The 72,089-nt window shown below is 39.0% G+C and overlaps 1 protein-coding gene and 1 non-coding gene across 2 annotated transcripts; both read left to right on the top strand.

The window, feature by feature from the left end:
- The first annotated feature begins 1,733 nt into the window (after window positions 1-1,733).
- On the top strand, window positions 1,734-1,806 carry Trnaa-ugc (transfer RNA alanine (anticodon UGC)). Its single transcript has one exon. It is a non-coding gene; the product is annotated as a tRNA-Ala (tRNA).
- A 42,040-nt stretch (window positions 1,807-43,846) lies between these two features.
- Window positions 43,847-69,462, top strand: LOC140227558 (large neutral amino acids transporter small subunit 4-like). Its single transcript, XM_072307971.1, has 12 exons — window positions 43,847-44,033; window positions 48,256-48,508; window position 49,488; window positions 56,286-56,574; window positions 57,096-57,219; window positions 57,834-57,926; window positions 60,312-60,445; window positions 60,934-61,092; window positions 61,523-61,713; window positions 62,025-62,575; window positions 62,942-63,139; window positions 65,176-69,462. The coding sequence occupies exons 2-12, from the start codon at window positions 48,350-48,352 to the stop codon at window positions 65,350-65,352; spliced, it is 2,076 nt and encodes a 691-aa protein (XP_072164072.1). The 5' UTR covers window positions 43,847-44,033; window positions 48,256-48,349; the 3' UTR covers window positions 65,353-69,462.
- Window positions 69,463-72,089: the final 2,627 nt, after the last annotated feature.

Raw genomic sequence — 72,089 nt, 5'->3', positions numbered from 1 at the left:
ACAGTGGAGTTACTATCTGATAGTTTATGTGCGTATATGAAATGATTTTACCAATTTTCAAGTGGCCATGTAAAACGAAGGAAGACATTCAACATCGACCATGCTATTTTCATAAAGTTAAAGAGCAGCTTTTTTTTTTTTTCACTGCCACCGGGGTTTGTACTTGTGTATGCATTATATCTAATGTCATTCCTATATACCTTCTGTATAGCTCATGTCATGTGAAGCATTCATGAATTGTTGCCATGAAAGAATTTCCTTCCGTTGAAAAAAAAAAGAAACCAAGAGAAAAGAAATAACATCAAACAACAAGCATAGAGATGGACAAAGCTTGTTACAAAGGGAATCCTGCCGACGGAATTTAGCTTTCGTTCCAGACCGGACTCGTATAGTACAAGGTGGTGTTTTTGTTTGTTTGTTTTTTTTTTTCTAATTTCACTTTGTGGAGTATCATAACATGGGTAAACAAATTCTTTCAGTTGCCCAGTTTCCATGTCCATTTATTATTCTTTTTTTTTCCAAACATTTGCAATAATGAGACGTCATATATCATCGAACAAAGAGACAACATAAAATATTTCCTCAAACTTCTCTAAATCATGTTGAATTACGTCACTTTCACCAATGATTATTCGAATTTCATACATCGTACTTGTAAAACGCAACTTAAGTGTGACAATCTTTGAGCTTTCAGAAGGCTTCATAACGCCGTGATTTCACGTACTATGTATTGTAAAAGACAGAAATTTGCAACGTGCAAGTGCTTGTCAAAATGCCTCAGATTAGAACGTTGTGGATGGTATAATCACCATGTGTGGAGACAATGACACACAACTCTAAAATTCGAAAAAAAAGTAAACCTTGTCCTAAAATCCAGACTAACGGTATTATACAGCGATCATTTGCGATCATTACCGCAAACTGTATTGTATGCTAATTGAACAAGAGGGCGTATACTGGGTTGGATCGTCTGCCCGTATCCCGTTGTCATCGCTCCAGTTTCCCGTGACCACGTTTGTTTCTTCTTTTTTTCGGCAAAAAAAAAAAATGCAATAATTGTTGAAGAAAGCAAGACAACAATAACAATGGCGACCAGCCTTTTGGGGAGCTAAAATACTAGCTCCATTCTCAGATGGCAGAGCGCTCGTTTTGCATGAGAGATGTACCAGGATTGATGCTCGGGTTTTCCTAGGTCAACGTCTTTTCATACCTATAGCTTGCTCTTGTTTAAACTAAAATTTTACTGCAATTTTCAGATAATACATCTGATTGGATACCTAAGAGGAAAATTATTTCAAAATGTCATTTAAATTCTTTCAAGTGATTAGACAGGATGAACAGAAGCTGCTCATACTGTCTCCAGCATGTTGTATTGGAAGTTCCCCTATAATCTTCGGAAATGGCAAAGGAGACTATCTTCCTTCCTCTCTGCATTTATCTTCAAGACATCAAATTTACATACTGAACAATCCTTTGTTTTGATGCCATCAAATACAGCGACCTTTTTTCCCCTACAACACACTGTTCAGAAACCGTTACGGGCTAACATAGCCCGTAGAGCTATACTGCTCCATGAGAAGCCAATAGTGAAATGGGGTAAGACAGCAGCAGATTTCGTCCTTTCAACTAACTCGGGTGGAACAGAGGTTGTCAAGAAACCGTGATTACTGAAGGAAATCACTCAACAAAGCAAGTTAGCTATAAGTATTTACCTTTAGATGTAAAAATGTTGAGGGGGGCTAGCTCAAATGGTAGAGCGCTCGTTTTGCATACGAGAGGTACCGGGATCGATACCCGGGCTCTCCAAGGAGAAAGTTTTTATTCTTTTAATTCCTTGTTGTCACTTTATATTGCTCTTAATTCATCATATAACTTTAAAACTATATTATCTCTTGGGACACATGAGAAAAAATAATTCAAAATGCCTTTAATATTGTTTAAAGGTGATTGGAGGCGTTTTACAGCTGCTGTTTCTGCTGCCAGCATGCCTTCTTGGACTTCTCCTGTCGTCTTCAGAAGTGGCATAGGATCGAGTATACGTAGCTTCGGCCCACCTTTAATCCTCAAGGCATCGAGTATGCACCGAGTATGCATGTCTAATACACATTAAACGTTTGCTTTGTTGCTGTCAGATACAGCGACTTTTGTATTACACCAAGAGATGGAACGGATTTGGTTCGAAGGTCAGTATGATAGCCAGCTTGGGGTCTCTTTAGATCACCATTTAAACATTTTCTTTTTGTATTTATGTGATGTCAGTATAGGTCACATGAATTGTATTCACAGATTCTAGGTCGATAATTCCATATAACCAAGCATCAACCGGCATCTACTCCAGTAATATGTCAAGATGACCAAGCAGGCGCTAGTGATCTTCTGCAGCTCGGCCTTGAACTCAACATTTTTTGCTGAAATCTTGGTTGATCATCTCAAGAGAATAATCTTTAAAGGCGTCTCCCAAAATGTCCCATGTAGTTCTGAGAAAGCTATAAGTAAGATCGGAGGGGCTCATTTCTTTAGATTTTCCCTATCATGTTGCTTTAGACGTTTTCGTACAGTCTGCGGCAGGGATGAGCCATACTGTTGCATCTTCCTGAACTGCAAGTCACCAAGTTTACCAGGATTGGAAAAGAAAAAAAAAGAAATAAGGTCACTTTGGCTGCAGTCCGATGTTTTTATTCCTCCACAAAACAGTGCCGAAGCCAAGGCAACGCTCTTCAAAAGCATGGTCTTCAACCGAGGATTCACCTTCCAGGGAACCAACTCAGGTGGTAGAGCGCTTGTGAGAAGTATATATTGGTACTTATGTCCAGGTTCGCCACCTGGGTCAATAATGTAATGATGTCAGGCTCATATTATTGCTCCCGTTTGTGCGCGCATCTGTAATCTGGTCCACTCAGATGATATAAGATACCAAACATAAAGCACACATGAAGTATTTTTAGTGTCATCTGACTGTCTGAGACTTGTCATCGGTAGGCCCCAACTCTCTTTAAACTGACCTGCTTACCTTTGACATCTCTGATGGACAGCAATCCAACCTTGCGTATGTACGGGTCGGTCTTATCAGCAATGACAGCATATGATCAGCGAAAACAAGATGTCATATCAACCACATGAAGTAATACCATACGGTAAATATTATGGCGGTCATCTGAATGTCTGAGACGTAATTGACTTTCACCAGTAAATCTCACCTGTGACATTAGCTGCGATGGATAGCAATCGGTCTTGTTGAAAAGGGTCGTACCATATTACAGCGTCTCCATTTTCTTCTCCACTTGCGCATGCACTTTCAATATAATGTGAATAATACATAGTGTACGAACCTTATTAATATGCTTGACGTTTGTGAGGGGGAGGGGTTCAAGATTTGTGAGAGAGCTAAGAAACAAGGGAAATGACCGTGTTTTATATTTCTAACATTTTTTTTTTTTTTGTCGTGTCTGTGTGACTTATTATTACGGAGTATTTGCTCGTGATTTGCTGCGGTGATGAGAACATCTCCTTCATTATCGCTTCAATACAACAAATATTACTGAAGAAAATAGAGGAAGCAGTACTAGCAGACTTGTCGGAGGAAACGATAAAAGTACAGTCAAAATTGCCTTAGCGGTCACCTGTCTATAGCAGCCGCTTACCGTATACGGGCACTATAAAGACAAATCCCCCGAGAGAAAAATGTGTTTGTTCGTTTGTTTGCTTGTTTGTTTGCTTGTTTTATTTCAGTATCATAAGAAACCAATTAACACATCCATGCAGTCAGAAGAATGTTTTACATAAAGGTCAAGAAAAAAAAAACATACGGAGGTTAGCCCATTTTCAGTAGTGACAATGATTGTCACTTTTTCCGTCACATTATTGGGTGACCGCTTTAGACGGGTTTGACTGTAGTTGCAGCAGCAACAGGCCTTCTTTTCTTTATACTCTCGATCACTTGCAGTGCCATGTTAAAGGAAACCAAAACCCAAAGAGCAATGTGGATTGAGTGAAAGCAGCAACATTAGGAGAACACGTCAGTGAAAGTTTGAGGAAAATGGGACAGTCGATGCAAAAGTTATGAATTTGTAAAGTTTTGGTGTCGTAATGACTGGATAAGGAGACTACAAGAGTTCATGACGTCGTGCGTGGACAACAATATAAAGAAAATATGAAGATAATTCCACAAAAATTTATTTTTCATGAAAATTACACATTCCATCAGCTTGATACTGACATATGTTAAGGGTAGTAATTATTCCCCCTGCTTTCTAAAAGCGGTCAGTCAAGTGCTCTTTCATTACATAAGAAAAGTAAAAGCATGTTGAATTTTCATAATATTTCCTTTATATTGTTGTCCACACCTGATGTCATAAGCTCAAGTAGTCTCCTTATCCAGTAATTCCAATACCAAAACTTTTAAAATTCATAACTTTTGCATCGAGTGTCCGATTTTCCTCAAACTTTCACTGATGTGTTCTACTAATGTTGCTTCTTTCACTCAATCCACATTTCTCTTTGGGTTTTGGTTTCCTTTCAAAATCTTCGCTGCCTGCATGCATCATTTGCAAGGTGCAACGAGATACTTGTATATTATCTGCACAACATGCTCTCTCATTTTCATGATGAATATGTGTGGTCAAAACAAAAGGCTTGTTTTGGTTGCAGTGTTGATGACGAAGTGATGGCATCACCGCCGTTATTGGACACTACATTCTTGTAAGCCGATTGCACAAAACTATATATATATATATATATATATATATATATATATATATATATATATATATATATATATATATTACCTTGTCTCGATGTTGCGTTTTGAGCTCAGCTTTTTGTTTGACCATGACACATCATCAGGATACCTCTCTACTGGAAGTTTTCAACTGCAGCCTGAACAGCTCCACCTTTATTAATTGCTGACAACATCTTGCCGTTGTTTACCTGTTGCCAGTAACGCCTACCCCTCTCGTATGCTGCAATGGTCGTGGACGTTTATGAAGGTAGAGTCGAAAGAAAATCAGACATTCATCCACTACGACATCAACATAATAGAGGTGCAGTTAGCTTTACTCAAGGACCCTCGACATCCATGAGGTAAAACAGTCAAGGCACACAGCATCAATAATACTGCATCTAGGAGTGTGTACACCTTAACTTAAGGTACACCTTCACGCAAGTTACAATTCATGTAGCAGTCCTTGTACAGCACTCGATAACATATCTGTTCCTTTTTTGTACCCTTTTTATCTGCGTTTCTCAGCTGACTCTTGACAAAGCAGTTAGGCTAAGTGATAAAAGGGGATTGTTATCCCAACTTTCACTGCACGAATGTTGACGCACCCTCGGTAAGAAGTACAGGGGGATAAAGCTTATGATCATAGTGCTGTATACTCTATTGCAATGACACTTCAGTTCTTTGCGCTATCACTGTCACCTTTTGGGGACTGTTTTTGTTCCTCCCTTGTAGCGGTGGCATAATCTTTGAGGAGAGAGGCATTGTTTCAGAGCAAGTATCCTTCCTCGTTTCCTCATTGGCGGAGTTTGGGGGCTAGGTGATCTTCAAGCTCTCAATGCAGAGTGCAAGTGAATATGTCACGTCTGCTCTCCACCAAAGACTTCATGTTGACAATATGGTTAACATCAACAACAAAAAGATGGGAAAGTTCTTGAAATCTTACTATCTTGATTAGCCTTTTTGACATATATGAGAGAAATATTTTGAGATGTATTTCAAGTAAAGTTCTCAATAAGTATTCAATGTTTGCTTAAGATAGATTGTGACAATAAATGTATTTTGTTTTTTACTATAGGTTTTTGGACTATTTATAAGTTAATCGTAGGTCGTAATATTCAATGAAAGATAAACGAATTCACTGCGGCTAAACACATATTTCAAAAGAGAAATCGTGAAAAGAAGGGGAAATCCTCCAAATATCACTCACACGAGACAGAGTATATGCTTTTATACCAAGACAGTTGGTGTATGTTATTTTTTTGGGGAAAAAAAAAAACCTCGGTTATTTGCATGATCTTTATGTTAAAGATAATGTCAATGTTTTGTTGATGTTGTTTTTTTCTTCAAATTATTGATTTGTCTATTGTGATGATTTTGTCATGATGTAATATGACTTGTGTTGTAAAGTTGTTTTGTGTTTTTGAATGCATATATATATATATATATATATATATATATATATATATATATATATATATTATATAATGAATCATCCGATGAGGTAAAGAGAAAAAAACAAGACATTCACAAGATGTGAGAGACCTAAATTGTATATTTCATGGTGTATCCACAGTCAGACAGAACTCTAATGTTCGCAAGCAGATTCTACACCTCCTCGATCACTATCTCCCATAATTTTATACCCTCCTCTCTGGTTCCACCGCCTCGTCTTTGCATTCCGTTTCCCTCTGATCTCAAAGTAGATATCTTTGATGCTCTCATGGTTGTACAGGTGTGTTTCCCTGCTGACTCAAATGAGGAAAAGTAGAGGAAGGAGGTCAACAGCGATTGGTTTTTGTTTGTTTCCTAGGAGCTAAAATCACTTCAGAGAGGTCAGTTGTGTAAAAAAAAAAAAAAAGACAACATGCTGTAACTACCACTTATGGCATAAATTCAACTGCTCTTTTCTTGGTGTGTTAAATCCGCACGGCTACTCCATTGAAGTTTAGCAGGTCACGGGTTCGAATCCCAGCAGATGCGTTCATTTGTTGATAAAGTGTTTTGCCCACGATGTCCTCCTCCTGAACAAGGCGTATATGTACAATGGATACCTGGCAACGATACCTTTTAATGATCTACATTCCCTGTGAAAGCATTCTGAAAACCTCCTCGCTCCCCTGCCTTTCCCGAACTGTACCCTTGCTCTGCCCTCCCTACCCCCCTTTTTTCTTCATCCGCATTCTTCCTCCTCTTCTCCCTTCCTTCTCTCCTCCATCTCGACCCCCCCCCCCCTTTCTGGTCATTGTTTTAATTGCTTGCCATGACATCAAAAGCTACCCAATTCTCAGAACCTATATCATTTCCTATTGTGTGAGTGTACTTCAACAGCAACGTTTTCGATAAGCTGCTAGATAAGTCTTTGCGGCAGGTGAGAAAATTCTGGATGTCTTGCGGTGTCGTCGCACTTTTGCCCACCTTGGTCCTTTGGACGCACAACCCGTGGGCGGCCACCTGATTTCGCTCGGGCAGAGAACCCCGCAGTATGACAGTTTCGCAGTGCATTCGGCGTAGGTCCTATATGTATGGGATATGGGTAATATCTAGTTATTCGTGATGTCGATCATGACGTAATGCATAGACATCAATAAACTGTTGTTGTGTTTGACATGCCCCTGGAAAAGCTGAGATAACGGTATTTACAAATCTGTAAAACTCTGTCCTTGATTTAGGCGGCCTGATAGCATGCAGTATCAACGGCATTTTCAGATGTTTGTTCCAGGAAACTTTCTCGTCTGTTAAACGCGCTTTTTAATACATCCAACAACGGCATGTTGGCTGATTCTGATGATAGATTCAAACTTTTTTTTAATGCAGAGGAGAACCAAAATAATTACGATTTTGGCCAAAGCGTTGATGATAACTGACACCAATAAATTGTTTGTGTGATGTCGTAGAAAATTTATAATTGCCACTATAGAGAACGGCATTGATTTTGTGTGGCCTAAGAGGAGAAAAGTGAATTGATTTGTTACTTTTCAATCCTCTCCGTTGCCTTCGAAAGACGGAGACAACCAATAATCTCCCACTTTCCCTGGTGGGATATCCTTAGACATTTCGAGAAGATAAAAAAACGACACCCCTCGTTCAAGTCGACGTGTTATAATATCGCGTGTGCAAATCAGATGAAATAATGCTGTCATCGTTGAATGGTGTACAAACCTTTGCTACTTTTTCTTTTCATATCAGGTACGAGGATGAATCATAGCCTATAATTCGCATCAAATCATTGCGTTCATTTATGTATCACTAGACTAATCGATTGTTGTCGATGGAGCTGAGCTGCGCGCAAATCTTTTCGGGCGTGTATAGTGCTGCTGCTATTCCCTGCCTTGAAAGTATCAGCCTAGTGGAGGAAGGGACATTTTTGCCAGAAATCATCTGTTTCTCTTTCGTTTCTTTAGTTGGTTGTTGCTGTGTTTTTGTTTTTGTTTTGTTTTTGTTTTTTTTTGGGGGGGGGCTGTTTTTTGATTTGTTTTGTGTATTTGTTACATGTTGTACTTGATCGTTACCTGTTTGTTGTAGGAATAGGAAAAGGTTTTAAGAACAACTCTTTTCCGCAGGGAAGAGCAATCCAAACAAGCTGTCCTTGAGGAGAGTTCAGCCCAGTGGCAGCCCGATTACCATTAGCTGGGAAACCATTACAGATAATGAAGGAGTAATGACAAGTAAACGGTCCAATTATGTTTGCAAGGGAGCAAGAGGACTGGACGGACATTTCTACCGATTCGTTAAGAGACGTGATCTTAATTCCTTTAGAGACGTTGTGTTGTTGAGCGAGGAGGCCTCGCTCTTAATTCTAACAAACGTTTCCTAGAAAACCAAGACTTATTAGGGCAGGATCCCCGATCACAACATTTTCCCCATTGTTACCCGTATAATTTGATTACAGAATCATGCAGAGCATGACGTTTTAGTCGGTCGAGAATGTGGACGTCCGGCCGGCGAAGTTTTGAACTATAAAATACATGGATGCATTGAATAAAAACAACAACAGCAAACAACAGAAACAAACAAACACCGAAAAATCAACTATAGCGATCTGCAGAAACGAGGCATATACAGTATATAAGCGCTAATCATACCTGTTACTAAGCGACTTTTTATTCAATTCCCATAAATCAGCTTTCAATAACATCGGGACCTTCGTTCTCTATAACCGTAACCTGATATTCATGCACGCAGATAGAATGCAAACTGCATAATTTTATTATCATACACTGTACTTGCGTCAGGGACGAGTCAGTGGGCATATCATAGCACCCGAAAGAGCAATGTGGATTGAGTGAAAGTAGCAACATTAGTAGAACACATCAGTAAAAGTTATGAATTTTAAAGTTTTGGTGTTGGAACCGCTCGATGCGGAGACTACTAGAGATTGTGACGTATGTGTGGACAACAATATCAAGAAAATATATAGGGAATTCCACCCAAAAAAAAAAAAAAAAAAATCATGAAAATTACACTTTTCGTCAACTTCACCTGATCCCCCTGCTTTCTGAAAGCGGTTATTCAAGTGCTCTTTCATTATGCTAGAAAGTGAATTTTTTTGGAATTCCCTTTATATTTGCTTTATACATGTATTGTTGTCCACACATGACGTCATAACCTCTAGTAGTCTCTTCATCCAGCGGGTCCAACACCAAGACTTGAAAAATTCATAACTTTTGCATCGATTGTCCGATTTTCTTCAAACTTTCACTGATGTGTTCTGCTAATGTTGCTGCTTTCACTCAATCTACATTTCTCTTTGGGATTTGGTTTCCTTTAATAAAGATACCCTACTCGACAGAACAAACTAGTCGTTTTCAGTTGAAAGGGCATTCTGAACTATAGGCAAACTGAATCACAGATGTATAATGTTATATGCCATCTATCAAAGTTTGTCTAATGTCAAAGTAGCCAAATGTCTTTTAAAAGAGTCGGTGAATCTTGTTCTTCGCCTCAATGAATGAATGAAAAGACATTTGGTAAAGTCAAACTGCATGATTTTCATCTATACAAGTTGATTTTTATGAGTGGAATCAATTCAAACACGTGGAGAAGAGGAAATGTTTTAGCCATATTCTACTCCGATCGGACGAGGGGATGGAAAACAGAGCAAAAGAATCATATATATTTTTGTTTAATCTATGACTGTAAAGATTATTTCATTTCATTTCATTTCATTTCATTTTACTTCATTCTCCTTTTTCCAACAAAACACAACACAGTATGAATTAGGTTATCATCACAATCGTATACCCATCACAATCGTATACACAATCGTAAACACCCATTATAAGAATAATGGGTGTTTAATTCTACTGTAAAGGGCGCAGGAAGCTTTGTTACCTCAAACAGTATCTTACCACTGGGTCTATGAAGTGACATCGTGCACGTGTAACACTCCTGTCAGAAAGAATAGGAAAAAGAATAGAACTCTCAATGGTTGTATCGCAATACTCCATAGTTATACGAGCATGGGAAAGAAAAATAAGAAGCATCAGCTTCTGGTGTAAATACTAATGGTGATTTTTAACGTCCAGATGATACAAAAGCACACTTACTCGATGACTTACACGTTAGGAATCCACGCACATTAGAATATAACTGCAGATCACAAACGAGTTTTGTATCGTGTTATATTGTTTCTGTGCATTCTTTCGGAGTCCGATGTTGAAAGGTGTAAATACCAGGAAGGCACACCTCCCTGAACATACCTACTCTTCATTCTTCCGATTCGTCCTCAAACCTTGAAATGCCGATGGTGTACTGGTAAAGCACATCATACACATATTTTATGGTGCATCTATTGACATTTTCTTTATAAAGCAGGGTACGTAGTCCCATTAAATATAGGTATTTGATCTACTCTTTCAAGGTGACCACGCTTTAAGGACAGAGTGTGATAGTCCATTGGGAAAGTACGTATTTTGATTCGATGACACAAATATTTAATGTCATCGTTTTGAATACTGACATCAAAATCAAATATCATAATAATAATAATAATAATAATAATAATAATAATAATAATAATAATAATAATAATAATAATAATAATAATAATAATAATAGTAATAATAATAATAATACTAATAATAATAACAATAATAAAAATACAGGGTACTTATAATGCACCAATTCCACATAACTAACGTGCTCAAAGCGCAGTAGAAAAAGTGAGTTATGAAGTACAAAAATCATTACACAAAAATCATCGACAAAATAGCGAGAAAATTAAAGAGTTTTCTGACATCAACAGGAAAGGTCATGTAGGACCTATTATCTGTAGCTGTAAAACCAGATACTGTTATTTACATTAAGTGAATATCCTGAGCTCTTGACTCAATAGTGAACACTGGTGTTTAATTATGTTTGTTTGGATGTTGTTTTGTATTTCATATTCTAACTTGCTCGCTTTTACTCATTTTTTTTTTGTGTAGGGCCTATATTCATTTATTCATTTTTGGATCTTTGGTGAGTCATTTTATGAAAATTCACTGCAATAGTGACTACGTATAGATGCATTCTATAAATGTCTATACATGCAAATGTTGTCTGCTTTGCAAATTCGTCATAAAGGTAAATAAAGTAGCCTATATTGTAACGCGTATATTATAGCAGTAGGTTTATTTTGTATGTATACGTTTTCTCTGTGTTTATCTAATTGTTTACTTACTTTTGTACGTGTGCGTGCTTGGGGGGGGGGGGGAGGTAAGGGGTGCCGTTTAGTTTAAAGGGTGTGTACAGTTCTGGTCGAGGTGAGGATTTAGCTTTTAACAATTTGCGAGATATGCAGAAACCACTCTATGATATGTCAAAGAGCATGCAATTTTAAGGGGTTTCAAAAGTTTATTTGATGAAAATCGGTTTTGAAATGGCTGAGATATCCAAAAACAAGGTGAAACAAAGAGATCTTAATAAAAGCGTGGCCTGTAGTCTTTTATTATTATCACTTTTTTGGATATCTTAGCCATTTGAAAACCAATTTTCATCAAATAAATGTTGAAACCTTCTTAAAATTACATGCTCTTTCATATTTCATAAGAGGTTTCTCATTATCTCACTTAGGAATGTTCAAAACATGAATCCCCACCTCAACCAGTATTTTACAGTCACTTTAAGGTCGTTTTAGGTGACTCTAAAGAGAAAAATCATACAAATTGACGTCATTTCAATCGAGCTGCCCTTGATGTACCAGACTGTGCCTGCAAGAAGTGGCTAGCAGAATAGGGACCCTCAAAGTCATCTTGAGATGTGTTGACAGCGCCCTGTACGGGAAAGTCAGCAGCTGTTCCGGGTTGAAGTTGACACGGCAGAGAAATATTTTCATCATATTATGGAGAAAAAAAGAAAAAGAAAAAGACCAACAGAAAACAAACACATGACTTTGCCGATATGAACACCAGCACTTACTGTTCTGCAAACATATCATGCATGATGGCAAATATAGATACAAGATTACTCGCGTCGATTATCTGTTACTTTTCACCTGTATCTTGCCATGGCAGTAAACAACCTTACACAAATGACAGAAGCAAATGGAGTCGTCTGTGCCGCGACGAAATAAAAAGGGGAACTTGGCCCCATTTTCTTCGAAAGGTCAAATACAAAATAATCTTGAGTGTCGGGGTTGTTGTAATGAGGATTATTGATATTAATATCGATAATGGTCTCCTTATCCCGGGGCAGTCTTTGCCCTGTCGTGTATTTTGACTCTAAATAGTATCCCCGCTATATACCCATTTTCTCACCTTGACCATGAGGAACATTACATCACACAGTGGGTAAAAAAAAAAAAATGCTATCTTGTCTAAGGATACACCGGAATTGGACTTATACATTCCCTTGTATTATAATGAATATGTTTCCAAGCACTATAAAACCGAAATTGCGCTTATCCACATAACAGAGGCCAAAAAGAAAGAAAGAAGCAAACAAACGGATAAAGAATAACGCTTAGCATTAAAAAGGAACTGCATGCTTAATCAAATCGTCATGGTAACAAGAGAAAATGATTATTGAAGATACGTATGAGAGACACATGATAAAATTAAAGCGCAAATTCATTCCATATTCAAGTTGCCACTAATGAATGAATGATAAAAAATCACACCGTGATCCTCAAAGAACACCATCAATACCAGATTTCATACAACTATACACTGATCCACTATAAAAGATATACTGGTAGATTCTTCTTGAAAAATTAATTTCGAAGCGCGGGAGTTAAGTAAAGGTCCTTGTTCACTCAAGTTGAAAGTTGGACGAGATCGTAATATTGCCTCCTCATCTGATGAAATTATCATCGCAATGTGCACTGAGGTGAGGAAGTACGTAACTTTCTAATTTTCTACACAAATTTATTGACTGAGGTGAGGAAGTACGTAACTTTCTAATTTTCTACACAAATTTATTGATACTTTCAATACTAATGAACTCGATTGAGTGACTCGAAAACCACCACGTGGTATTTAGCAGTTCCACTTGACAACTGCGTTGCGGTGAACTAAAACCACTATAGATGCATTGAGGTATTAGCACCACACAACCAGGGTATTAACGTGCGAGCGTCGTGCCCCTATTTCTATATCTCATAGGATGGCAATAGGAAATCATTGGATCAAGTGATTTTTGACATGGGGCCCCTGGCTGCGGTTATCCCGGTCAACGATCAACCACCGCCTCCGCAGAATTAATAAGCTAAACCCTCTTCAACTATTTGGAGACGCTGCTGTAAATAATTTATGCCGCCCCTATCATTATGTAATTAGAAATGAATAAATGAATGAATGAATCAATCAATCAATCAATCAATCAATCAATCAATCAATCAATCAACCAACCAACCAACCAACCAATCAGTCAATCAAATATGAACGAATAAATTAATAGATAGATAAACAAAATAAATAAAAGATACATTAATGAATAAATGATAAGTAAATAAGTAAACAAACAAGTAAATAGATACATTTTATAAATGTTTATACTAAATGTAAGTGTAAAAGTGACGAAAGTTTGTTTGTATCTGATGATTTAATATAGCACTTAAAATAAAATAAACACAACACAATGATATATTCCATAATAGCAACATTTCCCGTATGCTTGATAATTTATCTCGGCTTTTTACGTCCATGTCTACGATAACAGTAATTAACAACAAGAAAATATTTCTTGGTTTAAAATGACTTTATACTGCTGCGTCATACAACAAACGCAATAACCAGAATGAGAGCCATTCATAGTATATAGAGGAATATAAGTATATGATTCATATAGAGTTGATGAGTCAAGCTTAGAATTCCAATCTCAAAAGTAATACCCATTTCGTGTAAACAATATAATTGATATCGATGGAATATCAACGCCAGGTGCACAATAGCATGCAGTTGCATGTGTTTCGTTTTGCCGTACACGTCATTTTGAATAAAAAGTGGCGTGTGCTCGGGCGTGAACGTGTATCCCACATGCACACTTATATGAGTCATGATTGTATATCAGTCCGAAGGTGAACAGTTATAATCATGTCTCTTCGCACGTGGGGGTAGAACTTCATAAGCTGAAAAGGACATGACACCCCGTGGATATATTCCGTTTCCATTCACTAACTTTGATTTTTACTTCATTGATTTTGTGTAATTATGTATATTCAAATGTCCATTTGCAATTGCATTTTTGTTGGAAATGAAATGAATAAAATGACCCCTCCCCCCCCCCCCCCCAAAAAAAAGAAGAAAATGAATAAAATTGTTGGCAGGGCACGACAGGGAAAAAAATGACCATTTTGTACATCCTCATGTTGTCGCCAACATAATATTGTCCCTGGCAATTCGTATACTTTTCTTTGTTTTTGTATGTCTATGTGTGCTTGTGTTTACAATAAACTATATTATCTGTTGCTGTGATTCTGTTTATACCTGTGTCTGTAACCCATAATCTATTGTCTCTCTTCTTGTTCCTCACCTAGTTTAGGAAGAGAAAATTATGTCTTTATTCCATTTACATTGCTTTCCCTCTTTTGATTTAAGAGCCATTTTGTCACAAGCCATCATGAGTTTCAAGAGAATGTGTTCCCAGCGCTGAAATATTTGATTTGATACTAGATCGTCCTTTGCATCTTTTTTTCATTTTATATAAACATTATAAAATTTTTGTTTGGCATTTGCCCGAAAGGAGAAAAATACAGACATGACAAAAGTAATGAGGGAGGGAAGGGAAATGATTAGAAGTTTGTTGATTTCCATAATTATTACAGAAAATCATTCGTGGATGGCAGCTAACTCAAGACAGAATGAGGAGGACTGTATGAAAGAAGACATGTACCTATACGCTCTTATAATGTAATGGTGAGGTTAGATATAATAATTTGATATAATAATTTGATATAAGTTGATTTTCTCTCAGAACTATGAGGGCGCTTGGATTTTAGATACGCGATAAACAATAATAAGGTCATTATAGTACCCGTCTATACAAAAAAGAAAAAAAAAGTTTGCGATCTGTATGGCAACCCTTTTATCTTGTAATTTTTAAAGTCTATATACAATGCGCTTACCAAATGATCCGTTTTCTGCTCCAGATCACTGTGATATTACTTTTTTTTCGGGGGGGGGGGTAATATAAAACGAGCATCTCTTTAAAAAGTCCTATGACTCCTTTTTGTAATAAACAAAAAAGTTGCAGGAAAATATCCCCTACACTCGTTCATCCATACCACACACACAAAAACCCCCACACAAAATAAAATGAAACTGGGGATAATTCATCTCCATGACGTAGACAGTATGTTTTGTGCGCCGTTGTGAAGCAACGATGCAACAATGCGAGGTAAACAAAATGAAGAAGAACAAACAAAAAAAGTAAAAAGGCGGGACCCTTTTGTCCAAAACCTGTTGACAGTCGGGCAGAAAGCAAAGGGCATAATGCGCAAACAAATATGTATTTCCCACCTCCATACCGCTTTGACACTTGTCTGCCAAAGTAAGTGTGATGACAACGGGTATTACCCCCGGCAGATACATTATATTTCTTGGCAAACAAAATGTGAGGCTGATCGGTGTGTCACTTCTTTGCTGAATGGTTGAATGGAGAGGTGACAGCTGAATTACGGTCACGAGCACCATCTGTATAAAGCTCCGAACCTCATTTGAAAACAGTCTCATCAATCGCAAATAGCTCTTCTGAAAGATGGTGTATTGTGTTACAAATAAAAAGCATTTTTGTCAAAGTCTTAGAACGGGTCGACTGACGAGTTTTGCTTATAGCTTGTCAAGCTAATCTATACCTTCTAAAAATGTAACTGACGTTATGTACAAATGGATGTTGATTATATGACAGAAGTATGTTATTTATAGCTATCATACTCCAAACAACACAGCAAAGAATGTTGGAAATGACATCTCATCTTTCAATACATAATATACAAGACGATTACTTTTGATTGCACACATACCGAGAGGGAACCTCAGTGTCCAATTAATCTTACCAATTAAAGTGCCCTTCGATCCTAAAAGATTCGTCTTGTAGATTAGATTTGAATTTGCCTTGAGAAAGAAACTTTTCACCTGAGATTTTCAATAGTCAAGATTGAAAATAAGAACATGGGAGATTGAAATTAATAACATGGGATTTAGATAACTTTACTTTCACTTTCATTTTTTTTTATGCACCAGCATTTGGATTCTTCATTCATTAATCCAGGTCATTACGATGAAATAATGAACATCACTGTGCAATGGCGTACAAATAGAAATCAGCTCGACCCGCCCCACAAGATTCGTCCCTACCCCCCCCCCCAAAAAAAAAAAAAACAACAACAACAACAACAAACAAACAAACAAACAAAACACGAACGCTTGTTACTTCGATTTTGGTAAATTGTCTCGTATCATAAAGAAGAAGCAAAGCTTTTCTTTCGTATAAACAGAAAAAAACAAACATAAATAGATAAATAGCTGAAAGCGAAAGAAGATACGGCTTGATAGAAAACACTTGCTGAATTTTACCACAACTAACTGATGCTAATCTTTCCTTGAAATGAGTATAACAGGTCTTTTTGCAACGTTTTTCATTGTATGTTAAAAGCCCAAGTATAAATTTCTAGGTAGGCCCTACAGAAAGAAAAACCCACAGCTTTGAAATCGATTTTCTCGTAGTACGACGCCGCAAACGGATGGGTTCACAATCTTGATATAACCATGCATGTGATAACTCGGATCAAGAATATATTTGTGTATTTTCAGAATATACCGAAGATATGAAAATGCCTTCCAGTTAAAGTGTCGGACATGAAACAAAACTTCTTTAGATCTGCATTTCTGTTTCAAACTTATTTGATGAACATATTCCTCCCTTTTGTATCCGTTTGCGATGCAGTTTCCACAAGTAAAGTGAGTATTGTGTTGTGTTAATTTTTTTTCCAACTACTTGCAGAATAGAGGGAAATTCAACACAATAACACACTCCCGGCTTGTTGATTGCGCAAAAATTGATTCGACATAGTGAATCGAAAATCATTCTAAGTCCACACACTTTCCTATATCTCTTTCCCTTTACTCCTTCATGTCTAGTTTCACCTTTAGAAGTAAAGACATGGAATGATTCAACTGGATATACTTTGGCTCACACACTTCTTCACAGTCAAAAGGCCACTAGCTAATTGTACTCAATACTGAAATACGGAAATTAGTCGGGGTTTTTTTTTTTTAGGAAAGGAAGCCTTATCTTTGCTTTCGAGAAGTTTGAAGAAATCAAATCGATTCCCTCCTGGCTGGCAAACTTGCTTAACAGGTAGAATGAAGTTGGTAAGGGAATAGATCCTTAGTAATAACATGTCATTGTTTTCTGGCTGTTTAACTGCAGAAAACATACGTTGACAACGCCCCCTTTTCCCGATTATGTTTCGCCAGTGATAGGGCTCAGAAAGCAAAGGTTACTCGCTCCCTCTGTTAAATTTCCTGTCGTTGGCGTAAGACCTGCCAAGCATCATAATGTACTCCTTTGTAATCCGTTGACAGCGTTTCTGGAAATCTCACTCATATAGTTTTCTTGATGATGATGCATATAACATACACACAATTGAGCCCTTGATTGAGTTTAAACGCCACGTACACAGACGGTGAGTACAGTCAGGGAGGTGAGTTTCGTCTCATCTCCCTGGTATAGTTATTGACAGGAGTGAAAAACCGGCATTGCCAAAATAATTACGGCCCTGGGTTGTTGTTGTTGTTGTTGTTGTTGTTGTTGTTGTTGTTGTTGTTGTTGTTGTTGTTGTTGTTGTTGTTGTTGTTGTTTTGCTCTCTTCACAAATTTTAAAGGAAAGACGAACTTGAAGATGATGATTGTGACTGCTAATCTGTCGTTTATGAATACACACTCTGTGCCACTCCCTAACATTTTTAAAGCAGTGTAAACAGCAGCTCTATAGGTCAGTGTTCTGCTGCCATGCAATGAATATCTTTTTTGACTCAAAATATATAGCTCTTAATAGCAAAATGATCTTCATAATTCATGATATCATCGAGAAGTTCAGATCAACAGACATCTTCTATCAATACATAGGATTTATAGTCCGTATTGTACGCATTATTTGTGTCTGTGTGCAAATGTATAGGCCCTATATACTGTGACGATGGATATACTGGTAGGTATCCGACCATTACACTAGTCTCTTACACAAAGCATCCTGTACACACGTACTTTTACCTGCGCGGCATTGTCAAGGGTATTCTACTTGTAATAAGGCCTAAAAATCCGAATTTGCATACAGTTCGGGAGCCATAATAATGGTACTTGACTTTTATTAAGGTCTTGCAAAAGGGGAAGCTAGGAGGTGGAACGAGGAGCTCCATCTCCCTGGCTGAACAAGTCCGCCTTCCCACTTTTCAATTAATGCATCTAACCATAACATGCAATAACTTTTCGGCTCCAAGCCTTTGTCAAGAAGGAAGTGCTTTGTATTAATGGGAAAGTGTCGATCGTATGGCAACCTTCAACACAACCAGATCATGCGTGACTAGCGTTCCACGTCAACAACTACGAATACTCGTTTTCAGTCCTGAAAACGCATCTAGTTACTCTTGGTGACAGGGCATTTATGTATGCTGCACTATGGAATAATCTCCCTTTGTTTGTAAGACAAGCAGTTACAATTAATGAGTTTAAGGTCAGGTTGAAAAGTCATATCTTGAAGTAATGTATTTTATGTTTGAATTTCTTGTATGTATGTTATTTTGTAATGCGCAGTAGAGTATATTATTATAGTAGCTGCGCAATATAAATGTCCTTTATCATTATTATTATTAATGCTGATAACATGGTGATCCTCAGGGCAGGAAGTCTACAATAGACCTTCGCAGACAGAAGAAGCCTCAGAGTCAATGAGAGGAAAGCAAAATATGCTAATGAACGAGTTCTTCAACTGCAAATCAACCCGAGTTCAAGTACGTAGCTCTGAGAGCAATATCAATCAAAGATAATGATAAAATCAACAAACAGAAATAAGACATCTTATTGTAGGCCTATACATAACATACTGATTATGTATACGATTATTACCATTATTACTGATATCTTACAAAGATTAATTTATCAAAGAATGAGAGACAGATAGACACACAGACAAAGCGACAAGTCATTTTGATAGTCAGATGTAAACCAGCAAGTGAGTTTCTCCTTGAAATCGGCCAGCTCATCTCTGAAAAAAAAAAAATGCATCTAGACAAATTCCCTGTAATATTGCAATAACGAACTTTTAATCATTGATCATAATGAATGTAGACATAACAGTATGACTATGTCTGATATCATGGGGAAAATATTGCAAGGGAGAACATTAATAGAGTTACATCAGATTGCCTTTCAGTGCGTGCATGCAAATTGTGATGAAAATGATAGAGTGAGTGAAAGGAACAGCTTTGAGTCGCCAGCCCATAGACGGCATGCACCTTGTGGCGTCATTCAGTGGGCAAACACCCGTGAATAATGAGGAGCGCGCTGATTGGTCCAAAGCTTAGTCGCGTTTCACTGGGCTTTTTGTGGCGCATTCATTTTGGTCGCCAATGAGCGTCCGAGACTTATGACTGAAACCCCATTGATTTATAGGATGCCTTGCGTTGGGATTGACATGCATGGGGTTGACTGGTTTCATCATACTCGGTGTGTTGTTCTATGCTGAATTTCTAAAGGCTTTACTGTCAAACGGTCGTTTTCTATCCGGTCACCGCATTGGCCGTGACCTGTGAATGACTTTTGGGGGATACCCGGATGTCACCTGGCAATGAAGTTAAACGTAACACATTCCCTCAGCGAGATTTCAAAATCTACACACACTTTGTATAACAGGGGACTCTCTGGGTTTCTTTGGACAATGCATTGAAAGCAGATATAATAACCCTACAGAATGTTCGATAGTCATCAAAATATCTTCATATTAAATGATACTCATTTTCGAGCTGGACAATTTAAAATCAACCTCTCTTTCGTATAGTTTCCTGAAGATGTGTCCCTTTTTTTCCCCGTCTTCTTCTTTCCATGATTGCACTTTTGATCTGAAATGATCAATCCCTACCTTAAACAAGCATTCACCAAATATGGCATGGTACTCACAGCTTAAATTCCATAGTTACGAATTCGTCCTTGGCGTATGCTAACATATGTCATTATTCTGACAATGTTATCGATGAAGGCCCATACTATGCTTGTTGAGTATCTCATAAAAACACGTAACACAAAAGGCCTTTCGTCGAGTATGGTTTGTTAGCATAGGAGATAACCCCAAATGCCAGTTTCAAAGTCCATCCTCTCACATCAAGAATGAATTTCGTTGCAAACAAAAATGCCAGAATGCTTGCAACCTTCCTGTCAGCAATGGTTAAATATATCAAAAGTCAAATCATCTGAAGTAAAGAGCTCAACTTATTTCACAACTGACATGTTTATGACCACTACTGCCATCCATATCTTTGGCGTAATAATAGTGTGCAACAATTCAGTCAATGTTACTTTGTCTCCGTTCTGGACAATTTGTTCACCCCACACAAGGGACTAAAATGCTGCGAAATGTAGACAGTTAGAACCGCCATGCGAAATACGGTGCAAAATTGCCTTGGAAAAGCTATAATGTCATTTGTTTTCTTCAATTGAGTTTTTACAACAAGCTTGGCTCGAAGTTTCATTGCGTTATTGCTCCTTAGCTTCTACTTCCAGTAATGATAATCAAATATTATAGAGGTAATAATTTTCTGCAAGTGCACGAAAGTACCCATATCTTTCATCGACCTTCCAGATAAATCTACATGCAGAATTCATTAAATTTTTTATGAGACTAAAAATGAAGCATAGTTGTATGACTTACGCAACAATTACTTAAAAAGGCTATAATGATTTTTTTTTTCCGTAACATTAATATACCTCCTTTAAACAGTAGGAAACTTGTGAGGTTTGACGTCATCGCGTTGCATTTATATGCATGTGTTGTGATTGCAACCGATGTTCAATTTGGGATAGCGAAAACATATTCAGATTTCAATTTCTAAAAAGTTCACATTTTATGTCCGATTTTAATGACACTTTACGCCTTTGTATCTTACTGTGTTCTTGACTCTTCGATCAAGTGCAATATTTGAACATGCGTTATTGTCATCAGTTCTATAAGGAATATACTAGTGTAGGTACCTACTAGTTATCATTATATCCATCAACGTGTACTCTGACATAATGATTTATTTTATCCTTTTATAATGGTTTTCCCCTACCCCCCCCCCCACAAAAAAAAAAAAAATCCTTTATCATTTGGTATAATACCTGCATACACTGAACATCACTTATGATTATGATGTAATGATGAGTTTCGTCTAAAAACCGTAATTTCTTCATGTGTTACGCGTCAAATTGTCCTAAAATTTAAAACAGGAGCCCCACACGTGGCATTTGCATATTCTCTCTCTCTCTGACAAGAGCCTCTGTACCACACGAGACCGGCAAATTTTTATAGACGTATCTCATTTGCAAACAACGGTTAACAGTTAAGTTTGCGTTACGCAATCCTATGTTTGCACCCCCCCCCCCCCACCGTCGAGTCAACGTATTCCCTATTAACCAGAAAGATAACTCGCCTTATACATGACTGTATTTGAACTTTAGTAATGACAGAGTTGGGGATGAGGATACAATAGAATGGGAGTCAGCGAGGTGTAAATGCCTAGCTTGTGGCAATACGTCAGCTGTTTAAAAAAAAAAAAAAACCAGAACAGAATAAAAGGATCGATTAGGTGTTGAGACGCCACGCACGTGTTGTACTATGTATGCACAATAGAGTTTCGTGCCCGTTTACTTTGTAACGCTCAATATGGTTCTATATACGAGGTGAACATCGTTTTAAAGGTATTGCATGCCACTGGGAGCAGTGATTTAAAAAATGTTCGAGTTATCTTATTTATATTTTGATGCATATGTATAGGTCAGTTGTATCACAAAACATCCTACCTTGTAAAAATTTCGCAATAAAGCCTCGAATATAATGAGATATCACTATTTTCTCAGTAAACCATAACTGTAGACGGTTTATTCTAGAAACAAATTTGTTATAACTATTGTTCACATTTTGTATAAGCTACAATACTTAACTTTGATTATACTGATTAACATTTTTACATTGGTTGTTTCTATCCCTAACTCACATTTTAGAATTATTTTGAAGCACTAAAGCTGGGTTTTTGTTTCGCCTGCAAATGATAAATAATGCCTTTGGCAGAAACACATGCGATCAGATATGAAGCAAGGTTGGTTGATATAAAGGGTATACTCATAAAATATCAAAAGATGACTAAGATATTGCTTTTTGTCGGAAAAGGCAAACACATACGCACACTAGAAAATTGCTAAGTACTGTTGTCTTTTTCTTAGCTTGTAATTATAAGCGCAAAAACCGTGTGTGTGTGTCTGTGGTTGTGATTATGTGTGCGTGTCCCCTCTCCTTGAAATCCACGAAGTTAGCAGGTGTGTAATGACCCCTTTTGTGAATGCAAAATCTGTCCTTTCATGAAAAAAAAAAGAATGAAGGTGATAAGCACAGTGAACTCTAACACAAACACGGTCATGGTCGAGTTTTGGAAATGTCATTATGAGCAGTTGGTTTCGTCAGCCGTGACTCTGTATTATGTATTTGTTGATGGACACATTTCTATTCGAAGGCGTAACTGGAGAATGTCATAATGTTATTCCCTTCATATTTCACCACTCTGGAAAATCGGGGGGGGGGGGGTGCTGAAATTCATAATGGGTGGGGGAATCTCAGCAAAGTTTCTCTTGTTTTGTTCCTTTTTGTTTTCCACAGGCGTGTAGGCCTACGTATACGTTGTATGCGTGTATGTATGTTTGTATCTGTGTCTGTGTCTGTGTCTGTGTCTGTGTATGTACGTATGTATTTATTTATAGACACACAAAAAGACCCACATATAGACACACAAATATCACTATAGAAAAGTAGCTGCACTGGGGAAAGTTTTTGTGCTGTTTCCCCAGCCAGCATTATGGAAGAAGAAGTGTATTAACCTCGGCATATACGTCACGGGTCCAACTGTCAGTGCAGTATCCCGGACCTATACCTGTAAAGCGCATTAATAAAACGCGGATCCACAGTATAGATGAGAGGTAAAAGTCCAATGCCAAAAGCAACGGTTAGAAAAAAAGAAAAGAAAAAAGGTTCATCGTAATATCTGAGTTGAATAGGATCAGGCAAAGAGAGAAGTAAAGGTTTTGTGGAGATCGAGTTAAATAGTAAATTGAAATACAGTAAAAAAAAAAAAAAAAAGTTGTGGGATCAAAAATATTTTCATTATGTGTAATTATATATATATATATATATATATATATATATATATATATATATATATAATCAAGCATTGCTGATATTTCCTTCGTTGACAATGAAGAATGTGAGAGAGAGGAAAAAAACATACAATTCCGGTCCCTGTTTAAGTTTGCTGCAACAAATAAAACTTAATATATATTGTTACTGGCATATTAGTATCAATAATATGGCGACCATAGTATTATGAACATGGCTTTTGTAAGATACTGTTAGACTCTTCCTGAGGAATTTTACTCTTTTCTTCTTTTACCGTTTGTTGTTTTTTCAGTTGTTTTTTACCAAAAAATTGACAATAGCCATAGCCAAGTGAACAAACCCAAAGAAGTGCAATTTCAAAATCAATAACTTCCTGAAGTGAACTTGAGGTAGTTCGGCAAACTCCATTAACGTTCAATGGCGCCTAATCCCCCTAATATGCCAATTCGATGACGACGCATATAATTGCACCTGTTAATTTTGCTAATCACCTAAGGATTAAGTGCTCTCATAACAATCATTGTCTTTCCGTGAAGAGTACAGACCAGCTGACCCAGATTTTGGCACAACTCGTACATCAGTATATGAGAATTCCTAGAAAAACTACATGTACTGTTTTCGTTAACCCAAACGGGCCCTATAACACTCACACCACCGGCCACTAAGCAGTGGAAAAAGAAAGCGATTCCAACAGGAAGGAGCGGATGTTACGTTTCCAACTCTTTGACGGATCCCCGAAAAACGTCATTTAAGTATGCAATGTGTCTGCATGGGAGTTCTAACATATGGAACTGTCATTTTATATATCAAGCTCTACTTCGAGTTTAAAATGATTGTCCATGACCGTGTAATACACAAGCCATTATGATGGGAAATCTGTCCAGCTCATTTTCAAGAGAAAGATACACAAGTGGTCACACCAACTGAGCTGATGTCACTTTACGAAAGTGTAATTATATAAGACCATACCAAAAAAAAATCCTAAGCTACCCCAATATCAACCTTACCATCTTGTATTCTTTTTTTATGTAAACAATTATTCAGAAAACGCATATAGTATATAACGGACTGTCTTGTTTGTCCCCACATACCTATTATTTTAACAGAAGTTGGACCTCTTCCGCTTTAACCGCAGAAATTGGCAAAGGGGGATTTTTTTTTTCTTTTCAGTGGCAAAATAGCAGGTCTCATGATTCAGATGCGAAAATCAAAACAGCTTTATTAGAATATAAGACACTATATATTGGACATGTTATGAAGGCCATGCACTCTATTCTTACATTTTTTTCTAAAGCTGGCTTTGCATGTCATTACCATTATTTTTTATGCAGATGGAGCTGCCTGTGCAGTTGAATCAACACAACGATAGAATCGAGGATTAAAGTGAAAGTGAAAGTAGATGTAAATATAATAGAAAGTAAAAATTGAACCAATAGGACAAGAAATTATTAACCATAATATATGGACAAAATGAGAGGGTTACGTGTTTCCTGATGTTTTTAAGTGTTGGAGAGAGACCATGGTATAGCGGTCACAATCAATTTTACATAAGTTATTTTTACTTACTGAATATACTGACAAAATTTAATATTCACATCATTTGGAGTTTTGTAGTTTGGAATTGATTATCTAAAGGAGAAAATAACAGTAAGTTATTGGCCCCAAAATGATATCAACAGAACTAAAACTGAGTTTGGGTGGTGCAGGTGTAGGCCTACATGTTATCCTCACATCATCTCATTTTGATGACTTTTTTACTGAAAATCTATGAAACTTTTCATCTCAATTACGTTTTCCCCTAAATTGAATGATACGTTTTTTGTCCTGTTTATTTTCTTCTACTCTTTTTTTTTTTAATAGAAATTAGCTGACGCGCAGTATATGCTATACAAATTAGGCTCTGTGAGGAACTGATGATATACCCCCGTTAATATAGGTACAGAGTTCAATATACTCTTCTCCGTATACCTATGATGTTCTACGGTGTTATGACTTGGACAAGAACACTTTCAGCTTAATTTCATGAGACAATCAACACAAATCGATATAGTGCGCAAGTAACAAAGATGAACCTAAAATTAGATCCCCAAACAAAAGAGTTCGAACAAAGGGCACTGCGAAGTGATGTGTGTGATGATGACCACATACCTGACCACTGTGACAGAGGGGGAAAAACAGCAAAGCAGCAACATCATACGATGACGGGAATGTCAGGAGAGAAAAAAAAGGAAGAAATATAAAGTTAATTCGACTTTATCCTGTCCTGCATGACATAGGTCTGCACTGCATGTCTTCAACCAGATAGCATCAAAGAAAGCATCACAGTATCATAGAAAGCCGTCAGCCGCCATATAAATATAATCCGTTGAAAAACCCGGGTGCCTATTTTGCCAAACAAACCAAACCAAAAAAAGGGATTTAAAAAGAAGATTCTGACTTAAAGTTTGTTTGTTTGTTTGTTTGTTTGTTTGTTTGTTTGTTTGTTTGTTTTTGTTTCAGGGTGAGTGTTGTCTCAGTATTGAATTATAGATCAACACATTGCGAATGCGATTGTTTTCCCATAATCAACAGAGGTATTATAAGTCATTGCATTGTGATAGTCATTTCTCTATGAGCACGAAGATAAGGGAATGAATCAAACGAAAGGAACCTTTTCTCATTTGTTATAGCTTACATGGGAACGAATGAACGAGTGAACATGCTCTTTCACTGAAGATTAGAAGATCCCCAGATTATTTTAGGTTCTTGCATTTGAACATCGACAAGTTAGTCATACTTCATGGGTATAGAGTTTTAGAATTTCTATAGTGGTTGGATGAGGAACAGGAATGTCTTCAAAATTCACAACAAATCACAGTGGACAAGGATAGTAACATAGCATGGTTCACACAAGAATGCATGCTTGGGCACTCAAGGGCGCGGAAAAAAAGAAGAAAGCATAAATGCATTCAACACCCAGGTGTTGTTGTTATAGGCAGGTAACCCCCTACAAGTTCGCCTTTTTATACAGTCATATATTCCCTTTTTGAAATTAAATTGAAATAACAGAAGATGACATAACACGTGACAGTACTGGTGATGATGGTATAGTGATAATTATAATATATAGTAACAATAATGATAATAATAATAACAACTAATAATTCTGTTAACCTTATTCTCTGTTGTCAAAAGAAGTGTAACTTATGTTTTGTCGGAAAATGAAATAAACTTTGAATCGAATTGAAAAAAAAGATGATATTTATGATAATGATAATGATTATAATAATGATTGCAACAGTAATCATTATCATTATCATTCCTATAATATATATAGCCATGCTGTGTATATTTGACCCTTTTCAGAATTCAACCAGCAAGCTTGGAATTCCTTCTTCAATTAATTTACCGCAAGTATAGACTATCTTGTTTTATTTTGTTTTGTTTTGTTTGTTGGTACAGTCGTTTTTCTCATGCCAGAAAGAATGTAGGCATACCGGCGTGTGTATTTGACATACGTCTGCTGATAACAATTTTGTTTAAAAAAAAAAAAAAATGTCTGCACTATAGTCATAAACAAGACTCCTAGATGACAGATAATAAAATTTGGGCTTAAAACTAACGGTGTTCTAAACAGAGTAATAACGACAGCGATCGTCATAAATTCATAAAGTAGAAACTCCAAGGATAAAAAAAATAGAGTATTTGGAGAACCCGGGCATCGATCCCGGTACCTCTCGCATGCTAAGCGAGCGCTCTACCATTTGAGCTAGCTCCCCAGTCACTACTAAGCTATCTGAGTATAGACACCTAACACTCCGTACTGCCCCCTGGCGTCACGGTTACATGGTCAATTACAAAGATGACTGCACACTGTAGAAGGCAAAGCGCGCGACGCAAAATCGATAGCCAAAGGTGAATGACCACTGAATTTCATCAGGAGACACCACGTTGATGTTCGAATTTAGCTTTGTCCGATATGATATAGGCCTACTGATCCTATACTTCCCTTAAAGGAACATTCCAGACGATTTTCAAAAATTGTCGTACATAAATCGACAGCTCCATGTGTACACTCTAAAAAGATCCGAGTCAGAACTGACCCGGAACTGGGTCCGTTGGGGTCATACACCGTTCCGGGTCAGAAATGACTTGGAATTTGGTCATGAAGACCCCGAATGGGGTTATCCTGACCCGATTCATGACTCTGAATGGGTCATATCTGACCCCATTCCTTGTCATTTCTGACCCGGAACGGTGTATGACCCCAACGGACCCAGTTCCCAGTCAGTTCTGACTCGGATGTTTTAAGAGTGTAGATTTGTAGAATTTATTGTGGTCCTTGAGCAGAGAAACCAATACTCTGAAAAATCTTGAACAACTTATACTGAGCAATACCACTTGCTTAACAATTTCACCTGTGTAGAATCTATGCCTTCTTCTTTTATTCTGCTTCCTTGAGCTCCAACTCATGCATTCCTATGGTGAGGATACCATGTCATCATCCTTGTTATTGCAATTTGTTATAAATTTTGAAAACATTCTTATTCCTCATCCCAATCACTATAGCTATGAATTTTGAAACTCTGTACTCAGTATGACTAATTTTTAGTTGTTCAAATGTAAAAGTCTGAAAATCATCTGGAGGTCTCCTTTAAAGTGGACCCCGAATGGAGGAGAAATATCAGAAAGCCACCATCGTAAACCCCATGCCACTCCTCATTTCAAACTTCACTTACTATCATCTGACTATGAAGACATGTAAGTTACACTGCATTGTACCGAAGACCAGTCTAACCAAGGTTCCCCAATAAATAGGCCTACCACCGTGAAAATTCAAAGTTTGTACCAGAAAGCAAATACCATCTAGGCCAACTTAGTAACTACAAAACAGAGGAATCGAGAACACATGCACTATTATTGCACATAATCATTGCTTTTTCACAGTGATGTTTTGAAATTGATTTTATTGATCAACATTTCTTTCAAAGAAAAAAAAGCATGGGTAGTTTATGATGTTTGAGAACATAATATTTTCGTTGGCTCTTCGCTATGTTAACACAGTCATGAAGCGTGAAATTACGATACATTGTCAACCTTTTGCACGTGACAACAACAAACTCACCGTGACATGTGGACTACGCTAGCAAAAGTTTCTGAAAGTGAAATGTTTACAAGCGTGAAAAGTTTGAAGATCACCTATAGCCCTCAAATCTCACCAAAAAGGGAGGAAAAGCGGAAGGATACTTGCTTAGAAACAATGGCCCTCTCCCTGATGCTCTTAAAGAAATACGGAAGAGCAAAGACAGTCCCTAAAACTTAAGGTGACAGAGGTAAAAGAGCAAAGAAAGGGAGTGTCGTTCCAACAGAAGGACAATACTTTGTCACTGCCTTTTTCTCTCGGAACTTTTTCTTATTGAGGGCGTATCAATATTTTGCCGTCAAAACATTGGGATGAACACTTCAAAATTGAGTCGTTTCGCCGAAGTTTTCGCACGACATTGTTACGGGTGAATCGGAAACATGGAGAAGAGTGGAATGAAAAGTAAGATTGTTGCATCAAAACTTTGCACATTTGTTACTAGACACGTGATTTTCTTGAAGGTTTGTTCCCCCCCCCCCCTCTTTTTTTCTTAAAGTTTCAGTTGTATGAAACTTCTTGACGTTTATCAATACGGGATGCAACAAATCGCCGTTCGACAACTTCTCAAATGTCTGATACGTCTCGCATACAAGCTCGTACTCTGCCATCTGCGACTGGTATACCTAAGTTTTTTTGGAGCCAATTAATCATGACAGAGATATAAATTCCATAAATAAATGTGATGATCATAATAGGAGTAGTAATATAGAGTAAACATGAAGCACAACAATGATATGATGTAAATTAAAATAACTAGATATTACAATGATATGATTATAGTAGGCCTAATAATAATGACAAATTTTGAACGATGGAAGAATAAGAATATGAAAAGGAGAAAATATACCAAACAGCTTATGTAGCCATACTGAAAGTCAGTAGTAGTTAAAAAGAGGAAAGTAAGAGAACAAAAAGCAGAGCGTTCGTTTTAGACACACAGACAAACACTTAAACACACTCACACAGCAACCGGTTTCCGATTGAATTAGGGGGAATGAGAAGAAAATAAAATCATTTCTGTTTTTAAGCCAAGTACCTCCTGGATGGTAGGAGCTGGTGGACGATCTTGTTTTGTTTTGTTTTGTTTTGTTTTGTTTTGTTTTGTTTTGCTTTTTGTTGGTTTTTTTTGTTTTGTTTTGTTTTGTTTTGTTTTGTTTTGTTTGTTTGTTTTTTTTTTTTTTTGGGGGGGGGGGCTAATTTAGCTTGAATGTCCAACGATCACTGGTTCAACCTCCTCCCCCCCCCCCCATCGCAGCCCCTCCTCCCACAAAACAAAACAAAACAAAACAACAACAACAACAAAACCAACAACAGTTATAACAACCACAACAACATCTCAACAACTACAATAACAACAAAGCGTTTCGCGGCCCCTGTGAAGTATGTACCAAAGTGGATCTAGGAAGAAATCTGATTCATGTCTCGGATAATTTCGTGATGACTACCTACTCTGAAGATTATGTCTTCATGATGGTACATACGTTGCACTACTCGCTATCCTTATGCTGACAAAAAGATGAGCGATACACAATGGTAAAGACACAGGGGTGCGCGAATAGCAATTCTGCAGAGATTGATAAGATTCAAATCAAATTACTCAATGGGACATGCCTGGACAGTAATCTAACATATCAATTCATGCAGAATTATTCTTGAAAGTTGTATCGTAATTATTAGTTTTCTTTGTCGAACATTATCGGAAAAGTGTTAAAAGGGTACAGTTTCAAACACTTTCACGACAAACAGTTCTTTTACACTTTCGCACATAATCTGGACGGAGTTGACTTTTGACTTTGACTTTTCTTTTATAAAGAATGTTTAATATATTATCGTTTAATGACGTTTCATTTCACTTCGTGAATATATATACAAAATATACCTAAATGTTTGAGTTCAAAATGAATCTTCAGATTGCTCAGAAAGGTGCCTGGCGGCATCAAACCCCGATCATCAAAGGTACACAATGCACCTGTGAGATTCTTCTGTGCATCCCTAGAAAACTGACAGGTGTTTGAATGATTACAACCAGTTGGAACTTTAGCTCTTGAAGCTACTTGGTATATCGCGCCTTCATGGCGTTTCCACCAATGTCACGAAGTGACGTTCTGCAGAAGGTGACTGTCAGTATTAACAGGTGTGTCTATATCGATTTCCTTACACGGTGTCCTCACATCAAGTTAGTCTGCATTCTTGCCACAACATCCTGACTAATAGACTGGCGTGTGAATATCAATTGTCCTTCGATGGTGAGTGGGTGTAAGTTGTGATGTGTATGTGTATGTGTGTGTGTTGTGTGTGTACAGTGTGTGTGTGTTTGTGCGTATGTGTTTGTGTGAAAATGACCTACAGCAAACAGGTGTGAATGTTGTGATAGAATTTCATGTAAACTTGTATGAACTCTCGATGTCTCCTAGAGGGTGATGACCGACCAGGAACCAAACAACATCAACTCGGGCCAGCAACCAAAAACAAAACACAAAATATACATGTGTGTCCCTTAAGCGCTTGATGATAAACAAAGTGACCATGGTGACTGGTAACTGTTGGGCATTTATAGTATGTGCGACTAACGCAGGCAAAGGTAATCAATGGATTCGAGATGCACTTTGTAATCACGGCAGTCATATTTTTTAAGCATGGAGGGTGTACGGCTGTAAGGTTAATCCAAGATATCAAGAGTATTATGGCATTAAAAGATAACAAAATTAAAAGAGAAAATAAAAAGACGATTTTCCTATTTTCGATAATCTTCAGAAATCTCTCGGGTTCGTAAGTAACTGAGAATAGAATTACATCTAAACGAGAGGGAAAAAAATATATACGAAAACATTACAAGGCACTGACCTTGACATTGTCAGGTAGTCAATATAGAGCATTTCCGTTCAATATTCATATAAGACAAATAAACAAACATACTATTTGCTTGCTCACATGCAGGTGTTGCCTTTTCTTGTGAAGAAAAATGCTTGCAGCGTGTGTGTATGTGTGTGTGTGTGCTTTGCTCTGAAGTACAAGAACGAAACTGAGCGACAGTCAAGACAAAAATAGAGATAAACAGAGACAGACAGGCAGACAGACAGACAGAGATATACAGAGAAAGACTGGAGGAAGAAGGGTCAGAGAGTGTTATACTTGTATAGAAAGGAAGCGATCTCCTAACAGCCTTTTGAAGAATTGTAATTATTCGTCATTTCAAACAAAAGAGTGCGATTTGAATGGCCAAGGTTGATAATCGACCGGTATGATACCGATTCCATGCACATATTCCGATGCATTTTCGAACTTACATAAATTCATTCTGTTCCTTTTTGGATATCCACATTCCTGTGATCTGTACAGTGGTGTATTATTACTGACTAAAATACTTCTTATAACCATGATAGAGCATAATTATTATAAGCTCCTTGTTGCTAAATGTTTGGGGCATTTTTTTTTTTTTTTGTATACCTATCTTTCTATACTCACATCGATAGTACAGATTGCTGCCTTTGATATTAGTGTGTATTATACGATCAAGAATAAATCAAGAATAAAACGTTTTACATGGCATCTTTATCCCCTAAATTATTTATTCTTCTATTCAAACTACCAGTACAACCACGAAAACAAACTGAATGTGTCATGGAAACAAACCATTATGTCTGTCTTTTCATTATCTGCTCTATAAGTTTTCCTTCCAATCTGTGCATTCCAATAATCATGCTGGCCTAACAGTGTTTTAACTCCGGAGGACATCAGAAGGAATAATGAACATCTCAGACTGATTTGGTCAGCAGGCGTAGGCCTAATACAGATCGTTAAAAGATTCTGGTGAAGGCATTGCTAGCAAGATGACCATGGGTATTGAGATTTGCCCTCTTCCATCTGTGATCTACTTTGTTTGTTTTGTTTTTTCTTGGTTTTTTTTTTCTTCCTTTGCGCCACATGGTTCTGATCACTTCTTTACCAATCCTTGTCAATATTGGCAGCAAAAATCGTACCACAGACGGGCGAAGTTTCCGATCCGAAAGGCCGCGGATTGTTGAATTCCCCACCCATATTCTTTGCCCGGCGTCTAGACTATATAGACCTACATACCCTATTAAAAAAAAGCAACAACAAAACAAAACAAAGCAAAATCGACCTTTTTAAAAATCGACCTTTTAAATCAGTCGCTGAAGAAGTGGAAAGCATTTGTTTTCAACCTCTCTTCTTCGGGGAAAGGAGTATTGGTGATTTTTGTCAATGACAGGCAACTGGTCAAAGTTTTCAGCGTATAAATAGGCATATTGCGACACATGGCGTTTCATCTATCGCCAATCTCTATAGCCAGCTGATAGCCATATTACACTTCTCGAGGGGCTTTTATAATCAATCCTCAGTCATTCGCATGAAAGCAAAGCTTCTACTCTTCATAAAAGAATTTCTAATGACCTGAAACGAACTACTTTGAAAAACTAACTCATGACTGTCTTTTAACTCGGCACCTTTCGTTGCAACGTCAGGAAAGTATTTTGTCGCGAGGCAAAAGTCACCCAAATGTTGTCTTGGTCGTCAGCTGCACTTTGCAAAGCATGAAGAATATGTCAAGATCAAACGTGACGGCTAATGAAAAAGAGAACTAAATGTGGAACCTATCAGAAGGTATTTTTTAACCATGCCTGACCGCAGGAATTCTGATTGCTCCGGTCTGCAAATTCGGAAATCTATTCTTTTTTTTTTCTAAACTTTCAATGGGCTGTACAATCAACTGACCACATTCTATCAACCGGATGTATTCACAAAAACACGGAAAAAAGAGGAAATAAATGGGCAAAAAGAAAGAAAGAAAAAAAAAAACAAGGAAAGGGAAGGCGGGATAGCTCTTGCACTGTCCAGCTTTTATGAATTGTAATGCCAGTTGGTTTGTGCGTCTGCTACAGATGTTAATAACAGATGCTACTTGCCGACATCGCTATATAAGCGTAAAAAAAAGAAAGAACAAAAATACTGACCAAGAGTCACGTTCAAGTGTCATGTTATGATGTCAAATTGACCGGCGAAATCAAGGCTAACGGTTACACTTCGTCCGACAAGGACGGCGACCCACTATTATTTGGTGCGTGTGTGCGCCCATGTGTATTGTATAAATGTTTGTGTGTGTTACACGTTTCCTCGGATAGGTCACTTGGGGTGATGTGGCGCGATTGTTTAGTGCTGTAACCCCGAGCAGAAAGTCACTTCTTTTTGGCAGAAAAGTACAGTCTTTTCTAGATTTTTTTTTTTCGGTCATCGCATTCGATTTGAAAATGACAAGGTCAGAGAGAGAGAGAGAGAGAGAGGGGGGGGGGGTGGGGTGGGCAGGTAGCAAACGACCTAGGAATGAAAATATGATATTAGACAATTGACAAAAAAAAAAATAACGACATCTTTCCGCAATTTGCTTCTCACAATTTTAATGCAAACTCACGAAAGATGTTTGATACATGATCAATAATATTTATTACTTAGAGCTACGTAACCACAATATGGTATTATACAAAACAATGATGCACAGGATAGAGTGCGTTAGTGAAGGTGCGGCGCACTCGAGAGTATTGACAATGGTGCAACATGCACGAGGCGCATCGCCACGAAATAATCCTGTGCATCATTTGTTTTATAAAATGGGTCGAAAACTAACAGCATTTTTCACGTACCTTTGTGGGTCAATACCAGTCAGCTACATGTAGCACTCGCTCAAAAGTCAAGATGTCCGAAGATGTTCGTCCCAAACATTTACGCACGTCGCACTCGGAAATCCCGCACATAAGTACTGTTACGTATAAGAGTATACGTACGCCACATGTTATGCGCAAGAAAGGCCGGCTGGCAGCCCGAACTAGAAGTTGTTTACAGGATTGACAAGCGCGTATAGTAGCGCGTGACGCGCACTTGTAACAACTGATTGAGTGCGCACTGCTAGTGTAAACATTGTGACGTCAGGCCGTGCATGATCGTAAAAAAATAATGCACTCGCACGTGACTCATTTCAGCGCTTCTAATTGGCTACATTCTTGAACCCATTTTATAAAAGTAATTATTTGTATGTCTGGCCTAACGTGCAGATGATCATTTTATGGGAGCAATATTGTCACAGGAGCAAATGTCATGGAACCATGACTCTTAACAGTTATTTTGTAATTGGAAAGTTAACGCTACATTTAAGCTCATTTACAGGCATGCTGCCATTTTTTATGGCTACTCGAAGATGCATGCGTGTGGTGTAGATGAATGTATATATTGTAAATACATTTAATGGTATAGTAATGGTACATAGCAATGTAAATGCATATTACCGGGCCTCATCCTAGTAAATTTGTGCATAGTAATTACAGTCTCCTGTATTGTTTTATCCCATGTTTACGTATGATAATAGTAAATATGCCATGCAATGTTAATATAAAAATATAATGGTGTCAGGGGCAGTGTTCGCTCGAAATTCATCATTCGAATTGATGATGTGCAACTTATCTTTCATTCTTTTGCTTACTTTGTATCTACTTATCACTGTACTTAAACACAAAAGAAATACAGAAATAAAACCAAGAGACAAGGAAAGCTTAGCATAGACTGGGTTAAAGTCAAATTGGACGACGGTCATTGTCGTGAGCGATCATTTTATTTTTCTTCTTTTCAATCAGTCCACTGAAGGATTTACACATGCACAGAGAGAAAGAGAGAGAAAGAGAGAGAGAGGGAGAGAGAGAGACGAAATATGAACCGCCGAGAAGTTCGAAAAAACAATCGCCACATTTTAATCGACAAGATTGTTTTATGATCCCCTCTGCTTCTTATTCTTACTTTCGTTTTTTACCCTTTTTTGTCCTGTCTTATTAATCTTCTTAAGTTTTTTTTTTCCTTCCGTCATTATAACTGTCTCTTTTTCCTCTTTCTCTTTTTTACCTTGAATTCGCAATCATAAAATTATCAGCTTTCATTTTCCTCTTCCTCCTCCTTCTTTTCTTCCTTGTAATATACCCTCTCAGTCTGACCGCTCACCGTGTTTACCCTGTGCCAGCTTGTACATTGTTCCAAGGTGATACGTTTTGCTACCAGTATCCTGCCGCTACCAGCCAAGCCCGCCGCAGCGATGCACTTGACACAGTTTCTTACAGCAAAGAACGTCATTACACAAATAAATGGGACAACCAATGCCAAAACTCTCGTTGAGTGGGGAGCTAGCTCAAATGGTAGAGCGCTCGCTTAGCATGCGAGAGGTACCGGGATCGATGCCCGGGTTCTCCAATGAACACCATTTTTTGCTTTAATGATTTTTTTTTTTATTTTGTTGTTTCCTTTTTCTTCTTTTTTCCCCACTCACCTTAATTTAAAAACCAAAATACTGTTGCACAAAAGCATACGTGCACCTTACAAAAATTTTCTATTTCTATAAGCTTTTCTGAAACTCATATAATACAATATGTAGGCCTATAGTCATCCAATTTAGACGCCGTCTTGCTCGTTTTTGTCACTTGCGTTGCGTGGTACTCCTGATCATTTGTGTCTTGCATCGAACGCACACACACACACACACACACACACACACATATATATATATATATATATATATATATATATATATATATATATATACAGACAGACGGGCACACATATTCCCACACAAACACACACACACATCGTTACTTGTATTGACCGTGCATGAATTTTATTTTCTCCATCTTGAAAAGCAAAATGTCATCGTATTCCTTGAGTAGAGATCTCGAAAAATACTTCTGCCTGTCTGTCTGCCTGTCTCTGTCTCTCTCTCTCTCTCTCTCTCTCTCTCTCTGTCTCTCTCTCTCTCTCTCTCAAAAAGGACAAATTCACGTGGAAAATAAGAGACAATCAGGTACGAAAGTGACGATTAAGAAAGCCATTACTGGTATATACTGTGACGGGAAGAAAGCAAGAAGCCACACTGCGGTTTGATATTCTTGTATGTTATATACTAGATGCCGATATATCCTGCAGCGAACTTGATATAGAAAACGGTCCCATCTTTTATACGCTCTAGGAAAGTCCCAATCTAATTAGCTGAAGGCGTATGAAATAATGGGAAGTCCCTTCTTTAGTATGCTGAATGCGTGAATACGTGTCATGTTATTTATACATGGCGGGGAAATGGTGACGAACGTGTAGCACCCCGGTCAAAGTTCGGTTCCGTTCAGATTCTCCGGGACATCTTCCACGAATTCGACATTACATTTTCTCTTTGCAACCTTGCAATGCCTTCTCCTTATTTAATTTCAATCTCTATCCATGGTATAACACCCCCCCCCCGTAAAACACCCACAGATCTATGCACGCAGGAGACAAAATGCACGTCCCTTTTATAGAATTACAGTTTTTTTAAAAAGTGCGGTAATTGTGGCTTCTTATAAGAGGCGGTATATGACTTCGGTGAATTCCGTAGAATGTGGCTTCACATTCAAACACGTCATAATGGTAACATCTCAGTCATCCGCACACGAATCTTATTTTGCTATACAGCGGCCATGTCACGTCGTTGTTTTAGAGAATCACTATAGACTATTATCATAATCAACACGGTGGTGTGCAACATAAGACTTAGTGCATCTTCCACTCCAAATTCTAGTTGACTATAATAGTAATCAAAGTCAAACAAAATTCAAATAGGATCAATCGTGTGATATCTAATTCAGAGTAAAATCAAACACACTAGTCTACGGTAGACGCTTCAGCAACATGGTACCAAAGGTGAAAAAAAAAAAAATGAAGTCATGCGACGGGATTATAAAAATCTCATGATTTCACGGAGCACTGAGTGCATAATAGTCGCAATTAACCACACGTGCAGATTTTATATCTTTATATGAAAGGCATATACCATTTGCAGATGAAACAAAAATCCAGCTGCAGTGCTTCAAAATAGCTCTAGATAATATTGTGAGCTATAGGGATAGAAACAACCTGTGTAAAGAAAAAGTAAATCAGTATAATTAATGTAATTAATGTATTTAAAAGTGACAACTCTAACATTTTTAGATCAAATGGTAAACAGGACAATCACGTGACATAGATCCTATTGGTCAACACAAGTCCTCATCAGATCTCTTTCATTTAGATGAAATTTAAGAAAAAAAGGTTAGTATGAGCATAATAATCTAGACCTATATTGCTGCAAACAATGACTTTGAGTGGGAAAGGGAGTAAATTGTTACTTTTTATCGGCCAAAGACTTAGTACAATGGGTAGACATCATCGCCTCATATTCCTACATGCTTGTGGTTTGACCCAAATTTAGGAATAATAAATTCTAATCTTTTCATTCAAGTAAACTTAAATCATTTTTTTTTTTTTGGTGGCATTGCACCTGAAAATCGATTAATGCTCACGCTATTCTATACATCATCACGCGTTTTATGGCTTTCCTGCGGTGTAAAACACAAGCATCGATCCTAGGCCTAATACTATTTTTAATTTTGGACTCTAGACGTTATGACGTTATGACTGAGGACTCCACATCATTCTACCTCCATGCCTCTGCTGTCTGAAACGTTCAGAAATCTTGAAATCTCTGGTGAGTGTTGAGAATCACGATACGTCGAATACGGCTTCGTTACTGACGAGGGATTACTAATGGTCATATAGTTCTTATCATTCCCTGCGAAATGAAAAAGAAAAAAAAAAAAGGTTGTGCACATTATAGAGTATAGATTGGTAACCTCTTTGTTACCCGCCTACACAATGGGCCATGTCTGACTGTGAAGTGACGGTAAAGAAATGCTATCATCCGGTCCGGTCAGACTGAGCGACCGAGTCCGTCCAGAACTGGTTCTGTACCACTTTCAATATAGGTGACCGTTATTATTTTGTCGGCAGCATAATGACACGCCGGTCGAGCGCGCAAGCGTGGACCACGGCTCAAGACGTAAGCGGGAGGCGTATGATTTCATCATTGATTCAATTGAGTTGATAGACGTTTAGCTCCGATTGCAGTTTCACCATCATTGATTGTTAATTTTACGTCGCCTTTTTTATAGTACGGGGATTTGAAAGATGGTTTTATGCAAACGTTTTATCAGAATAGTCAACCCATTTCAAGAAATATTATCTCCAATCACCAAAATAATTATGAAATCATCACTCTAAAAACACAAATGTTGAATTAGCATGTAAAAGGGCCGAGGAGTGACAACATTTTCAAAGTGTTGGTTTTCCTGCTAGATTCAACATTTAAAATGTTATTTTAAAAGTTGGATGCAACACTTCAAAAATGCTGTCACTCCTCGGCCCTTTTAAATGTTGATTCAACATTCGCGTTTTTAGAGTGATGCTTGCATAACTGGTGAGTGAGCAACATCCCGAAGTAAATGGCATTCGCAGTTAGCTTCAACTCGATGGTAGTAATAAATTACATCAGAAATGCAAACTATGCTTGCACAATAATCAGAATAAAATGTTGGAAATAAAATCTACTTGAAGCAGGACTTGTTCTTATGTGGATTATACTTTTCGCATTGAGGCAAGAAGTGCTCTGGGACCATACTACACTGTACATCTTTATCACCATCCTCCTTCTCGCAGTGTCTCGAGATAATACACACACGATGATAATGTATGCTAATTATTAAATGTTCACTATCTTGATTAATTGATTAGTAGCCTATAGTAAATTCGTTGCCGTGAGACGAGAGTTTACATATATCTGCGATTCACTTCCGCGAGACCGGGTATGGGTAGATGCAATTACGACAAGTTTAGGCCTATAGGTCACTTATAATTTATCAAATGGCAAGGAGGCCTATGTGACCAACCGTTAAATAGGGTCGGACAGTCATTTGAGTGAAAGATATCTCTTTTACATTTCCGCGTTTCTGCGTATTCCATGTTATCACTTTGCGTTTGGTTGCCCCTTGTGAAATAACTGAGTAGAAATCACCTGTAGCACCATAGTAGCGAGTTGAGCCAATTAGTGCGATCTTCTTATTGTGGACAATGGACCTACAATCGGGAATGAATTGTGAATGTACGAATTAGTGAAAAGCAGGATCCAACTGAAATACAGCAGAGAGACGCAAAATAAACAATGACGAAATAATGTTGCTAAGACCCAAATAATTGCATATCATATATGAATGTGCATGCGACTATAAATCATGTAAAGCCACAGTTGCGTCAGCCCGGCGAAATAGCTTTTATTATGCCGTGTACTATTGAATGAAATGGTGTGGACGGGGCGTAAACCAGCTGTAAAGTGCAGACAGCTCGACAGACAAGTCTGAACCCTACCCTATAGTGGACAGGTGGAGGTCAGACTGACCATGACCCGAAATGACCCCAGTGAGCGGACCCCAGGGAGTCATGCAGAGCTTACGTGTGCCAACCCCTTCCCAGCAGACAACACACATACACACACAGTGCATCCCTACACCTTTGTCTGTTTGTTACACACAAACGCACACAGACAGGCACACACAGGTGCACCCCCCCCCCCTTTGCCCTTCCCTCTCTGTCTTTTCTTATGACCTTTCCTCTCCCTCCCCTTGCTCTCCTTTTTTTCCTCTCTCGCTCCCCCTTTCTCCCCTCCTTCAGTTAATTTCTGCACCCATCTATTACCCCAATCTCCTCCCTCAGAATATACTCAGTCCTTGCTACCCACAATCCATGGCCTAAAGCATGGAGCTACATCTTGAGTTGTAGTTCCATGGTCAAAGCCAGAATTAGATCTGCGCCCACACCGGTGTGATAATTCTTCATCAGAGAAGCCATGTCCGGCAGTGATTATGTTACAAGCAGGATGTAAGGAATTACGTCATCATTGCGTTGTACTTTCTCTTCCTTTGCAACACTACTGAATGCACACACTTACTACTAGGAATACACGCATTTGCATAATGTAATATTACTCTTTCGTCCTGTTTAAGAGCAAGACTGTCGCAGATTATTTTCCGCCACAAAGCATCATCAATCAATTTCGTGGTGTCTGAACACCCGATGAGTTACGCAAGATGTGTACAAATTCACAGATAGGATGAAAATTCACGACGTAGGCCGATATGGGTCAACCTAATTTTGCACATCAAAATTAAAGGACTCCAAAGAGACAGCTAACTGGCAGGTACTTAATATTCCGAAATCATTTTATCAGCTTTTGTTAATAAACTAATGAATTGTAGAGACATAAAGAGATAATACTTTACAGAGCTTCTGCAGAAACGGGGAGGCAGAAAGCAGCTCAAGCTTTTTAACATTCAATATGTCACCATGGAGTTACATATAGTTCTATGATACACTGTATTACCAAGGATACGATCACTTGCGAAATTGCCAAGGTTACATGGTTGCTAGGCTGTGCATGTGCAGCCCGACGGCGCGGCGCGGCGATGGCATTTTTTTTTTTTCTGCGATTCAATGGATGGTTCGCTGGAATTTCTAGCCAGGCGACTAACGAGCACTCCGAGCTGTCCATGGCGGAGTCCACGTGATGCATCCACACCCTGGCGACGAGCGAGAGCGAGTCTCGAGACTGTTTTTTGTTAAAGTTGCACTACCGCTTTTCACAGGAATTCATTCGGGTGGGTCATGCAATTCCAGCTAATCAATCTGTACGTATTTAATGTGGTCATATAGAACTCTGGTCGTTTACCACCACGTTCTATGATAGCTACTAGTAAATACCTTTGCATCTAAACGATGAGAATATTACACCTAGCAGATAAATGCATTATTATGAATTCATGAATGACACAACATCGAATACACTTGCCAAATGTATAAGAATGTATAACTATATGGTCAATGGCCTTGATTTACATGCAATTTCACAATATGCAAGTCCGATTATTGTGTTCTTCGTATGAATTTGAGGATGTATAGGCCCATCTACATGTCCATTTAAATTCCATCGATATGATGCGGGTTGTCTGGTATAAGAGATGTTTTTTCTTCAACTCAAACAGATGACGTGAATCCATCCCTAGATGGAAAAAAAAGAGGCTTTGACTCACTTGCTTGACTCAGTGTGCTGACGTTACATTATCAATCGATTATTTATTTATACATCTCTCAGTCATGACTTCACATAAATGTGTTCTAACGCCGATCTACTTGTCTCAACGGGAAGATGTACCAGAGTGGAGATTGTGTGGTTAGATGAACGGAGGGGGGGGGGGTGGGGGGAGGAGAGATATGAATAAGGAGAAAGAGGGATCAAGTGAGGTAGAAAAGATTAATAGAGGAAGAAAGTAAGAGATGTAGATGGAGGAAGAGAGAGTTATATCGAGGAAGGGTTACATTATGGTATTTTGACAGAGAGATGGTTTAAGTAGGAATATAGGCCTATAGAAGTTGAGAGATAGATAGATAGATAGATATAGAAAATATATGCGAGGATTGCAGTATAAAGAGATAGCTGGGAGATGGAGAGGAAGGTATAAGGGGGAGGAGAGGGGAGGGGATGGGGAGTTCCTTGGGCAAGAGACAGTCTCTTTGATGTGAATTGTGCTTACTGAGTCTCCCGTGTCAGTGCCCCTCCAAAATGAGTCACGCACTTGTTCTCATGTTTTCCCGCCATTAGCATATTTGAGTCGTCTGCATTCCATGAGGTTGAATGTTAAAACATGCCACGTGAACATGATTCACGAATGGCTGGGTTTCTTCTTATCGTCAAGCTATTGGTATCCCAACGAGAGTAACAATCTTACTATTAGGCACATCTAGATCAATTTGAGATTAAAATTCGTAATATAAAAACAAAGTTACCACCAATCAGAGTGAAATTTTGTCAAAAGCATGTGACCATCTTTAATTCTCATCCTCTGTACAAATTATTGAATTGCCGATGTCGTCATCAGCAATTCCAGTCCCTGCATGTCTAAATAATATTCAACGGTACTACCGTTATTACGAACGCCTGGGCATCTAACAACTTTCTCTTTAAGACGGTATTTCGCAATAGCCTTTGCGCCCACGTGGATGCTGGCTGGTATCCTCAACTGGTTTAGGGCAGTTTCTACTTCGCGCAGCGCTGCTCTTGCTTCACGACGTCATTACACATGGAAACAGCTGTTCTCTTTTATTCCTTTCGTTTCTTTCCCGTTCATTCATTCATCCACTCGCCTCGCTCTGGTTGTTTGTGTGCGGGCACCGTCAACTTGTTTGTCATCGGGCGACATTTGGATATGATGCAATAAATGCTTTACGGAGGATTGCGCGCAGTAATGAACAAAGGGAATAACTATTGTACACTGTACAGCTGTTTCTGTCGTGCATTATGAACGCACGCCATCTCACGATCCCTTCGAATGAGTCACGGGGTTTCTTTCTCTTGTGTCCATCGCACGATCTCTCCAGGGTTGCAACATTGGAGATTGAAGGAGCGAAATACCTGGCTCGCATTTCAAAAATATGGCGCAAAAATGGGTCTTTCTGGGCACATTCCAGTAGTGCATGTACATTGTTGGCATAAAGGACGTGAAGTGTTCATCATAACTATGATAATAATATGATCCATAGTTACTCTCCTCTGTGTTATTAGAAATAGAATGAGAGGAATATTCTAAGCTCTTGTAGAGAACAGATGAGAGTAATTTCGTGTTACTTGCGTTACGATCAAACAACAGTAAACAGTATTGATGACCTAGCTCAACGAGCTTGTGGCAAATGATATTCAAATTGTGTGATAAAAAAATTAACAACTTTGCTGGGCACTTCAGATTGCATATATTTGTAACAACGTAAAATAAACTCGTATTGACAAACGTATGTGTCCACTTCGTATTGCAATTTGTTGCTATCGGACATCAGAAATTATGAGAACACCGTCGTACAGCTCGCTGCATTATGATCAATAGACCAGTGGCATTATGGAAATTCGAATACAATGGGGTTTGCATTAAACCATGGGTTAGTCTCGCTGTAAACGTCCGTTTATCTTCCCCCGATCCTGAACAAAGTAGATATGTGAGACGGAATTTTGGTAATACATTGGACAACACATTCTGACTGCCTAGTCGACACGTCATTTAAATCTGATTTACCATCTAGGTGCAAAAATCATGATCGCCGTACAAAAGAAACGGACAGGGTGAAGCCCCTAGCAACACCATGACTCAAATGGAACGGTCCGGTTCCATGCATTGGTTCGCAGGATAGAGCGAATCGCTGCTCGCGCTCGTGAAAACTAGTGGGTGGGGCTTATATAAATGAATATTCAGTCTTATGAGCATGCTCTCAATGTCTCCCGCATAGAAGTCCGACTTATAAATGTAGGCAATTCATATGCAGCCTCACTTCTCGAGCCATATTGTGTGATGTTGCCGCTACCCCCATGGTTGATAGGAATTAATATTCTCTGTCCCGTGGTACATAGCCCAGGAGGTGACTTTTAATAGGTAAGTTGCATTCCAGCTATACTAGTTTCCTTTCATTTCACTGTTAAAATCTCGAGGCAAAAGTGGATCTACCTACATACTATGCATGGCCATGCAGGATGTCCCATTTTACTACTCGCTCTTCGATCAGCTGTTAGGCGATCAGCTGATTCCGCTATGTCAGTGTGCCTGCCGCGCGCTGAATAGAGCCGGGTATTGCGAAACAACGAATTCTTTCCACCTTGCTTGGCTTCAGTCAGTAGGAAGCATTTCGACTTTGAGCGATCAGAGTGACTGCTCAAAAAATTAATTCTGTGGCTTCTCTCTGGTGACTACTTCGCTTGTTTCTCGTGGACGAGAAGGTAAGTCTGTGGGTGTGATTTGCTTGTGAAATTTGTTGTTGGATAGATAGGATTCACAGAGATGAAAGGTTTGAGATAGCCGTTTTTCAAGAGGACTGATCGAGAAAGATGGCTGTTCATGAAAAAATAACGGATTGGACGGAAGACAAAATGGCGTGATGCTATATCAACGATCAAGGCAGACAGTATTTCATTGCAGAAATTGCAAGTATATTTCACATCGGATTGCTCAGGTTGAACTGCCGTCTTGATTGATTATTAGTAAGTGAAGTAGACGAATCAGCTGTATCGAGTGATGACCAGAACTGATGGATCTTTTGTCTTCGGTGGTGTGAGCAGCTTAGCTGCGCTGCGGTTGCACACTCTCTCCGCCTTGCCTAGCACGGCCTTGCCGTAGCAGACGATTTGTGGTGGTTGGGCATACGATGTCTGCGGTTTCATGTCGCAATTCTGGGCGCTGGCTGGGAGACACGCCGGCGGGATGGAGTCCGCATGGAACCCACGTGGAATAGATTCCTTCTTTCATTTATGATCGCCATATAATTCAACCACCGACTCGTTCAACGCATCGAGAAATGACATCGCTGTGATAACATCAAAAAGTGTAATTCTGTTCATGAGCATTGGATATACAGTGTCAGTGCAGGAGAAGAAATATTTCCAGTTGAAGATGTTGACGTACATGTGCTCAATTATGTATTCCAGAGCAGTGCATCAGATATGTGCTTAATTTTACATATGTTACAACTGCATGAGCAGTTACCAGTATTTGATTAAATGCCCATCAGTTAAAAGATATGGGGGTGTTGAGTCCTAACTTAACTGTATCAAATAAAAGATAATCATGTTTTTTGTTCTGCACTGTTGAGATGGGATGGATCATATATAGGCCTAGAATTTCTATAGATTGTATGTTGTAAATGATTATAATCATGTTTGCTCTTCATGTTCCACTTGAAACAACTACAGGTACTTTTGAATGAGAAGCACTGTGTAGTGCACTCTTTTAGAATACATTGCATTCAAGGCCTCTTGCATGATGCGTTATCATGTAGTACTGATTTTGTTCTCACTTCTTAGTTATTGGTTTCTGCTTAGGAAATTGATTTTACAGGGCACATGGTTTGGCTCAGTAGGCCTACATGTATGAAACAAGATACATCTTCTTCAGAGGAACTTGACCATGCTAGCCAAATTCAAACATTTAATGAATTGCATGTTTTCCCAAGCAGTTTGGCCATAATTTGTGACATGTCTTTTTAGACACTTCTTGTTGGAGGTATATGGATGATGCATTGATGATTTCATATGAATGGTACATTAAATAGAAGCTAAGACTGCTTGGTAGTATAAATCAGCAGTACGCATTGAGTAATACAGTCATGTACTTCATTATAGCATCACCCAGTTAATACGATATGTGCTGGGTATTTTTTACACATTGCAAAGGAGCTTGAAAGCATTTGTAAATATCTTTCCTCCCAATGTCCAAATTCACATTTGCCAATGTCAAAATGTGATGTACACCTCACAGTTAATTTTGTATCCTCAAAGATACCAAATGCATACACGAAAGTATAAATTATTAGGCCCTGAGATATGTGCCTCTAGCTTGCAATAGTGATTGATTATATAGTAGTTTCCATTTAATGGAAGTATATTTTCTTCCCCCCCCCCCCCCATTTGTTTATTAAATGACATGAAAGCATGGATACACAATATGTATGTCAAATGGACCCCCTTTGAAAATCAGCTATGCTGAAAGGGCTATCCACCCTATTGCTGGAAAAATTGCTGGGAAAAAAATAAACTCTAGTAATTAAAGCAGTTAGAATTAACAAAACTTAAATCCTCTCACATTCATGTAGCAAACAGTACATCTGATATTTGATTTATAGTGCTGTGCTTCTGATTCAAGAATTATCCTCTCTGGAGAGGGAGTGGGTGCAGTCACAATCATGAATGTTCCACAGTTTGTGCTCAGCAGGGCCCCATTGATGAAGTGTGAATATCTGGAATACGGCCAAGGAGGATGATAATGACTTGGAATAACGTTCCCTGGCTCTCGCATTTTGAGCATATTAAATGCTATGCAGAGGGGCGATTGACTTGTTTCAACAGCACCGAAGAAATAGCAATATACTTTAAATGTCTTTCTCTCGCAAAGGATTATGCATGAAGCAGTCAGTAGGCAAGGGGTTAGTGTGAGAGGTTCTTCAGACAGGTATCTTTTCAGTGTCGGGGATGCTTCTATGGAAAGGTGTGCATACATGCCTTGGAAAACAGTGTGGTAGATATTTGTAACTTGTATAACATTATTCTCAAGCAGAAAAAAAAGAAAAAGTGTGAGAATGCAAAATATTAATTTTTAATTTACTTTGTGTGCATACATCATGTATAAAAACAACTCTCCATACAGAGCATTAAACAAAGTGAATGTGTAAAGTTTAATTTTACAGAGAATTTAGATTTTTTTCTTGTAATCTTATGAAAGACATGTTTGCACCATGTCTTTCTAACTGTTAGATACATTAAATGGCAGTTATGGGGGAAAATCCCTTTGTAGGCCTATATTTAAATCATTCTAACGCCTGATCTGGTATTTCCCAAATGTTGAAAAATTCCAGCGTGCCATTGCAACTATTTCTTTGACAAAGATAAAGAGCTCCACATATGATTGTGCAAAGGCAAGCCTGACATCAACACCATCTCTTTCAAGTCCAAATTTGTACTTTACTCCTCTGATTCATAAATATATTTATGTATTTACTCCTCTGAATCATAAATATATGTATGTATTTACTCCTCTGATTCATAGATATATTTATGTATTTACTCCTCTGAATCATATATAAATATATAAAGTTGTATTTGTTCTCTCTTTTCGCTTAGTGTGAGTGGAACCGAAAGTATTATTGCTCAAGCCCTGTGTAATAAGCAAGAAGTTGTTTGTTTGTGCATCTCTGCCAAGTCAGTGTATTATTTGCAGTGAACAAGCAAGAACAAACCGTTTGGTTACACAGAGTGGGGACAGGCCAGGACACGCTGCGAAGGGGGAACAATAGCACCTACACCTTTGTTCTTCTGGGAGGGACACTGGTTCTGTCTTCCCATAAGAATGCAGCATTTTCCAAAAAAAGCATGCTTCTTGGGTTGACTTGAAGCTATTTCAGTGAGATGCATGTGCTAGTGAATGGCACTCATTTTAGGATTGATAAGGGTGAAAAAAAATATGCCAGGTTTTATGGGAAAACAACTTGGCATGCAAGACAATAGGCCCGTTCACAAACAACGAAAATCGAAATTTCAATCGCGATCCAAATTTCGATTTTTTTTTCGACCGTTCATACACATGGAAAAATCGCACTTCGCAGCAAGGAAGAACGATCAGTGGCCAAACTGCGCATGCGCGAATCTTGCATGACCGAAGACTGACCCCGCCGCAGTCCCAATAGAGTTTCGCACGCGCTACGAACGATGGGATTAAAAATACCGATTTCCGAATCTCGATCGCGCTCACACACACGACGCTTGGCAAAATAATCGCGATTATTCTGAAAAATCGCACTAATAGTGCGAGTTGGATCGCGATAAGGATCGCGGTAATTAGTGAAATTTTTCTGTCCACACTGGAAAAATTTCGAAATTTTGATCGCGATAAGAAAATCGATTTTTAAATCGCACTTTTTCCCTTGTGTGTGAACGGGCCCTATTATGCTACCTCCATGTAACCTCTTCATTTTGACCAAACTTAATGATGACTGTTCATTGCAAGTGTGAAATACATACTGATGTAGCTGTGTGCTGAGATGAGTACATACTGATTTACTAGTGCTGAGATATATTAATTGTTAATTCTGTTTTTCTTTTTCTCATCACAGAGCTGACTTTTTCGGGTGTAGTCAGCTAAGACTGCCTCTCACAGTCCGAGGAGACTATCATTTTTGAAGAGCAGAAGGCAGCATTACCAACGCAATGAAGCTTCCAACGCTAGAGACAGCCAACAAGCGCCGCTACTGGCTGGTGGGGACGATGATCGTCGAGAACCTCTTCTTCTCCGCCGTCCTGCTGGGATGGAGTTCGCTGCTCCCCGTTCTGCTGTCCGAGGGTTTCTACAGCACCAAGTGCAAAGAGGTGTGAGCGAATTTATAATCGGCGTCACACGTGCTCGGCGCGTGGCACATGGCCACACTGTACTGATGTGCTTTCCATAGTGTGTGTGTGTGTGTATGCATCGTGCACATGAAGATTTGTGGTGTGGATCACATTTTCTGTGATCACTACATTTGAGGCACATGCGTAGGGAGCGGTATGTTCCATTCTTTGTATGCACAAATTGGATATAACAGTGAAAGACGTCTGGACTCAACATGAATGTACAATGAGGTGTAACAGTATCATGTGTTGTGGAAATTGTGGAGTTGCTCGCAAAAAAATACAAGTTGATCCAAATAAAGAACATCTAAATGTCATCATGATGTAGTGTTGTGATGGTTAAAGATTAAAAATCTAACCTTGGCAAAACAAGCAAGATGGTCCCTAAATTTAAGCATGAATCAAGGTATTGTACATCTGCCATTTACATCTGAGGAGGTTTTCCTTTGCCCCTGAATGCAGTGGCATGCATCTTTCCCTGAGACATGCACTTGACACTGGATAGCTGTTTTGTACACACTGCATCACGTGTAGAAGGCATGGCCAAAAATTCATATCTTTGTTGTGTTTTTTTTCCCCCTCTCCCTCCTGTCTTTCATACTCGAGAGATTTGTATCGTGTGATGTAAACACAACACCACCTCAGGGATTTGAAAGGTTACACCAGGCAATCCCTGAAAAGAAAAAAAGAACATGCAGTTCTCATAGAGCACCCCTTCCTAAACATAGGGCTAAAGTTATTGGCATACTAGTGTCCCCTCCCTTCCACCCCCCCCCCCCCACCATCCCCTTTCAAGAATGTTTACATTTTCCCCAAGTTTGAGCAGGGCTACTCTTACACCCCCCCCCCCCCTAATTTCTGTAGCTGGCTAGCTTCCTAGCTTCCATGCTACCCCACCCACAACAAACATGGTGGTACTCGGGGAGGATATAAACACAAGTAGGTCTTTACCTCATAGGGTCAGGGATTCCAGCATAATTTTTTTCCTCTCTTCGTTGAGGTAGTTTCCATGGCACTTGAGGTCATCATTGCATTAGCAGAGCTCTCGCCCCCTTTTCAATTTCTCTTTCATCCTTGCCTCACTTTCTGCTCCGATGATTTATGGATGCCATAGTACCATTATGTGTTCCAGGGTTCCCATGGGGGAAATGAGTGCAGAATTTGGTTTTTTTTTTTTGCTCCCTGCATGGGGAGATTGCATACATGTGCCTTGTGTGTTGGAAGATAGTTCTACAACACAACATGCTTTTTCATTGGAGCAAACATTTCCCATTTTATGTAAGAGTCAAATGGAGAGATACTGCATGTAATAATGCAATGGGTAGCTATGGGATTGTGTTGGTTTGATGTTCTTTGATTGCAAGTTGCACAACTTATGCATTTGGTAGCTGCTTTATTGTTGCCCCCCCCCCCCCCCTCCTCCTCTTGCCATGTGGTGTTCTAAAACCTTGCAACCTGTCAAACTTCTGGTGTCCTGCCAAATTTTTGCTCTATCTCCTTTAAATGCCCCACTCTGTGATATGACAGCTTTGGAGGGATGAATGTCTAAACTCTAATCTTGTTTTCAAGGTTGTTATCACAGCAGGTTGCAAAGTCCAGCTTAGATGGGGGAGGGGTGGGGAATGGGGTGCAGGATGAGTGGGAGATAAGGTGTTTGTGTCTTATGGTCTTATTTACAAATTGGTATACTTGGTACCACATGATCACACATAAGTATTCAGTCTACCCCCCCCCCCCCCCCCTTGACATAATGGGCTGTCACAGGCATCAAACTCTGTGTCAAATGTGGACTAGTATATTGATCATGAATTATATTCACTGACTCTAGGAAAAATAAGAATGTACTGTATTCTGGCTGCTGTTATGCCCAATCTAGTTGTGTCTGGTTTATATTTTGGATGTATATTTTGGATATTTTGGATTGTTGCCACAATCCAAGTTTTGAACATGTAGGCCTATATCTGCACAGAAGTCATTTCATTTTGACAGTTGTTATTGTGGCATCCAGATAGGGAAGGAACTATTGTTGATGTAGAACAGAGTCATGTTCCCTCCCACCGTGTTTCAATTCTGTATTCACAGACTTTCTTTTCTGTAAGACAGATCTCTGAAAAGATTGTAAACAACCCTTTGCACCAAAAATCACTCATTTTTAAGATGTCAGGTAAACTGGTTTATCAGTTAATTCCCTCAAGTTAATCATGATGGATAGCTTATCTGACTGTATTTTCCCTTTTCCTGACCAACATTTTGCCTAAACAGCTTCAACAGTACAATGCCAGAACTCCACTCAGAAAGTCTTTTCAGGCCCAGCTGTTTTCTTTGTACATTTGCTTGTTATTGTCCAACTGTACTGCCTTGAAGTATGTGTGTGTACCGAGTGTGTCTTTGCATTGTGTGCTGTGTGTTGTGTGTGTGTGTGTGTGTGTGTGTGTGTGCTGGTTGCAATTACATGCGAGTGCATGTGTGCCTGATAAAATTTGTACCTTTAAAAACTTAATTAGCATACAATCTACCCTCCCTATGGAATAGTCCACTTAGTGAAGGTAGGGGGTTTCTTCTCGGCAGGGGTCCCTGCATTGAAACTTAATTGCACCAGGGTGCTTAAAAGAAACTCTTTAATAATGGAGGTCATTTGAATTGGAAGAAATGAAATATCACTCCATTTTCTCATGACAAATGATTATCATTTATTAGAGAGAAAATGCATCTATTTTTGTGAGTGATTTTCATGTCCTTACCCTTAGCCATTGTTCAAGCTTCGAGAGGGCTGGTGTTTATCGAGGGCCTATTCAAGGGTTAAACCCCCTTGGCCCCTGGCAGCTCAGAGTTCTGGAACCTGATCAGCTGATACAAACAGGTATAGAACTTGGAGAGGTAGTAAACACATCCTTCTGCGTCACAGACTTTATAAAAGGAAAATTTTGTTCAAGAGAATGATTGGGGGGGGGGGGGCTGTAGGAAGTTTAGGAGATGTCTTGTCAGCGAATAATAAATGGTTCCATTCATAGTTTACATCTTTCCAATGGTATCCTTCCTGTGTGGTACAATGAATTTGACACAAAACCTACAGCAAGACTAGGGAAGAAATATCGACATAGGGCATATCATGTTTTTGCCATTGCTGTGTGATATGATACTGCAGATAACATGGTAACGATATTGAAACCAGTTTAATGACAAAGCTGAATGATAAAAACAGCCTTTTTATGTTGGAGGCCAGTGACCTCTTTTGTTTCTCATTAGTCACCCTTTCAATTTTCATGTCCATAATAATGTGACCTACACTGATAAGAAATCCTGCACCCTCAAAGTCGGTTGTCAACCACAAGATAAGATGTGGTGGCTATCGGTGTGATACTAGTTGTGCAGGATAATGAGATCACAACCTGTCACACTATGCATTTAATTAGTTTTTAGTGCATTCTTTTCTAATTCTATTTAGCCCTTATTAACATGGAGTGATGTTGAGTGAGTATAGATGCACAGAATTGGAAAGATCATTGCTCTTTGTCTATGTGTCTACACTAGAGGGTGCTTCAAGAAGCACCTTCTTTCTTTTAAATGTTATGCTCTCATGACCATGATTTCAAGATGTAAATGCTGCACACTGGCACTGGTCCGACGGACCAGCAAAAGTCATTGACGGACCAGCAAAAATCATTATTGGACCAGTACCTTTTTCAGGAATAAACCAATAAAAGATGAAAATCTGGGTACCAACTGTCAAACAGACAGGTGGGACCAGTAGAAAAAATGAGTTAGGGTGCAGCCCTGCATTAAAATTGCACATGATCAGTTCACCACTTGTGACGGCAGACCAGTGGCCCTTCTCCTCAGCATCCTTTCTCCTTATGTAATGGGTCATTGAGTGCAAGTTCACTCATCCCATCTGGCTCAAAATATGGGATGCATTTATAGATACACATGCATCCCATCCAGACTGCATCAGTAGAAGTAAAATTCAGTGTGCTGTAAGATGTAGGGAGATGTCCTCAGTTCTCCATAATTCCCCTTACATAATAGGGTGTGCTGTGAAAGGTATTTGCATGGAGCTAGCTCCATGGTATTTGTAAGGGTTAACTTCATCGCCTCAGAAAGTATTCCAAAATATCTTACTTTGATAATTCAAGACATGTACAGGTTTTCTTGTGCTTGTATAACGAAAACTAATGCATATTATAACAGTCATAATCATTCATATGAAAGATTTAAAGAAAGACTTCTTTTTGGAGTCATATGGATGCATCGTGCATTCTGGGTCACCATCATCGTCTTTATTCATAGCTCCTTCTGGTTTTTTTTCCTCCTCCGTGGAAGATCTGTCAGCAAGCATATTCCTTCTCCCCTGCATAATGAACCCAAAGTTTCTATACTTATATCAGCCACAGTGAGAGCGGAGGGAGCATGGGCCTCCTCGTGAACGGGCATTTTTTAAATGCGAGGAGGAGAATCCCTCGGAATAACAACACCGCGATCCAGGGCAGTATAGCCTCAGCTGCTCGACCCCGGAACGTATAAATGCAGAGCTCTCGTGTTTAGCCCCCTCTGAATTCGCAGATTAGGGAAGAGGTGTGAGGTGGACTGAGAGAATGGACAGCATAATGGAGAGAATGTCCTTTAATGTATGTGTGTGTGTGTGTGTGTTTGTGTGTGAGAATTGGAGATATTACAAAAGGATTGAGCAATGGGTCATGAGATATGGGTATATTATATCGTCGGTTGAGAATGATAAGGGCGTTAAGTTGCCACTAAACCCGTAGTGTTCGGGACAACTTAACGCCCTTCTCATTCTCAACAGACGATATAACATGCTTAGATATGCAGTTGAAGGATAATCAATGATGCATATGATATTATCATTATGTTATGAGATTTTTGTGAGATGCTGTGTCAAATCTATTGAGAAAACTTAATGATATGTCTGTCAATCCTCTATCATCCATCCACATACTTGTCTATCTCTCTCTCCATCTATCAATCTTCCTTTCTTTATTTTTGGATAGTTAATTCCTAAAGGAAAAGGGTGACATAACCATACCTCCAGCTCTTGTGAAGATGATCACACTTATTCATCCACTCTACTGTTATCATTTCTTTCTGTCCTTCAACATTTTCCCTTCTTCTAATTAACCCATTTCGTATGGGAACCTGGTGGTGGCCTGGGTACAAAAAAGTCTATGGGCATTTCAGAATTCAGTATGGAACGGGTTAACATCTCACCATCTTCCAGTTTAATCCTGTTCCAACCACTACCAGCAAAATCCTGTGATCTTTGTAGGTAAACAGCACGCTGATGGTAGAGAGAGAGCTTACAGATTGTACACATTCCCCATATCATCCAGGGATCTCTAGCTAATGACCCTTGACCTACCTCGGACTGGCCACCACCACCATAAATTTTGCTGGCTTGCTGCAGAGAGGGGAGCCACACAAGAATGGCCATAGCTACAACAACCATGCACATCCACATGCACTGCCATGTGTGTGTGTGTGTGTGTGTTTGTGTGTGTGTCCATCTGGTTACTTGTCCAGTACAGTGTGTATATTTATCCTTTATACTGTGTCAATAATCTATATCATAACACAAGTGGCAGGTGTGCCAGGATATATTCTTTGTGGGAAGACTGGACTTCTATATGAGCAAGGTGTGGGCCTATAACAGTTAAATAATGATAGGATGCTAGGTTTGGTGAGAGACTTCTGCTCATCTGGGCTGCAAAATATTTGCTAGGATAAGTAGTTGGAAAACTGTATGACAGATTGCATCCCCAAATCTGAAGCATTTGCTGTATTGATTTGATACTGCATATTTTTTGCACAGGTCAGTAACATCACTGCTTGTGAACGTGACACAGCATTGATCCTCACAAAATCTTTTGTTCCATATCAGATTAGGTCAGTGAAATTATGTATCACTCTTAAGCTGATTATTTGTGAAAATATTTTGCATTTAGATAAAGAAAAGAAAGATGAGAAAGCAGCTTCAGTGTCCAGCATCTTACTGTGTGTGTCGTAGCTGTGAGTCACTGTTTTATAGAGAGAAAAATATGTCCATATAAGCCACCATTGTATCCAGTACATTGCATAGCAATAGGAGTGTGGTTTGTTTGCTTGCTTATCATTGTTTTATGCCAGAGTGGGAGAATGAGATGGTGTCATTGACAGTAACATTAGATGACCTGCATAACACACATGACCAAGGTTAACTGTTTCTCTAGCAACCTCCTCTTCCTATGAAGTTATGAATCATACAGTTACAATATTACCATACCCTCGATCTTGGGGGTATAGTGGAATTAGGGTTTCTTTCATCTGCGAGCTCGAAAATAGAAAAACTCCTGACAAGGAGGTCACCAGAACTTCACCCTGCTCTGATCACGAGCAAAACATGGGCATTATGACATAAATAACCTCCTCTGAAGTCCCCTTGCATTTGCAAAACATCCCCAGAGCTCTAGGGAGATTTGTTTGCCCTATTTCTGCTCATTAACATACAAGTGGGAAAGTCTTGGAAAGAGGGGGCTGCGGAGGTAGAAGCAGGGAGAAAAGCAAACCCTTCATTTGCATACATTAGGAAGCGACTCTCCGCCCTCCTCATGAATATCCATGTCTTGAAGGCAGTGCGCTAGCCCCGTGCTCAGTCCAGTGCACCAATAGGAAACCTGTGACCTGAGAGGAGCGGTCACCGTTCCTTTCAACCAATCACTTTCTCGCCTCACTGGCTAACCAAGTGCTCAGGGACTGCCTCGCAGATATTTTATGTTGATGAGTTTGAAGTGTGCCTTTCAAGCGTGTGCTGTGTGCCCTTGTGTGTGTGTGTGTGTGTGTGTGTGTCTTTGTTGATGTGATGTCAGAGTTACAGCTGTGTGTCCTCTTGTAAGAGTTTATGTTGCTCAGTGGGGGGAAAAAAGTGGGGATGGGGCTTTGTTTTGTATGTGGTGCATTGAAGTGTGACAGGTAGAGATAGCTGGGGAGAGAGCTAGAGTGAGCAAGCAACCCTGGACATACTGTGATCTTCTGATCTTGTCGTCAAGGGCATGATTCCAATGCTGGCTGGATGGACTCCACCATTGTCCTGCTTCTGGACTGGACCGTCCATTTGACCCCGCCCTCAAAAGCCAGCTGTTGACAGGGGGGCTCTCAGCTCTAGCGAGCTGGCTCGGAGTTGGGAGAATTGTATGATCCAGGCAATGTCAAAAATGAACCAAAATAAGAAAGCTGTTACCAAGCAGCTCACTTTTTTCCCCCAATTCTCTGTTTACAGTGCACTGAAGTTTTTATAGATGACATTTCTCAGCAACCATGATGTAAATATAACTCCAGGGGTTGCACAGAGCAGGGAGAATCTGGAGAATTGTTATAGCAACAGCCCTGGAGATTTTATTTCTTCATTGAGAGAGAAAGAGTATGTGAAAATGTTGGTAAATGTCACTGGTCATGTGATTCATGCCAATGGGTAGAAGGCAACAAAGAGAAACTGGATCAAGGTTTGAACCTCTTCAATACTGATGTTTGCTAGTAAAGGCATAGATAAAATAACATCTTCTCAATCTGTTGGTAAGAGAAAGAAGGGTGTTATTGCAGAACAAAGGAAGCCATATGAAGGAATGCCTTTCTTCACCTACATTGGTAATAATTCCCACTACAACAGTTATCACAGCCTATTTTACCTGTGTACGCCAGGTCAGTATAGCTGTTGGTGTAAGAACTATGCTCTCAATCTCATGTCTACTCCATTTTTTGTTTTCAACAGGAGACCAATTGGATGGTAACTCGACAGGGCATGGAGCGGCAAACACCACAGATGTGCAATTCTACGACGAGGACGGGACGACCATGGTGTACGAGGACTCGTCGTTCGGCGCGACCACCCTTCCAGAGGAGAACCCGTATGGGAGGCCGACCTATCCGCGCTGCTCCGGACAGGACGAGGCTCTGAATCTGGCCTTCACCATCGGGTCATTCCTGCTCAGTGGTCTTACATTCCCCATCGGTATGGCCATGGACAAGTTTGGATCCAGGCTGCTTCGTATGATCGGAGCGTAAGTTGTCATCTTGGACAAAACACTCCCAAAAGTTACTCTTGAAGATAAATGGTCACTGTTGATGCATACATGACCCATGCAAGTGGTTACACAAAAGACAAATATGTGTCAGCAGATGCGTTACAAGTATATGAAGATGGTTTGAACTTGGTATACGTTATGAGTTAAAGCACATACAACGTACGTGTACACCTGTCGTAGGATGTCTGCAAAGAATATATGCACAGGTAGATAATGTGAGACTTTTGTGAAATGTCAAATCTTTTAATGCAATGCTCGTTTGTTTTATGTGGCCATTTGAGTACATAGGCATCCAGTTTGTGATATAATTTATACCACAAGATAATATGCATGGATACACAATCTATGGCACTGTATACATGAACAATATACTTTTGATTTGGAATATATACATTTGTGTATTCATAATCCCTTTCACATATCAAATGTTAGATGCGTTCACTGGTATGGTCACACCACTTACTGAATATGTCCATCCTGTTGTCCATCACTTCCAGGTTTATGTTCATCGCCTCCTGTCTCATCTTTGGATGGACACCCATCGATATGTCGTACATGATCATCCCGGCCGTGTCTCTCAACGGTGTCGGTGGAATCATGATCACCTTTACGTCTTTCCAGGTAAAGAAAAGAATACATATATTGATATTTGATTGATTATTGATACATATATATATTTTTCTTTAAAAGGAAGTATATAGAATTGAAGTATATAGAAGTACAGTACAGTATATTTAGAGAGAAGTTATAGAATATAGAATATGGAAACATATTTCAATATGAAAAGTGAACAAAAAGATATTTGACTTTTTATTCATGTCTTTTATTGCTTCAATGTTTGTAATTCTTTGCCTATAACTGATTGAGAAAAATCAATATATTGTAACATACAAATAGATCTGAATTGAAATGGAATGAAAAAGTTGGTACATATACATGTAGATATTATGTGTATTGTCAATTCCAAGTCCTATCGTTTTTGTGTATACTTTGTCACAGTTTATGTAACAATATTTCAAGTATTTGTGGATTTGTGGAACCTGGAAACTGAGCAAATTTGTGATTGCCCAAACAATTTTTACTTTGACCATTAACCTTTTCAAGTGCAATGTCATGACAGGTATGATCTGTTTTAGATTGGAAGGATTGTAATGTGAAAATCACTCCACTTGATGTTTGTTGAGCTTATGCAATATCCATCCATCTAACCCAACTTTCTATTCAAAATTCCCCAGATTGCCAACTTATTTGGGACCAAGCGCTCGACGGTCATCAGTCTCAACATTGGCTCCTACGCATCGGCGGCCATCCTGTTTCTCATCCTGAAGGTGAGTGACCAATGGATGTTTGACCATGAGTGACCCCTTATCATTTCCTGCATCCTACTCTTCCTCTCTTTCTATGTAGGAAAAAGACTGTGTCATACAAGAAACATTATGGGAGAAGATTGGTTCCCATGCCGACGAGAGCATTTATGGAAGTTTCTGTGTTGTTGAAGGGGATAAGGGAGTGGGGGAGAGATGGGTTTTTGTTTATTACACAATAGCAATTGCTTATCAGCCATGTCAGGATATTTGGAAAGATAAGGACAGAAGGAACAATAGGGAATACGTTAGCGGTGCCCTCTGTTTGGTACCCAAAAGGAAATGGAATGCAGTGGACTGTTTGTCGAATGTTGGAAAGGGTGTCAATGTACTAGCAAGTGCAGAGATTGTCTCGTTTTGGTGAAAAAAAAATGTGTGTGTGTGTGTGTGTGCAAAACATGTACTACAGTATATGCTGTCTGGTTACAGCATTCTCGGAGAAGAGATATATGTTGTCAGGCTTCGCGAGATCTGTATTCTGTCTGCGACAAATGATTAGTGCAGAGTAAAAGTGCAAGAGAAGGAGATCGCGGGCCCACTGGGTTAGGCAGAGGAATTCATCGGTGACTGCACTAATGGGAGGTCAGGCGGGGATCTGCGCTAATCTGATACTATTTGCGCCTGCTAAATTGTTACTCAACTCGGATCTGCCCGGCAGGAAGCGATGCAGGAACAATTCATTTTGTGAGCCGCGGAGGGAACTCGTTTGTCTTCTCGGTTGTCATTTAGGATTCTGCACCCTTGTTAGTCTTAATACATACCAGATTCGATTTAGAGCAGTAGGAATGGCCTGCCTGCATGGGAGATAATTGTTTTCACACCCAGTTGGGAGGATATGAACGACACTGATAAGCCACACATTTTACAAGTCTAATTTTTCACGAATTGAGACTTCTCAAATTCACAAGTGGTTAAAGTCGCGATCGTGAAGTACAGTATGGAACAGAGAAAAAATATGCGTACATATCACATGAATGTTGGAATCAAAGTTAATATTTTCGCATGTTTTTGAATTCACGTATTGGCACCCTACTCAGGAAATTTGTGAAAAATAAAAATCCTCATAGAATATATGGCATATACAGTACATTACCTGCATAAGGATGAAAGCACTGCACTTTTATAGATTTTTATCAAGGCTCTCTGCAGTGGCATGAAGAATCATATCGCTCAATCTTTTCACAAATAGAAAAAACAAAAAGCGACTAACCAAAACAAACAATGCCTTGAGGATCATCTGCCTTTTGGAGTTGAAGAAGCCAAGAGTTGACTGTACCCTTTTCTTACCTGACGGTGACTTTGAGACAAATCTGGCAGTCAGCACCAGGAGAGCATTGTGCATAGGTGTGTGTGTGTGTGTTTTGAGAGAAGAAGGAAGCTTGTCTACTGGCATGAGAGGAAAGGACTCTAACGACCCGCGATCAGAAGACAAAGAGAGAGTCCGATAGAACTCACCCGATATCAGCTGGAACAACTTCCTCCGTTGTGTGAGAGAGCAAGGGAGAGAGAGAGAGAAAAGACTGCGAAATGGTGGCAACAGCTGGTCGAGCAGAAGGGAAGAAAACTGTTAGCTTTGGCCCCATTCAGAAGATAAACCTGCTGGAGCGCGCTGCCAAACTGGCAACTTTCTCGTGACTTTGACAAATTAGCTGGGTGTGAGGGAATCGGTGCACTTTTTATATGCTGGAAAAGATCAAATTCAGGCTTTGACGCTTTTGTTTTTCTGTGCTAAGGATGGATAGGGAGGAAATGTGCTTGTAGCAATTGGTGTAATGACATCTCCATGCCATTGTGGTCAGCTGTTCGGAAAAAAAAAAGACCATGAAAGTTAGCAGTGGAGTATGACCTGTGGATCACCTTTATGAAATTAGGTCACCATATTTTTTTTTTATTAGATTACAGTCAAAACTGCTCAATCAGCTGTCACAAATTGATGCCATGATGACAGCACACTTGGTGACAAGTAGTTTCAACGATGTTCCAGGTGCAAAACTTCCCAAGTTTGAATTTGTGCCTTTTTATTCTCTTAACAGACAAATCCGAATTTCACATTGATATACATGTACAGGTTTGTAAGATGATAACTGAAGTTTCGGCGCAGAAATAATGTTTGGTTTTCAGCACTGTTGGAAATGATTAACTCCTTCTTCAACTGAGATTCCATATTGTTGCTTACAATAGTGGTGACTCTTGAGATATCAGACTGCAAATGGAAGACATTCGGGTGATTGCAATTCATGTCATCTCTTTTCTATTCAACAAGTAATATATTGAAATACAATTGTGGTTTGTTTTCTGTAGAATGCCAAGATTATTAACACAGCTCCTTTGCTTGTCTCTTTATCCCAGGGGCTTTACGATGCCGGTGTCAGCCGGTCTCAGATGTTCACGGGGTTGGCCTGTGCCACTCTCTTTGTGGTCATCAACTGTTTCTTCAACATCCCCAAGGAGCCCATCCCTGACCCCGAAGGATCCGCCTTTGGGTAAGCTACTGTCTCTCATCTTTCTCTTTTCTATACCTTGCCCCTAGTCATTATTATATTCTGAGCCTCTTACCTTTGCTTTATCAAAATCCCAGAATTTCAGTATCGATCGGCAAGGATATGCTATGATTGATCATGCATCGACTGTTTGATGAAGAGTTAGCATATGCAAGGTGCAACATTATATGACATAAAGATGAATATATGATTAGAGAACAATAACAATTTTTTTTCCCTTTGGAAAACATTTGCAGTTTGCATGAATAAAAAAGTTTGCAATGTTATTTTTACAGTGATTATCTGTTGAGTGAGATATCTGTTCCCAAAGGTCGGACATGAAGTGGATCCGAGATAATGATATGTGGTTCTTGATATCATGAGGATATGAAGCAGAGGTCTGTTCTATTGTCTGAGTTATAGGCAGAATGTCGACGACAGGTCAAAGTTGACTCTCTTTACATGTACGCTGCCCTCTCTGACGCTCACAGCATGCACTGGCAGATTCTGAAGATCAACCACAAGGTGACTGGCAAACAGTTCTACTCCATGGTGACCAACGTCGGACGCAAGCTCAGCATCACCGACGAGGCGGCGGAAGAGGCCAAGCAGACGATGATCCGCAAGGGGAGCAAGATCTACTCATCCCAGTAAGTTTTTGAGTGACAAGTGGACACATGAATACTAACAGAACACACATATCACCCCAGAGGTTTCTAAAAATGGTCCTTTTGATAAAAATGTACATGCAGTCATGTGCAAATTCCTGAGAGTTATCATTTATCTCTTTCTACAATAGGACCACAAAGGCATATTTAAGTCTTCAAAATGTTTTCTCTTCAATCTTAAAAATGGATGTGCTAATGATTTTGAAAAGGGGTTCCATTAGATAGAATAAATGTAAATGCATTTTATGATGATGATGATGAGAGCTTCCCACATTTTGATGTCAAACCTCATGTCGTCGGTTGAGAATGATAAGGGCGTTAAGTTGCCACAAAACCCATAGGGTTCAAGACCACTTAACGCCCTTCTCATTCTCAACAGACGATGTCATGTTTTGTTTAATTCCCTCACCAGACTGAATCTGGCGATTGAACTGAAGGAGCGCAAGAAGAAGAGGAAGGAGAAGACCCTCCTCCACTCCATCTGCAGTCCCATCTACCTTCTCTCGCTCATCGTCATGTGCATCACCCAGCTCCGCCTTCTCCTCTTCATCGGCTCGCTCACCCAGATGCTTCAGATCGTTTCTGGAAACGATGTGGCTACAGGTTGGTATAAATCGACCACCCAGGTCTGCATTGATGTTTTCGTGATGATATAATTGCCACCTCGGCATTATCATCAACTTTTATCTAAAGGCTCTGCGTTCAAGATAGTGAAACCTTTGCATGTAGAACGAATATGCCATCCCATTTGTGATATCCTTTATATTTATAATTTCTTGATGCAAGGTAATGCAAATGAAATCAGAAAAATGTGTCAAAATTTTGGCATTTAGAATGTAGGAAATGATTTGTGGTAGCTGCTTATAAGCATATTTATGTTTAACTTTCTGTTGTCTTCTCTTGTTTCTTCACAGTGGACCAGTACATCTACTTCTTTGGTCTAATGCAGATTATGTGTCTGGTAACCAGCCCCCTCATTGGCCTTGTCATGGATTTCCGTATCAAAGAGGTGCTGCAGGCTGCCAAGAACAAGGAGCGTCGTAGCAGCCGACGGGAGAGCACGTCCACGCGCCGCGAGAGCCTGACCAAGAAGCCAAGCTTCAGCAACGGTGACAGCAAGCGACCCAGCATCATCAGCCTCAACGGTCTGATGAGCTTCGCCAATGGCGATGCCCGACGGCCCAGTAATGGTTCGGTGGCCAATGGCCACACCTCCCGCATCAACAGCACAGGTAGTGACGTCGAACTCGGCCTCATGGGCATGAACGGCCAGGCAGGCGGTGTCCCAACCAAAGTGAGGCACCCGAGCACGTCAAGCACATCGAGCAACGACAGCCAAAACCCCAAACCACCGATGAGCCTGAAGATTCGCAAGCTGTACAATTCAAGCTACGCCTTCTTCATCACAGGCACTCTCATCATGTTCTTCGGGGTCACAGTCTTAATACCAAATCTCCAAGTCCAAGTGAGTCTTTAGTCTGCTATGTGACATCCTGTCCATCTTTTTATATATCATGTGATATTACCTCAGTGTGCAAAAGCATTCACAAGAAATGGATCACTTTTATTAATGTAAGCAGACAGTACTAGGAGCAGACAATATGAAATTCATACAATCAAGTTAATTTAGTCTTCAACACAGTTGAGGATGAATAATGATTGCTATTTGATGTCTAGAGCGACTTCTAATGTTATCACACCAGGAGTGTAGTTTGCACAAAGCCTGAAAAAGAAATGAAAATACACAGAGGGTAAAGACTCACCACCTCTCCCTCTTTCTCCTCCTCCTCCTCCTCCTCCTCTTCCTCCTCCTCTTCCTCCTCCTCCACAGATCATTAGCTTCGTCCTTCACACCATCATTCGAGGCTTCATCCATTCATCTGTCTGCGGTCTCTACGCCATCACGTACCCTGCCTCGCAGGTGGGCAGTCTCATCGGGCTGCAGTCGCTCATCTCGGCGTGTGCCACGCTCCTCCAGTACCCCATCTTTGTCGCCATCGAGGGTCCGCTCAACAGGGATCCATTCTATGTAAGTAAATCATACTTTTAGATAGAGACCACCAGCAGAGTTGTTCCCCCTCCCCCCCCCCCCCCCATATACACACACTGACACAGAGCATGCAAACCACATCTAAGCCATTACAACCAATACAAGCACCATTACATCCTGTGAAGGCTATCTCACCTAGGCCTAGATCAGAATGTCCAGTCAAAAGCGAATAACATGCCAAAGCCAAACAAAAGCAAAACAGCATAAAATGTGTGTTTGTATTGAAAATGCCATCATTCTGAGATGATTAGGATGGCGACCCTACAGTTGTGAATGTGATTGGTGGTACATTATGACCTTTGATATGGATCTGACGTATTTTCCACTCCCTCCTCTGTCCACCCACCCTCCCCCCCCCCCCAAAAAAAAAGGAAGATAAAGAAAAGATAATTTGTTGAAGCAATTTTAAGCATCTGATAGGTTGGTTCTATACAGTATTCCAGAGTGGATCTGGTAGTGTTTATAAACCATGGGGTGATAAAGTGCATTCTGCCATTGTTTTGTGGTGAGTTCATTTATTGGTGTGGACTCTACCGTCCAATTTTCCGCCAAATGGTGGCTTCGATGCAAATGACATGCAGACCCGGGAAATGACGTGGGTTACAATCGTTTCCATGATGGGCTGTCTTTCCGCCTACACCCTAACTACACTTATCCAGCAGTTAAATGGAACAATGTGTGTCATTGTGTTCGTGTTTGAGGGTTTGTGTGTTAAGTGTGAGAATTTGTGTGTTCAATCGCCACCTGCCGGTTCCTGTCCGACAAAAGAAATACCCTTGACTTCGTGGTGGCGGGTCATTTCACTAAAAGCCCGATAGACAAAGGCACAAAAAGTGCACAGTTTCCTGTCTGACTGAAGTTTACATGGTCTTTTGCTGCAGATGTGTTTGCTGTGCAGCTTTATGATGCCCATCAAAATAAAACCAGATGTTTGAAATCAGCTGTCAGATAGATTGATATGGTACTAAGAAGACCGGTTGCATGGTGTCATATATAAAAGGGGAGAGGTTGTAAAGATTTGCAAAATGTTGGCGCTCTTCTTCTAGTCCTGATGTATGAATGTTTTCCCAATATTTCGCAAAACATGAAGAAATATTTTTGACAAAGACTGAGAATAAATGCATGACCGTTATTTAAACAATATGTTGAAACAATATGTTGAAACAATATGTTGAAACAATATGTTGAAACAATATGTTGAAACAATATGTTGAAACAATATGTTGAAACAATATTTTGGAACAGTGGGTCTCACCAACATTTTGTCTTAAGGGTATTGTTAAGCTACACAAGACAACAATGCCCTTGGAAGTTTAAACATCTGCGGTGTGATGTTACTTGATCAAATTTCAATCCCTTTCCTACACTTGATAAGGCCTTTCCTTTATCGCAGAGGAGAGGAAATGGGTTATTTCAGGGTAGATTGACTTGTAGACTTTCATTTAAAAAAAATGTGGTACCAGAAAGATAAAGTAACGGAACACAGCTAAGAGCTATGGCACTCCACAAAAATCGTTGTTTCATGTGGTACTGGAAATGAGCATTTCTGCTTGCAAGGACACATTGAAATCAAGATTGAGTGAGCCCTGAGTTTGCTTTGCTCCATGTTGCCATGACAACCCCCTTGGATTAGAAGAGTTGGAAGGAAGTGAATTGTAGAAAAACTAGCTGTTTGCAAAAAAGAAAAAAAAGAAGAAGCTATATATGGTGACATAAATTGGAGCAAGACGAGAGTTCTTTCCGTACTCCTTTTTGCCCTTACAGATGTAAACAGGAAAGTGGTAGATCCGAGTGTACTGCCGTCTCTGGGCTCATGCTTCTATTTATGGAACCTGGGAAGTGGGTCCCTGGGATCTCTGTTGAGATGTTTCGTGCATGCCCCACTCATTTTTTGTGCCTTTCTCTCAGCTCAAAGATGCTTTGGGGTTTGGGGTTATGCATTCTCTTCGTGCAAATACCTTCTCAGACTCATGTTTGTTTTTCTTTCTTTCTTTCTCTGAAATTTCTCTGCTTAGGTCAATGTCACCTTGCTGGCCATTTCGGTGCTAAACTTCGGTCTTCCAATCTACATGTTCTACCTCGCCAAGAAGCTCAGAAGGAAACAGATGGCGGAGCAGGTCCCCGACGAGCAGAAGCTCATCAGGTCGCCGACGAGCAAGAGCGCCCTCGAAACGGTCCCCGAGCACGTGTGAAGTGGAAGGCGGCCAGAGACCGGGATTCTGACCTCACATTCTTTTTGACCTCACCGATGCGTCATTTTGAGCTGTGGACTTGCGGTCTGCGTGTGAAACAACAAAAAAATAGAAGCTGTAACAGCTTGTGGTTTCCACTCTTGGTGGTGAGAGTGTTTTAAAAGAAAAGGACGAGGGAGCACTGTAACATCTAAGTTACGCTCATGATGTCTGGAAAAAGAAAAGTCTTCTCCTCCATTTCCATCTGAGCCATAATAGCCTCTCCTTCTTAACTCTATATTTTTTTTTCTCACATCGAGCTTGTCGATGGATAGAGCCTTGCTTCCGGTGACTGGATAGCACATCAGACTACCACGTAGAGCAAAGATATTGCTAGTCTGGACTTCTTCATTGTTTCTCATGATCTGAAGCAAGTATACTCCTTTCAGTGGAAACAGCCGTGTAAGAAAAACACACAGAGGAGTATCTCATTGTGTGTGTGGAGTATAAATGTACTTGCAACATCTCCATCACAAGCATAGAGAAAAGAACAAAAAAAAAAACTTGCCAAGCACAATGTTGGTTTGTGCATTGACTTATTCATTCAGTGTCTAGCATAGATCTCACGCCTCACAAAGTTTTTGCCTATGCCTCCACGACAAAGAGTGTCGGGGGCATATTAGGCCTATTTGTTTCCACCATTTTGTTATCAGTTTTAAATATTAAGGGTCATATTTAAGTCTTTTTGCTGTTGCCAATATGTCTGTCATGATGAACACATTTTCACTTTCGCTGTTCATTCACAAGCTTCATTTGCTGTTATTTCTTGCTATGTGAGCTCAGCTCAATGAAAACAAGTGGTGGTTGAGACTTAGGCAGTGTTGTAACCAGCTAGTAAAATGAGTGCATGTCAATGCATTGGAAAGAAATTGCAGGCTAAAATCAGAAGTTGAAAAACATAATAAGGACTATCTATTTTGCATACAGTCCCCAAGTTGTTGCTTAAAGAAGTCATTCATTTCTTGCATCAACTGCAATGTCCCGAGTGAACACGTTCAAAGTTACAGCTCTTGACAAACAAATGTGTGTGATAAGTACAGATGCTTCAAATGAGACATATTTTAGCTGCATCATGTTCTGTTATTTTTATGTCATACGAGTCTTCGGAACGTGTCTCTCATTGCAACAGAAAGCCATACAAAATCTTATGATGTATTTCCTCGTGTGACGTAGAGTAATACAAACTTGCTCAGGTATACAAAATTCTAGATCCTAGCTCTCTGATCATGTGCTGTTGTTCAATGTGGTATGTACATATTAGATTTTTTTTTCTTGATGCTTGATGTTGTTACAAGAGCAGGGAAAGTTACAGTGATATTGTGAAATTATGATATGAAAAACGAGAGAGTGGATAAATGCTCAAACATTCAAGTATTTGTATGTGGCCTTATAGTGAAAGTACTGAACGTCCTGTAGTGTGAAAAGTGAAACACAAGAAAGAAGAGATACGAACAATGGGCAAATGATAACTGTAGGTGACACACAAAGCATTTTATTCCTTGGATCATTTTAGTTTTACTGTATTTATAGGAGTATCATTACAGTAACCTGGTATTTGCAAATGTTTTAGTGGCTATTTGTCATTCATTGACACACTTGCACCCTTTCTTCAAAAGTTTGTATCAGTGTAAATGCTGCATTGTTGCTCAACACATGAACACTTCTTAGCACCTTCATTTTGGACAGTTTGTGTCTCCCCTGTAGAGAGCTTATGATTTGGATATTGAAGTAAAACATATTTCATAATATTTTTAGGTGTTTTTTTTTGTGTGTGTTTTGTTATGTAGCATAGGAAGGCATTGTGAAGTACTCCCAATATTGTTTTATGCACTGTTCACGTAGGTATACAGCCACTTATGCCAACAGTTTTGTCTGATTCATATTTGCAAAGCTGTTCTTAATTTATTCAACATACATAATATCTATGTATCGCTTTGTTTATGCCAGTCTTCATGTGAATAAGAATTTTCTTCATTTTTGTAACATTTTTGTGGCTGTGTTAATAGCAGTCACAGAGGGAGTGTGATGGTATGATAGTTCACTAAGTGTATAATAAGAAAGATTGCTTTATATTTGTAAGTTCAAGTGTGTATGAGTGAATAGTTAAGCTGGTCTTTAAAGATTTGAAGACAGCATTGAAAGTATTCTTAAAGTCTTTCTTATGAATGTGTGAGATTCTTCTATTGCATTCCAGCAGAGCTAAAATGGGTGGAAAGGGGAGGGGGTTATGGGTCGAGAGAAGTGGGGAGGGTACGTATGGCAAGGATACTTCACTTCCATGAGGAAGCAGAACAAAAAAACTGCAAAGTCATTATCTTTATGTTTCTGTTTATCTTCATCATTTTGCTGACTATGGTGTGGCTTAAAGTTTGGAGAGATAGCCAGGTTTTATGGTCTAAGTCTCTTCAATCTCTCTTTCTGATTCTTTTTTTTTTTATTCTCATTCTCCTCACTAAATGTCGCAATCAATTTCGTTATTCGTTGTCTTCAGAGGCTGATGGTGAGGGTGTGTGCTTCTGATAAAACAAGGAATACCAAATCATTTCATTCTTGTCCTCTTCTTCTCTCTGTCTCTCCTCTTTCTTCATCTGCTTCTCTTCCTTTTAAATGCTTTTACCTCTGATAAGGGATATTGGTATTTTTCTCTCATTCTGTACTCTCTTACTGCCCCAGAAAGGAAGAAATAAAATTGTGGTGGGGTATTGCACACTGTTGGCAAAATCTCATCGAATTCAGGAAGATCCAAAGTGTGATTTCCCCCAATGACAAGTTTCATGTGTGGTGAAGCTTTGACAACCACTTTTGATGTATTCGACTGCACAACATTTTGGGCTTGGACGCCACAAATGTTTCCTTGTGGGGCTTCTGCTGGTTTGCATCTTTTTATTATATTATGCCGCTGTAGGAGTTTCGAGCAATATGTGCAATTGTAGGCCTAGGAAATGTACTGTGTTTGTAACGTAGTACTGGGCATATATATCTGTTCAGTGCTTATCCTAATTGTGTGCTGAGCTGTTTGTTCTCTGACTCGTGTCTTACAGGAGGGTGATGCGTCTCATAGATAGTGTCTTAGGGAAGCAAATCTTCATCAGAGTGTGCAGAGCTAGTGTTTGTAGCTCCGTGACTAAAGCATGCCACAACCCAGGTAATGTGTGAATGTGTGCACATTCATCTAGTTGTTTTTGCTCCCCCCCCCCCCCCCCTTTAAAAAAAAAAAAGATATCTTTTCTGGCTATTTTTGTATGAAGTGGTGTGAAATCCCCAAACTTACTGCATATTTGCCTTGTAATGTATTGTGACATTGACTCTTTTTCTCACGTGTGTTGTGAAAAAGGTGTGACAATACAATAATATGCCCTTTGTAGACCCTGTCTGATGTCATTAAGGTAATAGATTAATGCGGGCATTGTGATTTATTACCCAATGCATGGCGGCAGTTTCTACAAAATCATCCCTGTATACTGAGGGGGAAAAGTCGGGGGGCTCGTTTCAAAAAGAAGTGCGTGACTCTCGTCAACCTGCAATGAGTGCAGTTCAGTGTGGTAACTGAGTGCAGTTCAGTGTGGTAACGCTCAGAAAGCTATCACTAAGTTGCGAGTGTTGTTGAGTTGTTGATGCAGCAACTGCAGTTAATTGCCACTTTCTTTTGTCAATATCTTTGTGAGAGAGGCGCAGTGGTACTAATAATGCAAAATAGGATTCAGTTTGGTACATGAACTGTAAGGAAAATTTTAACATTGCTCAAAAATGCTACCCTCCGTATTAATAGAGTCATTATTTATAGAAGGACAGCTATAGTGGCATCTGAAATAACTACAAGACACACATATTTTAACCTATGTACCACATCTATTTATGAGTAGCACCCAAACATGCAAAGCTTAAGAGTACATTATTGGAAGTATAATATGTGTATTTCTGCCGTGGGCAGAAATTTTCAGTGTTGATATGAAGCTTTAACCTTTTCAAGACCATGTCTCCATTTTTTGCTACAGTGTATTATGAGTACAGTGTATAAATAAATAAAAAAGAAGAAGATATAAGTCTATATTGGCAAGGGTATAACTTGAACTTCCATCTCTTTTATTGTCTGATTTACTCTTCATGTGTATATGATGGTGTTGAGTTGCATAGAGGATGAATGGGCCCAAAAAGGCAAATTTCACAAAAATAAATTAAATCAGAAGATTGGTGGAATGGTGTGATTTCCAGCAAACACAAGGAATTGATATAGTGTATGTGTGTGTGTGTGTGTATATATATATATATATATATATATATATATATATATATATATATATATATATATATATATATATATATATATATATATATATATATATATATATTTATATATATATATATAGATAGGTAGATAGATATATAGATATATCAAATATAATGTAATTTAAAGATAAAAGCAAACAAACTAACCATAGGACACATGCACACAGGCTTGATATTCTACAAGGCATTGCTTTTAATTTTCCAACAAATGGAAACAAAAAATATCAACAAATTATGCAAGTTGCTGCATGATCAGTCATGATCACTTCCACATGTACTTGCAGCTGCTTTTAAAGTTTACATAAAAATAGACAATTTGGCAAATTTACAAAGTCAGTTCATATTTTTCATTCAAATTCTAATTGATATAGAATGTACAATCCACAAGGAAGGGGAAAAAAGAAACCTCATGAAAAGCAAAATATGAAAAGCAAAATATTATTGGCATACTCAATTCATCTTTGCCTATGTTTCTGTTTCTTACATCACTTCATCGGTCATGATATGGCAGCCAATAGATAAAATGTACATTTGATTCATTATTTTCAATCTTACACGACACAATAAAATGAGGCAGTCTTTCTAATAGATTTACCAAACTATCGCTCAAAAAGTGGTAACATATACATATACAACTGGTTTACCAAGGTGTACTCTGTTCAAGTATCAATTGTCCACAATGCACATTCATTAATTTTTAAAATCCTGTTTTGTTTTGTTTTTGCCTGTTTTTCACCTTTTTCCTTGGTTATCAGTCACCAGTGAGTGAACTTTCTCAGTGCAATAATTTTGATAAACTGAAATTACCTCTTCCAAGGAATAAGCATGCACTGTCAAACACACACGGCATCATGCCACAATTTTAGGCTGCGGCCGACAGAAAGTTATAATGTACTGTCATTCGTTCACATAACGAAAGAACTACTCATAAACTTTCCGGATTGTTGCAAGAGCCAATTACAGTTCATATTTGTACGTCACATCAGCTGCAATTGAAGAGCACCTCACTGGATATCGCTGGAGTAATTGCTGGAAAATCCCAATTCACAGGAGTCAAAATATTGCCTTTGATACTAATGTACTCCTTCATAACCATACAAATATCAATGTACATCGGAAAAATAATGCCACAGCATTAACAGTTACAGGGAAATTCTAGTCTGTGTTCAAGGAGAGTAAACTGAAACAGAAAAGTGATATTTTCATGAAAATCAGACATAAACAGAAAGAAAGATGACATCATGCATAAGTAACTGCTATTCTAGAACAATTTGACAAGGATGATACATTTTTTGTTTGTTCATCTTTGATTCATGTCAGAAATGAAGATGAAATTCAGTGAAGGCTTAGCAAGCTAGTAACCTGGAGACTAGCGAGGAATTAAAATCATCACTTCATAGCATGTCCAAAGGCCATTGGGACCAGTATCTGTCTTCAGGTAAAACATGCAAAACTTTTGCAAAATTTAGGAGGTATCATTATTATTAGGTTGCTTTTTCCTTTTTTTTTTTTTTGGTCAAGAGTCCCTTTAAATAACCACTGTTCTGTTTGTGAGATTTCAATTCAAAGTTGACTTGAACACAAGGTTTTACATTTTAAAAAATAATGTCTGATTGAATCAAATAGACAGGCATGGTTACTGTGCACAGCAAAATCTCTGAAAAAAAGTTTGATTTAATCAAAATTAGCATGAATGTACATGTGTGGAATGTGAAAACATGAGTTAAAAAAAAAAACTCACTTGATTAAAGAAAAGTTCATTTGTGTGCTCCCTTTGTACGAACATTTTTATAGGTTTTTTTTATTATTTTTTTTGTTGAAACAAAGTAAAAATTGAGGTTCCAAAATTATAATCCACATGTATATAACTTTATATACTTTATTTGTTTGGCTGTAACATAATTTCATAATATTCAAACAAAAGACATCTGCTGGTCCCGAGGGCTTCGTTAGAACGGGGGTTTTCGGTATGAGATATCAAAATTTGGGCAACAGCTATAAATGTGATTTCAGATTGCGTGCATCATCCCCATGAATATCCATGCTTCAGCTAATGCTGTGTCCTATGGGTGTCTGCAAATAGTCACATACTTAACCTCTATCCTACTATAAGATTGTGAAATCCCCACACACTTTAGACAGAGCCTACAAGGTCAGCCCTATAGTACTCTTCATTGATTTTTAGTACATGAACTATCACTTGTACAGCTTTTCCTCCAAAGAAAACACTGTTTACCTTGATTCTGCTTGAAACACACCCTGAAAGTAACGCTATCACACATCATGAAGGACAGGCAAAGTCACTGCCTCATAGCAAATAGCACAATTTCACATGACATGGGTAATTTTGAGTAGAAAAATAAACATTAATTTGCCTGAACCAACTTAGCAACATGATCAAAGATGTCTAC

Source organism: Diadema setosum, chromosome 4 (genome assembly GCF_964275005.1).
Source record: "Diadema setosum chromosome 4, eeDiaSeto1, whole genome shotgun sequence".
Taxonomy (NCBI): domain Eukaryota; kingdom Metazoa; phylum Echinodermata; class Echinoidea; order Diadematoida; family Diadematidae; genus Diadema; species Diadema setosum.
Note: the sequence above shows the minus strand (reverse complement) of the source record. Positions and strands in the feature narration are given on the sequence as shown.

Coding starts and splice junctions, on each gene's coding strand:
- LOC140227558 (XM_072307971.1), top strand. CDS start 48,350: ATGAAGCTTCCAACGCTAGAGACAGCCAACAAGCGCCGCTACTGGCTG. Junction 57,927..60,311: donor TCCTGTTTCTCATCCTGAAG/GTGAGTGACCAA, acceptor TCTTTATCCCAG/GGGCTTTACGATGCCGGTGT. Junction 61,093..61,522: donor AGCAAGATCTACTCATCCCA/GTAAGTTTTTGA, acceptor TTCCCTCACCAG/ACTGAATCTGGCGATTGAAC.